General features: G+C 39.2%; 2 protein-coding genes across 4 annotated transcripts in view; one reads left to right on the top strand and one right to left on the bottom strand.

Annotated features, from left to right (window-relative positions):
- Positions 1-6966: 6966 nt before the first annotated feature.
- On the top strand, positions 6967-51897 carry LOC128505110 (titin-like). The gene is made up of 10 exons (XM_053475411.1): positions 6967-7205; positions 16229-16287; positions 16833-16928; positions 17193-17291; positions 17556-17697; positions 18040-18218; positions 18550-32439; positions 32527-33774; positions 40354-43567; positions 44351-51897. The coding sequence occupies exons 3-10, from the start codon at positions 16917-16919 to the stop codon at positions 51895-51897; spliced, it is 26331 nt and encodes an 8776-aa protein (XP_053331386.1). The 5' UTR covers positions 6967-7205; positions 16229-16287; positions 16833-16916.
- Positions 51898-58976: 7079 nt separating this feature from the next.
- Positions 58977-72089, bottom strand: part of CEP170B (centrosomal protein 170B) — a 25559-nt gene continuing 12446 nt past the window's right edge. The window contains exons 7-20 of one of the 3 annotated variants that reach the window (XM_053475578.1): positions 71863-71985; positions 71213-71686; positions 70315-71096; positions 69473-69631; positions 69169-69310; positions 67291-69012; positions 66032-66164; positions 64263-64422; positions 62877-62915; positions 62221-62361; positions 60296-60384; positions 60115-60208; positions 59768-59819; positions 58977-59331 (exon numbers count right to left, since the gene is read on the bottom strand). In XM_053475578.1, coding sequence (XP_053331553.1) covers positions 59093-59331; positions 59768-59819; positions 60115-60208; positions 60296-60384; positions 62221-62361; positions 62877-62915; positions 64263-64422; positions 66032-66164; positions 67291-69012; positions 69169-69310; positions 69473-69631; positions 70315-71096; positions 71213-71686; positions 71863-71985 — 4349 coding nt within the window. In that variant the 3' untranslated portion in view covers positions 58977-59092. Of the gene's footprint in view, positions 59332-59767; positions 59820-60114; positions 60209-60295; positions 60385-62220; positions 62362-62876; positions 62916-64262; positions 64423-66031; positions 66270-67290; positions 69013-69168; positions 69311-69472; positions 69632-70314; positions 71097-71212; positions 71687-71862; positions 71986-72089 lie in introns of all 3 variants that reach the window. The other 2 variants (XM_053475576.1, XM_053475577.1) reach the window with 2 other exon arrangements.

The raw sequence follows: 72089 nt of genomic DNA on the forward strand, positions 1-72089 counted from the left end.
GGGTATAAAATTCATTTTTTTTTTTTAGGGGTTGCCACATAACCGACACTTTAAAGAAAGTGTTTTTCACAACTGTTCACCTCTATGGTGTGTTTCCGAGTGTGAATGTTTGATATTTCTTTAATATGATGTATTCGGGGGGGGGCGGTATTGTCTGTTGGTGCCCCTTTGTATTTACAAAAAGAAAGGCAACATAAAGTGAAACATGTTGACTCCTTCAAACTAGTCCTCGTCGTTGTGTAGACCAACTTTAACCTGTCTTCTCCCAAAAGCCACCTATCCCGATTAGTATCGCTCTGCAGGGGCATATTCTGCCCACGCTTCTATTCTTTAGTAACATAATGTTTGTTTTTTTTTCAAAAAGTACATGTAGCTGAGTTCTGAGTTTAGAACCACTTTGCTCGGCCATTATGCCATTTCAGTAGTTTGCGAATAATCAATATCTCCACAGTCATCTTACGAACGTCTGTCCTGCTCCAAAAAAAAAAAAGCTGGCTACAGATCCGTCTCGCAAACTGTCTTCGGCCCGTGAGATCGCTCTTAAAAGCTGCGCTCGTGAATTCTCCGCAGTGCCATGTGACTTTTCCCAGCTATGGGATCAATCGGATGCAATGTATTTATGGACGAGTCCGAATTGTTTGGGTATCATCCAGCGCCGTATCATTAGCCGGGTTAGAAGAGAACGGACAGCGTGATAGCATTCAGCCTCCCTGCTCTTCCCAGCAAAGCAGCGTCTCATTCTCTCTGACGGAGACTTCAAAGGACAACCCCGGCACCCGGAGGGGGGGAAAGCAGAAAATCCCTCAAGATGTGTGATTGCTTTCACCTCTTTCTTCCTAACTGGCAAGGATCTCCAGCCAGTGGTGGGAATCTTTTTATTATTGCAAATAGAATGTGTCTGTTTCAGTGTATCCCCGTAACGAAAGCTACGTCTTGTGCCTTCGTATCTTGCTGCCGGTGGGGTGGGGCGTTTCTCTGGGTTTGCTCTGGGTTTATAATGAAACTTTTCAGGATCTAGGTTATCGAATTAAACCGATTCAGAGCCTGATGTCCAGAGAGGGCTTTAAACTGCATGAGAGTCTCGGTGGGTTAAGGTGCAGTCCCACTGATTCGGCTCCTTGGTAAGCAATAGAGCCGTGTAACATCAGACGGGACTCGCCAAACTTGGGCAATATATGACGTCATAGTGTGACAGAATCCCCAATATTTATGCCTTAGATAGGGTTTTCTTTTTAGTGGTATTTGCCGGGTGTGCGCTGATTCTTTGCTTTGCTGTATATACAGATTCACAACCTAGTTCAGCAGTGAGGTGTAGAACATATTTCCAATATAACTATATATATATATATATATATATATATATATATATATATATATATATATATATATATATATATATATACCTATAACTGTACTGTTATTACTATTTAGAATCACTCAACTGGATTTTTAGCCTGCATTATTGAATATTATTGTTTTTATTCTATTCTAGAATATAGAGTTCTATTATGGAAATTAGCTTTTTTGACTAATGCTTAAAGATCTGAATCTCCTTACTTGGCCACAGATGTATTCGTCAAAATGAATAAACTGCTTTCAAACTACCTGTTGCCATGTAAGGAGATTGTGTAAACCTAAATGTATGGTATTCACTAAGAAAGGGTGTTAAGCATCTTCGATTAACCTGGTAAAAGATGCTGACACACCTCGGAACTTTCTAAAGAGCAGACTCTTCTGGTGGCAACCAAAGTGTTCCAATAATAATCCTTATGAAAGCCAAGATATAGTGTCACTTAAGTAGCCAAAGATTGAATTCTGATATAGAAGTGAGGAAAGCTCGGGTATCGTTTAACCCCTTGGACAATGGGCGGTCCCTAAACCCATTGAAAACAATACATTTTGAGTCCGTACATGTACGGGCTTTGTCATTAAGGGGTTAATAAGAGTAAAATATGAAGAGAATAAGAAATCGGAGTAAAAATCCTTCACTCTCGATGGTGGGACAGCAGTTACCCAACCCTGTATGTATGGAGAGGATTCTAACAACGATTTACTAACGATAAAAAAAAAAATAAAAAAAAAAAATATTATAAAGCTACTAGAGATCAGTAATAACAACATGAGATTTTTCTTCTTCAGGGTTAAGTAAATTGCCAGGAAAGTGACTTATTGACTTGGAAACTAAGTGAGAAATCTCAAACTAGACAGGGCAATACTGTATGTGTCGTAATCAGAATGTCACCTTCGGTATGACGCCGGGGTTAATGACAAGTCCCCAGCATCTCCTCTAAAGAAGTCCGGTCTGACTGCAGAGATGCCAGGGCGTGTTCTGCACAATATCTTGGCTAACGTCCAGTGATCCGGGATAAAATAAATCTATTTATCAGTGCCAAATCTACGTGCATGCAATCCTCCAATCAATTGTAAAAACACTTTAAGCGGATATATATATATATATATAATGTTTATTTTTTATTTTTTAAGTGCCGAGCTAGGGCTTTACTTGAAATTATATTACTTTATTTTGTTTATTTTTTTTTAACGTGGCAAGTCAGGCGTTTTACATGAAACCTCATGATATTTTAGCATTTAAGATGACCAGCCCACCCCAGTAATCCATGATTTCTGTCTGGGAAAAAATAGTACATTTTAGCTAATAAAATCTAAGGGCTTAGATGCATGACCTTGTATTTATATATGTTAAACCTTCATGAATGACAAATATTGGTTCTGAGACAAGACACCACAAAGCTAAAGTCATTTTAAAGCATTAGGGTCCACATTGCACCATTTAGCAGACAATAACCTGTTACTTTACCACTTACGCTGCTGAATTTAACTATTTAACTCTTTTGTAACACAATGTGGTATTAGTAACATACTATACTATACTAATAAATATCCAAACCTTACTTGGAAATAGTTCTTTAACAGTGTAAAATGTCTCATTCATAATCTTTAAGAACACTGATTGGGTATATGACTTAAATGCAGCTAGTGATAGGTTGTTGATAATTAATATGTTGTATATGAGTATTGAGGGCTGGATTTTCATTACTGATGCCCCTAGGCTCAACGGCTCCATATACCTAATGGAGTAAACTTGTTTTGTGTCGTGTATGTTCTAAAAAAAAGAACATAAGATTGTATACAAGAAAGAGAGAACAGAATCCAGAGAATGTTGAACACGGCACACACAGGGCAATAATACCTCCTGTTTAATGCAGGAAGCGTCTGAAAAATCCTGGTTCAGGGCCAGAATAACATAATCTTTCATAATAACAGTTTGTTAACCCCGAAAGGCACCAGGTGTGTGTTTATAATACACTGCTTATCCATCCAGGATTTTAAGATGTAAACGCGAAATCTGATTACTTTACCCCACACAGAGATCCTGCTTTTCTGGTCGTGTACAGGGTATGGATTCATTAGAGATGGATCTACTTAATATGGGGTAATAGTGATTGAGCTCCCCAACTGCAGCCTGGGGTACATTTAGAACTCGGCAGATGAGTAATTGCCCCTGTTTCCCATCCTTTCTTAACCCCTTCAGTTTGCAGCCTCGAGAGGTCCCTAGGTATCACAGAGGTCCTTGCACCGAGATGTTGGTGGCCCATCTTGGACGATTGCAGACAATATAACGTATTCAATACCAAAGCCAAATGGAACCATGGACAGGAATAATCTTTGGCACCCCACCGTTTTTACCCCTTTTTTTACCCTACAACATACAATGAAAGACGGGCCCATGTAGATCTTTTTGCTCCTAGTGTCCAGACACAGAGCTGGGCAAACACCTGATGTTAAGAGCGGCCATTTCCCATGCTTTAGCCTTCAATGTTTGTTTTTGTGACTATATTTTCTAAAAAGTAAAGAAAGGAAAACTAAGTACATTCTCTACCAGGATGAAGTAACAATGAAAGGAGTTTATATTTAATTGGAAAGGAAACAATGGCAGGGAGATTAAGAATGAGAAAGTGTTTTGTTTGGCAGGGAGCGAGCGGGATTGTGTGGGTGCCAGTATTCTGCGCGGTGGGGTATGTGTATTCCCCAATATATTAAACATGGTAGACAGACCTATAGTGAGAAAAGACCAACAAAGCAGCAATAAAACAAAGCATTGGTTCTACTGAACTCTCCTCTCAAAAAATACATTGTTGTTCTACAAATGGGTTGCCATGTATTGTGTTTGCATTTGGGAAACATTCTCATGTGGCATTGAGGATGATGGTAGTGTGTTCATTAAATACTCTATCACTCTCATCACTCCTGTGTTCTCTAATCCAAGTTTGAAAGGTTAACTGACCATTAGGAAGCCCTTTTGTGATTATGTTACAGCCATAAATCTCCGTGTGTTCCATGAAGCAGCTAAGTGACCCCAGACAAGCTGTAACATACTTGCAAAAAAAGGTTTTCTAATGATTAATTAGCCTTTTAACCTTAAACTTGGATCAGCGAACACAATGTGCCATTGGAACACAGGAGTGATGGGAGTGATAAAGGGCAATTGGAACACAGGAGTGATGGGAGTGATAAAGGGCCATTGCAACACAGGAGTGATGGGAGTGATAAAGGGCCATTGGAAAACAGGAGTGATGGGAGTGATAAAGGGCCATTGGAACACGGGAGTGGTGGGAGTGATAAAGGGCCATTGGAACACAGGAGTGATGGGAGTGATAAAGGGCCATTTGAACACAGGCGTGATGGGAGTGATAAACACCTATGAAGAGATTCCATTAAATTTTTTTTTTTATAACATTAACCGTGTCTGCACTGGATTTCTGATCCATTTAGCTATTTTAATGGGAAGAGTTTGTGTCTAAGCGACGCTAACCTTTTGAACACGAGTGTAGCTAAAGGACGGCGCCTATACCACGGAATGATCTTCCATACCAAACATTTCATTTTGTTGTTTTCATGCGGTCGCAGGGTCTCGGAGGTTGGAGCATGCGGACTGATGGTAACCCCAAAGTCTAAATAAAATGTTAAAAAAACAAACAAACCAAATACTTTAATAGATCAAGTATAGATACAAAATATGGCAGATGGCACAACGCATGGGTTTCTCTATTGTTAAGCCAAACTCCATTTTTTGTGTGCATTGACGTCATCATCTAAGTCGCTTCTATGAGCCGGCTAGGCCACCTAAATTCTATGTTTTGTTACACACCAGGACACTTATCTCTGGATTTTTATCTCATATTTTCCATTACAGTCAATGCAAGAATTAGTTTTGAGCTAAAACTGAGAAACTCGTCCTACGTTATTGAGTCTCGCCCCTACGTCTGCTTGCTGTCCATATGTGTTCAATGCCGGCTCAACCTGTGTTGCTAGTATTTTTATGGCGGTGACTTATTAATGATCCGGTTGACTTGGCTTTTGACCCCTGGCTTGTTGACTTGCTTGCTTTACCTGTTCTTCTGCCTGGCTGTATCGCTACCCGTCCCTGCCATTTCTTGCCCGTTGCTTTCCATTTCCCAAGTTTAGTGGCCGTAGTATTACCAACCTTGGTAACCAACTTCTTAGAGTTAGTTTTTACTCTCTGAGGAAAATATGTGCCCAGGCTGTCCTCGATTCTTGGTCCCGCATATATATATTTTAGAATGTTTCTTTTAGAGCAGGGAGACTGGCCAAGGAGAGGAGGTGAAATGTAACTGTTTGCAAATTCCTAAACAAATCAAGATAAAAGAGCCCCAAAGATTAAAGCATGTCTCCGTATCACTTTCTTTTCTTGGAGCCATGAAAAGTCCTGGTGAATGTCTTATGAACGGAACAAGGGGTCTTTTGGGGTCACCATATTGGTGGAAAACTCTTGATTTGCCTACCCCTTGCATTATTAAATACTGTGGGCAAGGGTAGTTATTAGCCTTTAATACACGTATTTGCTCCTGCTGTATATGTTTCAACAATTTTGGTGTCCCTGAGTACTTTAACTTTGCAAAACAATATAATATAAAGATAAAGCGCTCACCTGACACGGAGGAGGCTGCCCTGCAGCAGCGGCGGCCCTCCTCCTCCATGAGGCAGTCAATCAGTGACAAAAAAGTGGACAACACCAAAATTTAAAGGGGCCTGGAATAACCCTTTTAAAAGCATAGGAGCAACACTTTTTCCTTAAACAGGGGTGGGCAGGCCATAACAAGACTTATTAGTTACTTTGTGACCCGTTGATATAGATATATGTAATTGAGTCATTAGCGTGTTGCCCGTTTCGTCAACTGGCCAGACAAGGATATACATTTTTGGAGGTGTGGTTGACATGTGGCTTATGGATATTTATATAGTTTAGGAAATAATCTACAAGTAGAATGATGCATTCTAATTTATAAACCCCTTTCATCACCTCTATACGTTATCAGGGCTTTAAGGGCTGTAGAACCCGGTGATCCGCTCATACCCAGCAAACATTCCGAGCTCATAGAAAAGAGGGGGCACCAGGGGAGTAAAAGGAGGGACTTTCCCTCCTAAACAGGGACACTTGGGTGCTATGCATGAGATTTTCCATGAGGATTTATTTATTAACGGCAAATAATAAACATAATACCAATAATAATAATAAACATCTTCAATAACATAGGTATTCAATTACATGTAGTCCTTATTTTTTTTTTCCCAGGTAATAATAAAGATTTATTGCATTTCAATGCATATTATACACAAGACACATTTTCTTAATCGTTCTGTTGAATGTTACATATATGTTTCCTTTTTTTTCGTCGTTCGTTACAGTAGATCTTGCTTGTGACTCATCTCCCCCGCAGGCAGAACTGCTACGGAGATGTTTGTTTTTGTTCACTCTCACTTTGTTGGGATTTCTCCAGGCATAAAACTTTTACTCCACCCCTAACAAGTTATTGGTTCAGCCCGTGGACTGCGAGCCTTTTGCAGGGTTAAAAAAAAAAAAAACATCAAAAATAAACCTAACACATGCGTTTGACAGCATTTCTAAAGACGAGCTCGGTGCGATGAGATAACTCGCTCTCGGGTCCGCTTTGGAGTAAAGGTTCTTGAGTAGGTGATATCTTAGAGGATCTGCGCATGGTTTCTGTCCTTCTGAAAGCTTCTACCTTCCCGGGGTGGGTGAAATGAAGCGTCCCACAAAGTGGAAATTACAAAGATTATAATTTTCCTTAAATCCTGCCGTCTTTAGTTCATGTGGCGGCAGGTTTTCGGCTGAATCACAAGTCTCTGTCGCTATTGACTTGGTAAGTTGCACTTTTTATAGTGATGTTTATACTAAACACTATCGTAGTTCTCAGAATGTCACATTTTATTTACTTTAAAATGTTCTTATAACAAATATCAAGCGTTTGATCTATGGGGGGCTGTGCATTTTTTGGCTTTGAGTGAATTTTGTATGAAATAATTACTTTTTTTATTATAGTTTTTAATCGTTTAAGTGAAATAAAAGTTAACAACATAAATTATATATATATATATAATATATATATATATATATATATATATATATATAATATATATACACACCAAAAAAATCAAGTTATAATTATTATTAAGAATTAAAATGATTTGTGTGGAGAAGATGAACCTGGCCTTTCTACCCTTTAATTGGGGATACATCTAGTTCTGCCCATTTTGTAAAGTTACATATGGTTTCGTGACCTCGGTCGTCACTTCTTCAGATGGGATCCTGTCTGAAGAAGAGACCTCTGAGGTCCTGCAAAATGCATGGGCGCTTAAACATGTGCAGTGCACATGACTTTGGGGGAAAATGGCAGTGCGACTTCTTATTCAGCTGATGTCACCCCTTCATTAAAGTTAACGCAAATTAATAATGAGTTCCTCGGTGGGTAAGATGATTGAGAAACTCCCCTTTACTTTAGGACAAAAAGTGATTGTTTTGCATATGTTCTGATAGAATCAGAACCCTGTTAGATGCATAATCAGAGACAGACCTCAGCCGTGTGGTGTGGCCCAAAGATCTTAGGAGCCCCCAAGTCTTCTTGGCATAGAAGCGGGTTCTTTGAAAGGCCCTTATCTTCTGTTAATGTTTTTGTTATTACTGTGAATACCCAAGGTTTTTGTAAACCTGCTCCTGACTCATATTTTTAACCATGCTGCATTTATTTGGTCCATAGTAGCTAGATCTCAGTCCTCAGTATTCACTGTGCTTTCTAGCCAACACGCTCTTGTGATATTGTCCAAGTTTTTCTAGTAGAAACTGTCATGTCCTGTAGCTCATGAAAAAAATAAGACAAACTTTTTGTCTTCCTTTAAATCGTATTTTAATAGGACAATGGTGGCTTCCCTGAAGATTTCTTAATGCTGAAGAAGTGTAGCATAAAGAGCCCATATGTCTAAGTGATACCACATTCATCGGCTTTACCACCCATGGTGCTGCTTTTGTAGAGTGAGGCTCTTGATGGTCATGTCATCCATTTGAACTATGTCCCGCTAATCTTGAAGCAAGTTCTGTTCACCTGAGAACAGGTTATGCCCATTGGCTTCTCACCACCTTTAAGTACCTATTTATTTTGTGTTTCATTAACTGTAGTGGGAGCTTCAGTTATCGTTGTGGTCAAGGAACCTTTGATATGTAACCTTTGGCCAAGGCGACCATTATAACGAAGTATCAAACCATACCTTCAGCTGTAGATGTTCATGGACTTCTTAAGCTTCTTTCGTTCTCTACAATTCATCTTTGGAAACACAACTGTGTCTCGTTGTTTCTTCCCTCCACCAGTTAGAATAATTATGTTCATGCAGGATATTTAGAAACAAAGAGAGCCCTGTTAAAATGAATACGCGCAACTCAATGGCACCTCATTGCAAGATCCCTTGCCCCGATCTTCCCCCCCACAACCCAGTTTAAATTATCTCCTTTTCCTATTGTTACCATACTGGGCAAACCAAATGACAAAGTGTGTTATACACAAAAGAGGGAGTTGGCAGGAAAGTAGCAATTAGAATGAAGATATCATTATATGAAGGTACAACACAGGTGATCGTCACCTGCAAGAGCTTGGTTGACTCTCAGAAATGGCCCTTTATTATGTATAAAAGTATAAGATGCCTGTGGCCCTTTGGTTGCTGTTCTTGTAGCCCAGCATCTGCTGAATGGTGCCAGTCCCTTGTTATGAATCTTCATCAATCGGTTAATGTAAGAAAGTTTCACTTTACTGAGAGTGTGGTGGATAAGTGGAACAGCCTCCAGTCTGAGGTGGTTGCAGTGATGGAATTTAAACATGCACAGGATCGGCATATGGCTCCTGAATCTAAGACGAGACTGATTAAGGTCAGAGTCTTTGCAGCAGGATAAATGGGTAGACTAGACGGGTGTCGAATGGGTCTATGTTTCTAATGTAATAATTAGTCCCCAGTGTGACCCAGTACAAACATTGTTTGTAAAATTAATTTAATAAACCCAGTGATGAGATTTTCTTCCAATAATGATGTCACTGAAGAATTTATATAGATTTAAAGGAGAGATGCTCCGGGCTAACTTCTGTGCACTGACACAGGAATCCAGAAAAGCAAGTTGTTACATATCCAGACTCATACGCTGCTATTTTTATTCTTAGAGAAATGATATTGTGAAAATGGAATTCACACGGACAAATTAATGACCGGCATTGTATATGTTTTATTAGAATATAGGCCATGATACAAAGATATTTCTATGTCCCATGCGCAGAATACTCGTGATGCACCGTATCGTAGGAACATTTCCCCACTGCCCTATTTTCATGTTTGTCCTCTTGTTTTGTAGAATCTTGCAGTATTCTATTAAAGGGACACTTTACCCATCATGAGCTCTTTTATGCACATGATACTGGTCTCTTTACTTTTTTTTGTGGATTCCCCCATCTAAGTGCATGGGGGATTCTGCAGAATCCTTTTATATGCATGTCCCCCCCCCCGGATATTTTTCATGCAGATGTGATCGGCAGTGATCTCCATGTACATGAAATGACTCGGGGACCACTGTTCGGACCCCTGTGCACATGTGCAGAACGCATTCCTATTGGTTTCCAGGGGAGCGCTTTCCTGTCAATGATAGCCAATAGGTGACAAGAAAATGCTATCCTTGTACAGAAGCTAATAATAGGAAGCCAATCCAGAAAGTTGGCATTATGGATGCTCATTGATGTGCATGTAAGAGGGTTTTTATCACAATAGTTAAATCAACGCCATGTGCCTACCATGCAGGATACGTGACTGCTTAGGCCTATAGCATCCATACAGATCTAACAAAATATCTTTACTCTTCGCCAATAAAACACCAAATGCAAATATCTGGGCAAGGGCTCGGCCACAGCTTTATTGAACGAATATTCACCGCCAGGCCAACTTGAGGACATTGACTACCTGATGGCTGATTTTGCACATCAGGCACTCACACTCAACGAATACACCAAGAGCTTCGAACCAGTATCGCACCTCAGCACACACTGGCTTGTTCTCTCCCAATTTGTGCAGTTGCTGATACCATATAGTCCTCTTAGGCGCTGGCAAGGGGACCACAAACCGCAGCTGTGACTAAACAGAATATTAATCCATGTTAATCACCAGAGGAATAAACCACTGCCAGCTGATGACCAAGGCAGGCAGATACAATGGATGGCCTTATATGTCAGTACCAGGATTTTAAATTTGATTCTAAAGGTAATTGGGAGCCAGTGGAGGGTTTCACAGAGTGGGGAAGCAGAAGAGGAGCGGCGTACAAGGAAGATAAGCCTAGCAGCGGCATTTAGGATAGACTGTAGAGGAGAGAGTCGAGACAGTGGAGTGCCAACCAGAAGAGTGTTGCAGTAGTCAAGACGGGAAATAAGTGAATGAACCAGAGTTTTTGTGGATTCTTGGGTGAGGAATGGGCGGATACGAGAGATGTTTTTTAGGTGCAAGCGGCAGGATCTGGCGAGGGACTGAATGTGAGGGATGAAGGAGAGGTTTGAGTCAAGGATGACCCCATAGGCATAGGCCAGCAGTCATATCCTCCTTCCCCATTGGTACTATAATATTCAATATCAAGGACTAGAATTTCCCGTCTTATGTGATTTATCCTATGAATGGTGATTACAACAGCGAGAATATTCTATTTAAATATATTTGACTAAATAGACTAAAGTCAATATTTATGTAGAATTATGTGACTTGATTTATATTTGGTATTTTTAAAGTATTCTAGATTAAAAGTGCTGTAAATAAAATGGACAATGTTTACCACTGTTTGTTTCATCTACAGAGTGTAGCTTGTAAATATACAAATTGTACATTTTTTTGCTATTTTTTAATTTTCTTACTTTGTAGATTTTTTTTTTCTTCTGGGCATAGAAGGCAATAAGAGCCCATGTGTGCATCTCATTAGCCTTCAACCGACCCCTTTAATGCATTGCGCATGGTATAGGTCATCTAGCTGGCCGGCCAACCTGTAATGGAAATAAAAGGAAATATATGTCCTTTTTTACATATATTTAAATATGATCAGTTTCTAATAATCCAAGTATCTTGCCTAAATGACCCAATCTTACTAAATATGGCATATTTTAATACACAGTAAATGATGATGCTCTGTGGGTTTTCTTTTCTTTGCCCTCCAGTGATTACCTGCAGGACAAGGTGTTTCCTACAAAGAACTATTCCTGTTATTCTGTCTTTGTGACTCTTTGAGAATTGGAATTAGTCATACAAGTGTTTTTGGGAGCCACTTCAATTGTTGCATCTCATAGCAACAAACAATAATATTTGTCAGCAAAAAAGGGAAATGCCTTTTTATGCTTGAAGACGTTATATAAATCTTTATTTTCGGATAACTGGTCTTCTTTAAATCATAGTCTGATGTCTGTCTTTACTCAAATACTAACACGCACACATACACATTCATGCTAACACACACTCCCTCTCATACACATGCACACTCATACTAACACAAACATTCTCTCCGTCCCCTGCCTCCGACAGCCACCTCCTCAGCTACCTAAGTAGGCCCGAAACCAGGCCTGACTTGCATAGTGAACCTTAAAGGGTCTGCGTGACCTTTACCTGACCCCATTTACTGGTGGACTGGGCATGCATGTCCTCGTTACTCTGTGTGGTGTTTGAGTTTCTTCAGCTGTTTTGGTTCCTGACTCGGCTTGTTCTTGGCCTCGGCTTTCCCCACTGATCTTGCTTCTCTCGATCTCATTGATAATCGTTGCTGACTTTCAATATTGACCTTGAATTTTGATCATGATCTGGCTGTTTCCAGTTGACCTTCAGGGTTCCTGCTTTGGCTATATTCCGGCTCTTGACCTTGCTTGGCGGTCGGTTTCCTCACTGTCCAGTCTCTGCTCCTGAAATCTTAACTTCAGAAATGCAAAAAAAAGCCTGATATAGTAGTATAATAGGTCCACTTTATTAGTAGATCGGGGTACAAACTAACTTAAAAATGCTTGAACATTCCAACACATTCTTGAGTAAGATTATCAGGTCATCTTCTTTAATGCTAAGATTTAAACAGGCAGACAATTAAAGAAGATACTTATGACTACTAATGCATTTCAATGGCTGCCTGCTCATAGGATTCATTGGTATGACACCTTTTGCTCCATGGACAGTCAAGGATCTCATATCCCTACTTTCTACCAATCAGGAGTGTGGGGGGAAAAACTCTGATTTACACCTACTCTGATAAGTTTGTAAATAAATATAGATATTTAAACTCATCCCAAAATGTTAATGTTAGACTACAGGCATGGTACACAGTTATTGGGTTTTGATAGGCTAAAGGTCTTTGTTGCCAGTGCAGCAGAAAATATTCTAAAGTGTTTAGCATCTGTTTATAATGATAAAAACATAGTGTGACTTATATGATGCTTCTTTGCTTAATATGCTGGAGCACTTGATGTTTGTATAAGTGGAACAGCATCTTTAAGTGATGATAAATGCAAAAAACTGATGAATAATCTCATTGCATTTATTAAAATAAAAGTCAGCGGCATAATCTAAGATGTGGCCCACGTCATAAAGTATAAGAGAAGGCCGTGTATTTATAATTCTGTAATACTATGTTTGTCTCTCTCTACCCCCAGCCTCTTGTGGGGGGCTCATAACTAACTGGGGCTCCTAGGCAGCTGCTTATGGAAATAGACCCCAGCATGGAAATTGATTTTTAGATGACTCAAGGAATAAGACTAGGATCAAAGATCAAGGTGAACGGCTATTATCAGGCACAAGTCGCAGGCTGGCTCCACTTGTCTGCATCAATAGTTCATTCCACAGGAGACTTTTGATTACTTTATTTTTCCATCAGCTTTGTCCATTTTGCATATCTGAATCTGCCTACACGATTAATAAGAACACAGAGACATTTATTCAGTTCCTGTTCATAAGCAAAGGTTTTGGGTGGGAAAGACCACAGCAAAGCAGAGAGCGTTTTATATGGAACTGAGTGGATCTTAATGGTTGTTAATGGGAATGGTGGAGCTGTTCCACCGAAAGCAGATGGAGAGTTCAAATCACGCGAGCTCTGTCCATGTTTCTCATGTTCAAAACGGTCACCTAATTCTACGGTATAGAAAAAACAAAAAACAAAAAAAAGAGCCCAAAAAGAATCCACTCATGGTGTGTCTGCTGTCTTGTTACGCTAGATACCCTAGTGGCTTAATGCGGTATTGCAAGAAAATGTGAATTCTTTTTTAAAGGAGGCATTTTCTCTCCTTCCCAGCTCTTATGTGCAGGATAACTCAAGTGGTTGGAAAAACCCAATATACTAAGTCTGGATAGTGATTTTTAATTCCCTCTGTGCTGGAGATGAACGTCTCGGGTTAATACTGATAAAGTATGAGTTCAAGGCCAGACTTGCCCCCCTGTAATATTTTGGTGTGTGTTTTGACCTATGTGTAAGTAAATGTGCCTGTATGGTTTACCAGCTATAAGAATGTACTAGTAAATAATTGAGAAATGGGTAGAAGCTTTTTTTTTTTTTTTTAAATTAAATGCGGAAAATGTTATGCAGTAATTTTGATATTAACTTAAACTACTAATTTTATCATTAAAAAAACATAATCAGCAGGCATTGCATACCACTGGTGCTACATCTGCTGTGGACTACAACTCCCATCATGCTCACAAAACAGCTGTTCATGGTAGAAGGCACAGTCTCCAGCAGCGTCGTCGTCTTTTCTATCAGTAGGTTTTATAGATTTTTTTTTTTTTATTGCATATTAATGGACGCAGGCCTTTAGGAACACGTGATTTCCCAGACGGCAATCCATTACAGCCTCTCTAATGGATCACCCTCTTCTATTCTTAGCTATGCAGGTTATAAACCAAACCCGGTGTTAATGCAGCTGCAGAAGCCTGCGTGTATAATTCTCTGTAATCGGACCCTTATCTCACACAATATGCGAAAAAATGCAACGTTAATAAATGGGACGCAGATATGTTTAGAATGCACCCCTCGTTTAAGGGGACCCCTCATTAGAAAAGCAAAGTTGTAATATGTAGCGATGCTTCTCCAGGTCGATACCCAAATCCTCCGTGTCATGGGAGCGGGGTCCTGACACGCCCCACTACCTGCCCTTTTCCCCTATAAACTGGGGTGTTTCCTGTGATGTCAGCCGGAACGCTCACCCGACGTCAGCTGGACCACCCACTGGCGTCAGCGGTCAGTTCCTGGTCTTGTCCGGGTAGCGGGAGCCCACAGGTTCCCAGGTATGCTCATAACCCCAATGTTTCAAGTGTCTACGTCAAGACACCTGTGTTGGGAGGTGTGGCTATGGGTGGACAGTGGGGGTGGGGCTTGATGGGGGACTAGTTAGGGCCAGAGGCGTGACCACCTGCCTTATCTGAAGAGCTACTTGCAGCGCTCAGCTGAAGAACATTGTGAGGTGGCCCTGTAGAGAAGCGATAGATGTCTCTGCTGTGACAGTACAGACATTTTACTGCTCCCTGGGCCGGTCAGAGGAGGTCTAGAGGGTCTTCTCAACTCTACCACAAAACAAACTTCCCAAGAAAATGAGACGGTGGGGCAGCTATGCCAGACCGTTCCCAAAAACCAGGACTGTCCTGAGGAAACGAGATGTCTGGATGTATCCTTTGCCTGCAATTTATTTGAACCTTGATAATAAAAGCTGCATTTTACTCAACATCAGCGCTAGAGGGATTCTTACCAAACCAGAGACCCTACTTATTATAGTTACATATCTCAATACTTCAAACTGCACAAAGGGACACTTTTTTATTTTAGCAGTTTGGTTACAGCTGAGACGGGGAGACAGAGACTTACCAAGACTTCTACGTGACTCAGTAAGGAGTTCAGAATGAAAATGTCTTTTATATATATATATACATGCATGCATCAGCATTATTTCCTTTCAACTCTAAATCAGTTGAACATTTTGGTTACTTCATGGTGTACTTTTATATCTTCTCTGAAATAATTCATATTTTTATTCTTGTTGGCGAATGGGAGTTGGAACACAGACATTATGTAGTTCCAGTGTACCTCCTGAAGCTCAGATCCATTTGTGTTTTTGTTTTTTTTGTTTTTTAGCAAAAAGCTAAATATAATCACTATTGCATGCAGTATCTGGTGACGATTCAGAGAGTAAACCCAAGTATATCTCCCACTCCGTGCAGAGACTATAGTTCTAGATCCGTTGGGACTCTGTCGCGTTAGTTGTCTCCTTTCTGTCTTAGATGTAATCTCCTTTAATCTCTTTACGCAAATGTTTGCTGTCACCTAGTGGCAAACCTGCTTGGGTGTTTCTAAGATTTGCTGACCTTCGGGAATAGGGAGAAAATCTGGAGGGTAAATAATACTCCTTGGGTAATAGATATAGCTCTGTGAGTGATCAGTAACACATTTCTTCGATATTAAAGATAATACTAACAACATTACGAGTTTCCAGGATTCCATTGTGATATCTGCTTAAATAAATAAGGAAAAAAATAGATTAATTTGGTTCGTTGACTGGAGGGGAAGAATTGAAAAGACTTGAAAATATTTCTTGTGCAGAGATGAAAATATCTTTACATAGTAACAAGTGATTTAAGTGCTGGGGATAATTAAAATGTTGTTGGGTATAAAATTGGTGGATAACGGTAAAAGCCATTGTTGGCTAAAAAAAAGAGATCTCCTGGAGCGTTCTTTACGAATTCTGTATGCACAAGTCTAGAGTCAACGACAATCTTTTCTAGTAATGTAAATGGTGAATTTGTTTTTTTTTTTTTGTTTTTTTTTTTCACAAATATCTATATAATGTATTCTTTTTTTCCCCCCTAGACTCTAACAGACCTCTGAAATCAAAAGAACCAGATGGAGAGGCTGAAGATGATGACACAGTGAGTGATTTCATAAACACGTGGCTTGTTTCATGGTCAAAGGGGTTGTGTCTGTGTGTGTGTGTGTATATATATATATATACCGTATTTGCTTGATTATAAGACAGGTTTTCTTCCAGCACAAATGGGGTCGTCTTCTAATCAGACTCATCTGACTATGAGACTAAGATACAGATCCCCCGCAGCGCTGCAGGGGACTTGGATCCTTCTGTGTTATGGCCCCCCCCAACTTACCGGTGCGTCTGACTCCCGGTGCTTTGTCCGGGCAGAGTGTAGACGTCTACACGATTCGCGTAGACAACTTCCGCTGCAGTCGGGAGGAGGTGCAGTTAGCAGCGTGGGTTGTCTGCGTCCATCGCGCAGACCTTCCCCGACTTTCAGAGAGAATTCCCTGCACTGGTGCGGGAAACTCTGATGTCTGACAGCCGGGGAAGGTCACCGCGATGGACGTCGTCTTATAAAAGAGCAAATACGGTATATATATATTCATACTGAATCGTACCAAGTATATTTATATATTAAACAATATCTGTATTTTTTGGTAGACCATTGACGTAGAGCTGGAAAATGTGAGACCACGACCGCAAGGATCGTCACCGGTTTATGAATATGCTGTAAATGAATACTACATGGACCCAGAGGTAAGTCTAGAACTACATATAGAAAAAGCGATTAAACGGCATGGCTGCTTTTTGGAGATCCCACTTTGGAGACTATGAATGGTGCGGCCAGAGGAACTCAGCAGACACAACTACCTACAATTGTGGGGTTCGATTGCCAGTCCTATGACATTGTCAGAAGTCCACGTTTCAGTTCAACAGATTTTCTATAATGTATTTTATTAATATTATTGTTATTTTTATTATCTGATCTGATAGCAATAAGCTCTCTCCCTCTTGTTGTAGGACAGTTCGATGAATGCAGACTCTGAGTATTCAGGCAGAGTAAGAAAGACGTCTTTCATACGAACATCACATCCGTTCACAGAAATGAGTGAGTCGGAGGTGAGTCCGCATCTAAATATCGTAGACACTTTCACGTTTCACAATCCTGTTTGGAGCAAACCTATTATTTTAATTAAACGTGATGTACTTTTTCTTCATGCGTGGTCAACGAGGACTTAATGTGCTTCTCCATCTGCATATCAATGTATAGAGTGTTCTCTACTATATAAACGAAAACATTTAAACATAAAATGTGTAAGTTTTTAAGGAGAAAAAAATACATCTAATGTTACTATGAATCTAAAATGACCAATTGCTTCGCAGGAACCGATGGAGGTTACGTTAGATACCGAGGCGGAAACATGCGCCAGCAACTTTACCATAGCTGGTGGTGGACAAGAGGGAATAATTGTGTCGCAAGTCTTAAAGGAATCTTCACATTCCAATATATTTTGCGTAAAAGAAGGTACTCTTCCTATCATATCCAGTCAACCTTTATTTTGAGAGAGATTTTTTTTTAGAGTTGTCGTATGTTGTCATAATAATATGATCAATGTAAAAAGATTTGAGTCTGACCATCAAGAGGCAACGCAATTCTAAAGTAGACCTTTACGACACCTCAACTTTAAGTATAGCTAGTTTAATGTATTAAAATTACATATAGCTTGTGATTTGAGTATTTTAGTTTGTTTATATTGATAGAATTGAGTTGGCTTCTAATAAATGAATTGTATTATTTTTTTTTCAATATAGAAGTCTAGATTTATCTATCTATATGACTATTATTCATAACATTACCCTTTTCCAGGTGATCAGCTTTTAAGTGCTACAATTTATTTTGACGATATCACATATGAAGATGCCCTTAAGATATTGCAGCATTCTGAGCCGTACAGAGTGCAGTTCCAACTGAAACGCAAACTTGGGAAGGAAGAAAGAGAGAGACTGCACTCTTTTATAGAACTCAAGCAAGAGAAAACACCCAAGGTACAGAAACTCTACAGAAACTCTATATTATTTTATATTTCAGTGTATTTTAGTGTTATGGGAATGCGTGGACAGTATTTTTTGCATAAATATTTAAGAACATAGAACATTTTCATTCATGAATATTTAAAGTCTCACGTTTATTACCAGAGTGTTGTTCTTTACTTTTAGAATTAGACTTTAATAGCTCTAGTTCAGAGCATAATATCATGAGAAATACAAGTGAGATTTGGGGTTACAGTGACTTGTCGGCGCATTCAGGGCTCATTTGACATCTCCGGCGCGTCTTGTTTGTTTTGAATCAAATCCATAAAATGTTTGCCCCTTTTAGGGCGAAAATGTGGCTACTGGGACTGGAAAAATGGAAAGTGCCCAAACCGTAAGAAAAAGGGAGAACAAAAAGAAGCGGTCAAAGAAAGACAGGCTGTCTTGGCCAAAATTTCAGTCCATTACCAATACCAGGTTCCTGGGACACAGAAGGTCTCTCAGTACTTCTGAGACAAATGAAGAAGAAATCCCAGATACTTCTTCAAAGGCAACAGAGGATTACACAGAGGAAGATGACATCTTTATTACTCAAAAGCAAGACAAGAGGTACGACAGGGAATTTCCTAAAGCAGAACTCCATGGTGGAAAAAACGCAGCTGCCGAATCAATGGCAGACCTAAAAACTAAAAAGACTACAGAACCATACAGGAGAATAAAAGAGAAAAGAAGCTTAGACAGCAGTATAAGTGTTAAGGTGGATCGCCATGATATCCCTAAAGCCCAGATAAAGAAAGGTTTGTCGTTGCATTCATCAATTCTGTCTGACAAAGAAGCCAAAACTATAGAATGGCCAGATGGTCAAATGAAAGAAAAGTTGCCTGATGTTGAGGTTATAATTGTAAAGGAAAAGAACCTACCGTCGCCATGCAAGGTGTCGCCAATATCCAAAAGAGATCTTTCCACCGGCTCACGTCACCTTGGGACCACAATATCTGAAACACTGAAGACAGAGATGACGAAAACTGAAATCAAGATTCAGCAATTACCGCAACATTTTGAAATGGTTGACCATGACCAAGTTCAGGTGAGAGATGATATTACACGCCTTGCAAAGAATGCCAAAGGGAAAATGGAAAAGAAGAAACTGGAACAATCAAAGCTGGAAAGTGGTCCTATAACGCAAAAGAGTCAAGTATCAAGTCCCTCTGATCAACCAACACAGGCCATTCCAATGGATCCCATGAGCAAAAGTCATGTAAGTAAAAGCGAGGAGGTGGGTATTCATGTGAGAGAAACCAGGATTCCTGACCATGTCAATGTAAGTACACACAGCATACCTTTGAAAGAAAGTGACACAAGTGAGGATCTACTTCTACTACAAAGTGAACTATCAGACCTAGACAGGCCGACAGAAATCGGTAGTAGAAACGTTGACTTGAAAAGCGACTTTTCTGTTGACTCTAAAGACTATGAGTGGAAATTACAAATACCTGTGTTTCAGTCTCCCAAATTCGTCACTTTCCAACAGGAAGAAGTGATTACTGAATCAGCAGAGCCTTTAGCTGAGGAACAAAATTCAAGTCAACAACCAGAAATTCCTGGTTGGAAATTTCAAATGCCAATTATCAAAATGCCCAAATTACCCAAACTGCACAGAAAACTACTCCGGTCTGAAGACGCTGACACTGCTGGTACTGATGCTGTAAATGATGATGATGATAAAAAAACTGACAGAACTAGTTCACAGAAAGAAGACTTCGGTAAAATCATAAACTTGGATGCTCCTTTATTACTAGGGGGTGTAGACGTAGATCAGCCTCTAGATAAAAGGTCTACGAAAGTTGAAATCAGAAAATCTGGCATGGAAACATTTATTCCTGAGGTCCATGCGCCAAGTGCAAAAGTAAAAACAATTACTGGATATAAATTACTGCCTTCGGATGACAGTCAAGCCCTAGTTTCTAAAGCTGATCCTTTTTTAGCAGACATAGGTACAATATCTACCTCAAGCGTTCTTGTGACAGATAGGAAACAACGAAGCTTAGACAAAGAGGATGCTCAACCCAAGGTTGACTTTGTTGATTTAGTAATGAAAACAGAAACCGTACCTGTTCCACATGGACCTTCAGTCTCTGGGTTAAAAGGAGATGGGGGAAATTTGGTTGTTGAGATTAATATGCCTGGCTATCGTCTAGATGCTACACCAGAAGTCGGTCCATCAACTACCGACTTTGTGCTCTCGGAGAAGTCAGTAGCTGATGGACACGGCAGAGACTTTGAAATTCCAAGTGATGATGCTGGCCGCAAGGAAAGTATACGAAAAATGCCAAAATTTAAAATGCCTTCTTTTGGTTTGTTTGGAAGAAAAGTTACAGAGAGTAGTGAGGAAGAGACAGGGGTAAAACATGTGGAGGAACAAACCAGCAAAAAGCCCAGTGAGAGTAAAGATAATGATTTGCTTCAAGAGACAGAAAAGGGCACAGATAAAAAAAATAAAATCAAACTGCCGAAGGTTGGAGTATCCCTTCCTAAACTAAGGGGGCATAGAGGCCAGTACACTGTATCTAAATCTGAACATTACATATCTGGTGATGAATTTCCCGATGGTGAAAGTGAAGGCACCATCAAACAGGACCAAGAGGATCAAGAAATTAAGCCAACTATTAAAAGTTTAGATAAAGAAACTGACTTTCAAATTTCAGAAAAAGAATGCATTGTTGGCGGTCAAATTGCTGATCCTATAGGTACTGCGGCATTCCCCGAGTTTTCCATGTCCAAATTTGGTTTGGTAACGTTAGGAAAACATAAGGATTATTCATTAGAAGGACCAAAGCAAACACATGATATGCAGGTATCAGAAACAGCGGTAGATGACAAAGACAACTTTGAAGTTCCAACTGAGAATATTCCTGAAGATGTAGGACAGGACGTAACTTCGGATTGGAATGTGGAAATGTTACAAGTGCAAATGTCTGTCATGAGGATATCTGATGAGATTGCCCGAAAATCCCAAATGCCGACTGCAGATAAGCTTATTGACAATACTGTTACACAAACTACATTATCTAATAAAATCCAAGAAGACACTGGAGAAATAACGGTTAATTTTCCTCATTTCCTAATGCCTAAGATATGTGCCATAATATCTAACCAGGAAGAGGAAAGCACAGAGGAGTATGATAGAAGAACCTCAACCGATGTGTCCTTCAGGAATGTGACAGAAGCTCTGGAAGCGGCACAAACAACAAGTTATGCCTCAACAGGGGGCAATGACACAGATATATGTGACATAGCAAAAGATCCCTCTATGGGTAGGAAAGAAAATGTTGTGCCAATTGAACTACCAGTGTTTTATAAAGCAGACCAAAAAATTGACAATGATATTCCATTTGTAGATTCTTCGCTTTCGCAGACAATTATAAATGATGAACAAAAAGAGTCAGAACACAAAACAGATATACCCCAAGAGGCAAGTGACATAGAAAGGCATGGCAGTCCCTTTAAACTTCCATCCTTAAGGTTACCTTCATTTGGTTTACCTGGACTAAAGTCTAAATCAAGTAATCTCATTGAGAAAACAAAGGCAGAAAGTGATCAGGCAGCAATTCATGGTGCAGAGGATGGCACGGAAGTGGCAAAATGCAAAAAGAAAATAAAAATACCAAAGAGTAAGAAGAAAAATAAAATGGGCGAACAAGTGGAAGAAACGCAAATTCCCCAAATAAAAAGTGGTGAATTATATGTAACTACAGATAAAGAAGACCACTGCGCGTTAATAAAGCAGGATAGTTCATCTGGTGCTGATGAGAATGTGGATATCACCACGATCACTGAAAAGACAAGATTTAGAATAAAAAAGCAGCTACCAAAGGTTAAAATACCAAAAGTAGAATTAATCAAATCACTCAGTACTGATACACAAGCTTTTCATGCAATACCCGAAAGTGAAACAAACGAGAGTGTCGATGGTCTAGATATCCGGCTCGATTCTATAGCTCCCACAGTTTCTATCCGTGATGTTAAAGATGAAGAAAAGTTGCAAACTAAATTTATAACATTTGATGTTCGGGAATCTGACATTGATTTAGATCATTTAGACAGAACAGTCAGATCAGACATAGATATCGGAGACGATAGCACTGAAGATGTTAAGTCACCAGAGGACGATACTTCGGTATCCCACCTATTGATGGGGATTACAGGCGCTAGAACTGGCACAGAAACATCAATGATGAAAGAAATAACAGAATCAGAATGGAAATTTAAAATACCAGCTGAGAAGTTGCCTTCAGATATTGGATTTCAAGCTGATATCATGAGTTCCGAAGTTAAGGAAAGCCATACGGAAAAAATATCTCCAAAAAGTATTAAACCAAACAAAGAAAGTAAAACTCAGGATGAAAATTTAGACAAGAAAAAGATGTTTAAAATTCCATCGTTTAGTCTACATAAAACCAAAAAGGAACAATCAGTCGCCTCTGATCAGACATGGGAAACCAGGCATGAGCAAAAACTCTTGGAGATGGATGGACAGTATCCAGATAATAGCATAGAACCTGGAATAAAGCTAAAGAAATCTAAAAATAGGAAAAACAAGGAACGGGTAAAAATGGAAGAACACGATTTGAAAACAAGAGGCATGAAGTATCCTGATATAAGCGCTGAACATGTGAGCAAAGATGATATAGATGTTGAAAATCAAATTGATTCAACTGAAAGTATCAAGGAAGAGAAGTCGAGCACCAGGAGGAGCTATAAAGTAAAATTACCAAAATTGGAAATTTCTACATCTTTTGGTAAAAAGATTAATACAAAAGAATCTGATCTTATATTGCTAGAAAGTGACGTAACTGCTAAAAGTGCAGAAGACAACCAGGAAGCTGAAATAAACACGTTTACTAAGACTGCAGGACAAGACGTTTCAGGTTTTCCAACAAACATCCAAGATGTGTCACCAGAAATAGAAGAAGCAGCAACAGACGTATATGAAACTTATTCTATGGAAGAAAAGGTACAAAGTACAGAAGGAAGTGAAAGGTCAGGGTGGGAAGTGTCATTCCCTTCATTTAAAATACCATTTGTAAGCAAATCTGAAATTGAGGCAGAGATCGACGGCGGTGACACTCAACCAGAAAATGAATTGGTAATTTCAAAAGAGGTGACTGAAAGGATAACTGACCTTAAAAAAGAAGATCTGACAGTATTACATGCAAAGGATATTGGTGAAGAAGAAAAGGAGTCCAGTGGACGGAAAATACAATTCCCAGCACTGAGAATGCCACAATTTAGCAAATCGGAAACTAAAGCAGACGCAGCGGATACCGTTGAATCTATAGATGTGTCTCCCCCAAAAGGAGAAGTAGTAACTGATAAAAAGGAGACAACAATTTCAAAAGCACCAACTGTGATCACTTCATCTGAAATGACTTCAACTAAACCAGAGGAAAGTAGAGAAATAGAAGAAATGAAGCCAGACGAGTCATCTGTGGATGCAGACATAGCAGAAGAAGCAAAAGAATCTTCGGGGTGGAAAATACAGCTACCCTCTATAAAAATACCATTCTTTACCAAACCTGATGAATCTGACATCTCACTTGTTAAGGATCAGGGAGTGATATCCAAAGAAGATGTTAAGGTTGAGGAGAAAGTGATAAAGACAGAGACTGTATCTGTGGAGAAAACCCACAAGCCGGAAGCTGAGAAAGAGGAATTTACAATTTCACTACGTCCAACATCAACTTTAATTCAAACAACCACCAAAACTGCAACCAGCATGTCCATTGAGGAAGAAGGTGGTGATGGACATGATGAAGCAATTGAGATACAAGAAGAAAGGCAAGAGCTGATAGGAGACGAAACAGGCGCCACATACGCGGTCATTGTTACACCTAAAGAAGAATTTGTACAAGGAAAGGGTAAAGGGAAAAGACACAGGAAAAGGATTACAAAGATAGAAAAAACAGTGACAAGAGTTTTAAGTCCAGAAGAGGAAGCAAAACCATCCTCAGAGACACCGGATACATCAACGTCTGAAACAAAAAGGGGAGTTGAGATTGTTGAAGAAAAAATTCCAACACCCCTGATTGAAGTGGAAGTTCTACCTGAAAAACAAGAGACAGAAATTGGAAAAGAGGTGATTGAAACAAGTCAATTGGAATCTGCTGAACAACTATCCCATCAACAGAGTGAAACAACAGAAACTACACCAGAAATTTCCACTGTGGAAGGCGAGGTACAAAGAGCAGAAGGAGAAGAACCATCAGGGTGGAAAGTGTCATTCCCTTCTTTTAAAATACCATTCCTCAGCACATCTGACATAAAGACAGAAATCGATGACGATGACTCCCAAGAAATAATCGCTCAACCAGAAAGTGAATTAACAATTTCAAAAGAGCTGACTGAAAAGATACCTGACCTAAAAAAAGAAGATGCAAAGGTACTGCATGAAAAGGATACTGATGAGGAAGAAAAGGAATCCATTGAACAGAAAATACAATTCCCAACACTCAGAATGCCACAATTTAGCAAATCTGAATATAAAGCGGAGGCAGCTGATACCATTGAATCCCAAGATGTGTCTCCCACAAAAGAAGTAGTAACTGATATAAAGGAGACAGACATTTTAACTGCAATCACATCATCTGAGATGTTTTCAACTAAACCAGAGGAAAGTAGAGAAATAGCAGAAAAGAAAACAGACGAGTCATCTATGGATGCAGACATCACAGAAGAAACAAAAGAATCTTCAGGGTGGAAAATACAGTTACCCTCTATAAAAATACCAATCTTTGCCAAACCTGAAGAAGCTGATATCTGCCTTGTTAAGGATCAGGGAGTGATATCCAAAGAAGATGTTAAAGGAGAGGAGAAAGTGGTAAAGACAGAGACTGTATCTGTGGAAAAACCCCACCAGACAGAAGCTGAGAAAGAGGAATTTACAATTTCACTACGTCCAACATCAACTTTTATTCAAACAACCACCAAAACTACAACCAGCGTGTCTGTTGAGGAAGAAGGTGGTGATGGACAGAATGAAGAAATTGAGATACAAGAAGAAAGCCAAGAGCTGACAGGAGATGAAACAGGAACGGTATACGAAGTCATTGTTACACCTACTAAAGAATTTGTACAAGGAATGAGTAAAGTGAAAAGACACCGGAAGAAGATTACAAAGATAGAAAAAACAGTTACGAGAGTTTTAAGCCCAGAAGAAGAAGCAAAACCATCCTCAGAGAAACCGGATTCATCAACGTCTGAAATGAAAATGGAAGTAAGGATTCTTGATGAAAAAATTGCAACACCCCAGATTGATGTGGAAGATCTACCTGAAAAACAAGAGACAGAAATTGTAAAAGAGGTGATCAAAACAAGTCAATTAGAAGCTGCTTCACAACTATCCCATCAACAGAGTGAAATAACAGAAGCAATAATGGAAATTTCCACTGTAGAAGGCGAGGTACAAAGAGCAGAAAGAGAAGAACCGACAGGGTGGAAAGTTTCATTCCCTTCATTTAAAATACCATTCCTCAGCACATCTGAAGACAAGACAGAAATTGATGCCGGTGACTCCCATGAAATAATCACTCAAACAGAAAGTGAATTAATAATTTCAAAAGAGCTGACTGAAAAGATAACTGAAGATGCAACAGTATTACATGTACGTGATATTGACGAGGAAGAAAAGGAGTTCGTTGGACAGCAAATAAAATTCCCAACACTCAGGATGCTACAATTTAGAAAATCTGTAACTAAAGAGGAGGCAGCCGATACCACAGAATCCCAAGAAGTTTCACCCCCAAAAGAAGTAGTAGTAACCGATAAAAACCAGACAGAAATGTCAACAGTACCAACTGCAATCACTTCATCTGAGATGTCTTCAACTAAACCAGACGAAAGTAGAGAGAGGAAACCAGACGAGCCACCTGTGGATGCAGACATAGCAGAGTGGAAAATACAGTTGCCCTCTATAAAAATACCATTCTTTACCAAACCTGATGAAGTTGACACCAACCTTGTTAAGGATCGGGGAGTGATATCCAAAGAAGATGTTGAGGAGAAAGTGATAAAGACAGAGAATGTATCAGTGGAGAAAACCCACAAGTCGGAAGCTGAGAAAGAGGAATTTACAATTTCACTACGTCCAACATCTACTTTTATTCAAACAACCACCAAAACTACAACCAGCGAGTCTGTTGAGGAAGAAGGTGGTGATGGACAGGATGAAACAATTGAGATACAAGAAGAAAACCAAGAGCTGACAGGAGATGAAACAGGAACGGTATATGAAGTCATTGTTACACCTACTGAAGAATTTGTAAATGGAAAGAGCAAAGTGAAAAGACACCGGAAGAAGATTACAAAGATAGAAAAAACAGTTACAAGAGTTTTAAGCCCAGAGGAAGAAGAAACCCCATCCTCAGAAAAACCGGATACATCAACGTCTGAAACGAAAATAGAAGTTGAGATTGTTGACGAAAAATTTCCAACATCCCTGATTGAAGTGAAAGTTCTATCTGAAAAACAAAAGAATGAAAAAGAGGTAATTGAAACAAGACAATTGGAAGCTGCTGAACAACTATCCTATCAACAGAGTGAAACAATAGAAGCCACACCGGAAATTACCATCGTGGAGGGAAAAGTACAAACCGCACAAGAAGAAGAACCATCGGGGTGGAAAGTGTCATTCCCTTCATTTAAAATACCATTCCTCAGCACATCTGACGTAAAGACTGAAACTGATGACGGTGACTCCCAAGTAATAATTACTCAACCAGAACATGAATTAATAATATCAAAAGAGGTGACTGAAAAGATAACTGACCTCAAAAAAGAAGATGCAACACTATTGTATGAAAATGATGATATTAAGGAAGAACAAGAGTGCATTGGGCCAACTTCAATCACATCATCTGAGATGTCTTTAACTAATCCAGAGGAAAGTAGAGAAATAGAAGAAATTAAACCAGACGAGTCATCAGTGGATGCAGACATAGAAGAAGCAAAAGAATCTTTAGGGTGGAAAATACAGTTACCCTCTATAAAAATACCATTCTTTGCCAAACCTGATGAACTGGATATTTCCCTTGTTACGGATCAGGTAGTGGTATCCGAAGAAGATGTTAAGATTGAAGCTACAGTTATAGAGACAGAGACTGTATCAGTAGAAAAACCCCGGAAGCCAGAAGCTCAGAATGAGGAATTTACAATTTCACTACGTCCAACAACTACTTTTATTCAAACAACCACCAAAACTACAACCAGCGTGTCTGTTGAGGAAGAAGGTGGTGATAGACAGGATGAAGCAATTGAGATACAAGAAGAAAGGCAAGAGCTTTCAGAAAACAAAACAGGAACCATATACGGAGTCATTGTTATGCCTACAGAAGAATTTGAACAAAAAAAAGAGAAAAGACACAGAAAGAAGATTACAAAGACAGAAAAAACAGTTTCAAGAGTTTTAAGCCCATCCTCAGAGACACAGGTCACATCACCATTTGAAACGAAAATGGAGGTTGACATTGTTTTCGAAAATCTTCCACCACCCCAGACTGAAGTGGAAGTTTTATCTGAAAAACAAGAGATGGAAATTGTAAAAGTGGTAATTAAATCAAGTCAATTGGAATCTGCTGCACAACTATCCCATCAACAGAGTGAAACAACAGAAGCAACAATGGAAATTTCCCACGTGAAAGGCAAGGAACAAAAAGCAGAAGAAGAACCATCAGGGTGGAAAGTCTCATTCCCTTCAATTAAAATACCATTCCTCAGCACATCTGAAGTAAAAGCAGAAATCGATGACGGTGACTCCCAAGAAATAATCACTCAACCTGACACTGAATTCACAATTTTAAAACAGGTGACTGAAAAGATAATTGACTTCAAAAAAGAAGATCTGACAGTTTTGCATGAAAAGAATATTGGGGAGGAAGAAAGAGAGTCCATTGGACAGCAAATACAATTCCCAGCCTTCAGAATGCCACAATTTAGCAAATCCGAAACTAAAGCGGAGGCAGCAGATATCACTGAATCCCAAGAATTGTCCCTCCCAAAAGAAGAAGTAGAAGTAATCGATAAAAATGAGATGGAAATTTCAAAAGCACCAACTGCAATCACTTCATCTGAGATGCCTTCAATTAAACCAGAGGAAAGTAGAGAAATAAAACCAGAAGGGTCATCTGTGGATGCAGACATAGCAGAAGAAGCAAAAGAATCTTCAGGTTGGAAAATACAGTTACCCTCTATAAAAATACCATTCTCTGCCAAACCTGATGAAGCCGACACATCCCTTGTTAAGGATCAGGGAGTGATATCCAAAGAAGACATTAAAAATGAGAAGAAAGTGATAAAGACAGAGACTGTACCAGTGGAACAACTCCACCAGACAGAAGCTAAGAAAGAGGAATTCACAATTTCACTACGTCCAACATCTACTTTAATTCAAATAACCACTAAAACTACAACCAGCGAGTCTGTTGAGGAAGAAGGTGGTGATGGACAGGATGAAGCAATTGAGATACAAGAAGAAAACCAAGAGCTGACAGGAGATGAAACAGGAACGACATACGAAGTCATTGTTACACCTACTGAAGAATTTGTACATGGAAAGGCTAAAGTGAAAAGACACAGGAAAAAAATTACAAAGATAGAAAAAACAGTAACAAGAGTTTTAAGCCCAGAAGAAGAAGCAAAACCATCCTCAGAGACACCGGATACATCAACGTCTGAAACAAAAAGGGGAGTTGAGATTGTTGACGTAAAAATTCCAAAACCACAGATTGAAGTGGAAGTTCTATCTGAAAAACAAGAGACAGACATTTCAACAGATTTAATTGAAACACGTCCATTGGAAGCTGCTGCACAACTATCCCATCAACAGAGTGAAACAATAGAAGCTAAACCTGAAAATTACACTTTGGAAAGCAAAGAACACAGAGCAGAAGGAGAACCATCAGGGTTGAAAGTGTCATTCCCTTCATTTAAAATACCATTCCTCAGCACATCTGAAGTGAAGGAAGAAATTTATGACAGTGACTCCCCAGAAATAATTACTCAACCAGAAAGTGAATTAACAATTTCAAAAGAGCTGACTGAAAAGATAACTGACCTAAAAAAAGAAGATGCAACAGTACTGCAAGAAAGGGTTATTGGCAAGGAAGAAAAGGAGTCCATTGGACAGCAAATAAAATTCCAAAAACTCAAAATGCCCCAATTTAGCAAATCCGAAGATAAAGTGGAGGCAGCTGATACCATTGAATCCCAAAGTGTTTCACTCCTAAAAGAAGAAGTAGTAACTAATAAAAAGGAGACAGAAATTTCAACAGCACCAACTGCAATCACTTCATCTGAGATGCCTTCAACTAAACCAGACGAAAGTAGAGAAAGAAAACCAGACGAGTCATCTGTGGATGCAGACATAGCAGAAGAAGCAAAAGAATCATCAGGATGGAAAATACAGTTGCCCTCTACAAAAATACCTCTTGTTGTCAAACCTGAGGAAGCCGACACCTCCCTTGTTAAGGAGCAGGGAGTGATATCCAAAGAAGATGTTAAGGATGAGGAGAAAGTGATAAAGACAGAGACTGTATCAGTGGAAAAACCCCACCAGAAAGAAGCTGAGAAAGAGGAATTTACAATTTCACTACAACCAACATCTACTTTTATTCAAACAACCACCAAAATTACAACCAGCGTGTCTGTTGAGAAAGAAGGTGGTGATGGACAGGATGAAGCAATTGAGATACAAGAAGAAAGTCAAGAGCTTCCAGAGGATGAAACAGGAATTATATACGAGGTCATTGTTACACCTACTGAAGAATTTGTACAAGGAAAAGGTAAAGAGAAAAGACACAGGAAGAAGATTAGAAAGATAGAAAAAACAGTTACAAGAGTTTTAAGCCCAGGAGAAGAAGCAAAACCATCCTCGGAGACACCGGATACATCAACGTCTGAAACAAAAATGGTAATTGAGATTGTTGAAGAAAAAATGCCAACATCCCAGATTGAAGTGGAAGTTCTATCTGAAAAACAAGAGACAGAAATTTCGAAAGAGGTGATTGAAACAAGTCAATTGGAAGCTGCTGGACAACTATCCCATCAACAGAGCGAGACAAGAGAAGCTACACTGGAAATTTCCACTATGGAAGGTGACGTACAAAGAGCAGAAGAAGAAGAACCATCATGGTGGAAAGTGTCATTGCCTTCGTTTAAAATACCATTCCTTAGTACATCTGAAGCAATGGCAGAAATTGATGCCGGTGACTCCCAAGAAATACTCACTCAACCAGAAAGCGAATTAACAATTTCAAAAGAGGTGACTGAAAAGATAACTGACTTCAAAAAAGAAGATTTGACAATATTGCATGAAAAGAATATTGATGAGGGAGAAAATAAGTCCACTGGACGTCAAATACAATTCCCAGCACTCAGAATGCCACAATTTAGCAAATGTGCAACTAAAGCAGAGGCAGCCAATACCATTGAATCTAAAGATGCATCTCCCACAAAAGAGGTAGAAACTGTAATCACTTCATCTAAGATGCCTTCAATTAAACCAGAGCAACGTAGAGAAATAGAAGAAATGAAACCACACGAGTCATCTGTGGATGCAGAAGAAGAGAAAGATGCTTTGGGGTGGAAAATACAGTTACCCTCTATAAAAATACCATTCTTTACCAAACCTGATGAAACAGACACCTCCCTTATTAAGGATCAGGGAGTGATATCCAAAGAAGATGTTAAGGTTGAGGAGAAAGTGATAAAGACAGAGACTGTATCAGTGGAACAACCCAACGAGGCGGAGACTGAGAAAGAGGAATTTACAATTTCACTACGTCCAACATCTACTTTTATTCAAACAACCACCAAAACTACAACCAGCGTGTCTGCTCAGAAAGAAGGTGGTGATGGACAGGATGAACCAATTGAGATACAACAAGATAGCCAAGAGTTGATTGGAGACGAAACAGGAACGGTATACGAAGTCATTGTTACACCTACTGAAGAATTTGTACAAGGAAAGGATAAAGCAAAAAGACACAGAAAGAAGATTACAAAGATACAAAAAACAGTTACAAGAGTTTTAAGCCCAGAAGAAGAAGCAAAACCATCATCAGAGACACCGGATACATCAACGTCTGAAACGAAAATGGAAGTTGAGATTTTTGACGAAAACATTCCAACATCCCAGATTCAAGTGGAAGTTCTATCTGAAAAACAAGACAGAGAATTTGTAAAAGAGGTAATTGAAACAAGTCAATTGAAAGCTGCTGCACAACTATCCCATCAACAGAGTGAAACAATTGAAGCAACGCTGGCAATTTCCACTGTGGAAGGCGAGGTACAAAGAGCAGAAGGAGAAGAACTGTCAGGGTGGAAAGTGTCATTCCCGTCATTTAAAATACCATTCCTCAGCACATCTGACGTGAAGACAGAAATCGATGAAGGTGACTCCCAAGAAATATTCACTCAACCAGAACATGAACTGATAATTTCAAAAGAAGTGACTGCAAAGATAACTGACCTCAAAAAAGAAGATCTGATGGTATTGCATGAAAAGGATATTGGTGAGGAAGAAAAGAAGTCTATTGGATGGCAAATACAATTCCCAGTACTCAGAATGCCACAATTTAGCAAATCTGAAACTAAAGCGGAGGCAGCCGATACCATTGAATCCCAAGATGTGTCTCCCCCAAAAGAAGTAGTAACCGATAAAAAGGAGACAGAAATTTTAACAGCACAAACTGTGATCACTTCATTTGAGATGTCTTCAAAAAAAACAGAGGAAAGTAGAGAAATAGAAGAACTGAGACCAGACGAGTCATCTGTGGATGCAGATATAGCCGAAGAAGCAAAAGAATCTTCAGGGTGGAAAATACAGTTACCCTCTATAAAAATACCATTCTCTGCCAAAATGGAGGAAACAGGGACTTCTCTTGTTAAGGATCAGGAAGTGATATCCAAAGAAGATGTAAAGGTTGAGTTGATAAAGACAGAGAATGTATCAGTGGAAAAACCCCAAGAGGCGGAGGCTAAGAAAGAGGAATTTACAATTTCAATACATCCAACATCTACTTTTATTCAAACAACCACCAAAACTACAACCAGTGTGTCTGTTGAGGAAGAAAGTGGTGATGGACAGGAAGAAGCAATTGAAATACAAGAAGAAAGCCAAGAGCTGACAGGAGATGGAACAGGAACAACATACAAGGTCATTGTTACACCTACTGAAGAATTTGTACAAGGGAAGAGAAAACAGAAAAGACATAGGAAGAAGATTACAAAGATAGAAAAAACAGTTACAAGAGTATTAAGCCCAGGAGAGGAAGCAAAACCATCCTCAGAGACACCGGATACATCTACGTCTGAAATGAAAAGGGGAGTAGAGATTGTTGAAGAAAAGATTTCAACACCCCAGATTGAAGTGGAAGTTCTACCTGAAAAACAAGAGACAGAAATTATAAAAGAGTTAATAGAAACAAGTCAATTAGAATCTGCTGAACAACTATCCCATCAACAGAGTGAAACAACAAAAGCTACACCGGAAATTTCCATCGTGGAGGGCAAAGTACAAACAGCACAAGGAGAAGAACCATCAGGGTGGAAAGTGTCATTCCCTTCACTGAAAATACCATTCCTCAGCACATCTGACGTAAAGACAGAAATTGATGCCGGTGACTCCCGAGAAATAATCACGCAATCAGAAAAGGAATTAACAATTTCAAAAGAGCTGCCCGAAAAGATAATTGACCTCAAAAAAGAAGATCTGACAATTTTGCAAGAAAAGAATGTTGGTGATGAAGAAAACGAGTCCATTGGGCACCAAATACAATTCTCACTCAGAATGCCAGAATTTAGCAAATCTGTAACTAAAGTGGCAGCAGCTGATACCATTGAATCCCAAGATGTGGCTCCCCCAAAAGAAGTAGTAACTGATAAAAAGGGGACAGAAATTTTAACTGCAATCACATCATCGGAGATAACTTCAACTATTCCAGAGGAACGTAGAGAAGTAGAAGACATGAAACCAGATGGGTCATCTGTGGATGCCGACATAGCAGAAGAAGCAAAAGAATCTTTGAGGAAAATACAGTTGCCCTCTATAAAAATACCATTCTTCCCCAAACCTGATGAACTGGATATTTCCCTTGTTACGGATCAGGGAGTGGTATCCAAAGAAAATGTTAAGATTGAAGAGAAAGTGATACAGACAGAGGTCATTGTTACACCTACTGAGGAATTTGAACAAGGAAAGGGTGAAGAGAAAAGACACGGGAAAAAGATTGCAAAGATACAAAAAACAGTTACAAGAGTTTTAAGTCCAGAAGAAGAAGCAAAACCATCCTCAGAGACACCGGACACATCAACATCTGCAATGAAAATTGAAGTTGAGATTGTTGACGAAAAAATTCCAACATCCCAGATTCAAGTGGAAGATCTATCTGAAAAACAAGAGACAGAAATTATAAAAGAGGTGATTGAAACAAGTCAGTTGGAGGCTGCTGCACAACTATCCCATCAACAGAGCGAAACAATAGAAGCAACAATGGAAATTTCCACTGTGGAAGGCGAGGTACAAAGAGCAGAAGGTGAAGAACCATCAGGGTGGAAAGTGTCATTCCCTTCATTTAAAATACCGTTCCTTAGCACATCTGAAGACAAGGCAGAAATTGATGGCGGTGACTCCCAAGAAATAATCACTCAATCAGAAAGGGAATTAACAATTTCAAAAGTGGTGACTGAAAGGGATATTGGTGAGGAAGAAAAGGAGTCCATTGGACGGCAAATAAAATTCCCCGCACTCAGAATGCCACAATTTAGCAAATCTGAAACAAAAGCGGAGGCAGCAGATATCACTGAATCCCAAGATGCGTCTCCCCCAAAAGCAGAAGTAATTACTGATAAAAAGGAGACAGAAATTTCAACAGCATCAACTGTGATCACTTCATCTAAGATATGTTTAACTAAACCAGAGGAAAGTGGAGAAATAGAGGAAATGAAACCAGATGAGCCATCTGTGGATGCAGACATAGCAAAAGAAGCAAAAAAATCTTTGAGGAAAATACAGTTACCCTCTATAAAAAAACCATTCTTTACTAAACCTGATGAAGCTGACATCTCCCTTGTTAAGGATCAGGGAGTGATATCCAAAGAAGATATTAACGATGAGAAGAAAGTGATAAAGACAGAGACTGTATCAGTGGAACAACTCCACCAGACAGAAGCTGAGAAAGAAGAATTTACAATTTCACTACGTCCAACATCTACTTTTATTCAAACAACCACCAAAACTACAACCAGAGTGTCTGCTGAGGAAGAAGGTGGTGATGGACAGGAAGAAGCAATTGAGATACAACAAGAAAGGCAAGAACTGATAGGAGACGAAACAGGAACCATATACGAAGTCATTGTTACACCTACTGAAGAAATTGGACAAGGAAAGGGTAAAGTGAAAAGACACAGGAAAAAGATTCCAAAGATAGATAAAACAGTTACAAGAGTTTTAAGACCAGAAATTGAGATTGTTGGTGAAAAAATTCCAACACCCCAGATTGAAGTGGAAGTTTTAGCTGAAAAACAAGAGACAGAAATTATAAAAGAGGTGATTGAAACAAGTCAATTTGAAGCTGCTGCACAACTATCCCATCAACAGAGTGAAACAGGAGCAACAATGGGAATTTCCACTGAGGAAGACGAGAAAAGTAGAGAAATAGAAGAAATTAAAGCAGACAGGCCAACTGCTGATGCAGACGAAGCAACAGAATCTTCTGGTTGGAAAATACAGTTGCCCTCTATAAAAATTCCGCTTTTTGCCAAACCAGATGAAGCGGATGTTTCCCTTGTTAAGGATCAGGGAGTGATATCCAAAGAAGATGTTAAGCTTGAGGAGAAAGTGATAAAGACAGAGACTGTATCAGTGGAACAACCCCACCAGACAGAAGCTGAGAAAGAGGAATTTACAATTTCACTACATCCAACATCTACTTTTATTCAAACAACCACCAAAACTACAACCAGCGTGTCTGTTGAGGAAGAAGGTGGTGATGGACAGGATGAAGCATTTGAAATACAACAAGAAAACCAAGAGCTGACAGGAGATGGAACAGGAACGACATACGAAGTCATTGTTACACCTACTGAAGAATTTATACAGGGAAAGAGTAAAGCGAAAAGACACAGGAAAAAGATTGCAAAGATAGAAAAAACAGTTACAAGAGTTTTAAGCCCAGAAGAAGAAGCAAAACCATCCTCAGAGACACCGGATACATCAACATCTGAAACGAAAATGGAAATTGAGATTGTGGATGAAAAAATGTCAACATCACAGATTGAAGTGGAAGTTCTATCTGAAAACCAAGAGACAGAAATTGTAAAAGAGGTAATTGAAACAAGTGAATTGGAAGCTGCTGCACAACTATCCCATCAACAGAGTGCAACAACAGAAGCCACACCGGGAATTTCCACTGTGGAAGGCGAGGTACAAAGAGCAGAAGAAGAACCATCGGGGTGGAAAGTTTCATTCCCTTCATTTAAAATACCATTCCTCAGCACATCTGAAGACAAGGCAGAAATCGATGGCGGTGACTCCCAAGAAATAATCACTCAACCAGAACGTGAATTCATTTTAAAAGAGATAACTGAAAAGATAACTGACTTCAAAAAAGAAGATGCAACACTACTGCAAGAAAAGGATATTGGTGAGGAAGAAAAGGAATCCATTGGACAGCAAATACAATTCCCAGCACTCACAATCCCACAATTTAGCAAATCTGTAACTAAAGCGGAGGCAGCTGATACCATTGAATCACAAGATGTGTCTCCCCCAAAAGAGGTAGTAACTGATAAAAAGGTGACAGAAATTTTAACTGCTATCACATCATCTGAGATAACTTCAACTATTCCAGAGGAAAGTAGAAAAGTAGAAGAAATGAAACCAGATGAGTCATCTATGGATGCAGACATAGCAGAAGAAGCAAAAGAATGTTTGAGGAAAATACATTTACCTTCTACAAAAATACCACTCTTGGCCAAACCTGATGAATCGGATGCCTCCCTTGATAGGGATCAGGGAGTGATATCCAAAGAAGATGTAAAGGTTGAAGAAACAATTATAAAGACAGAGACTGTATCAGTAGAAAAAAGCCACAAGATGGAAGCACAGAATGAAAAATTTACAATTTCAATACGTCCACCATCTGCTTTTATTCAAACAACCACCAAAACTACAACCAGCGAGTCTGTTGAGGAAGAAGGTGGTGATGGACAGGATGAAGCAATTGAGATAAAACAAGAAAGCCAAGAGCTGATAGGAGATGAAACAGGAATGATATACGAAGTTATTGTTACACCTACTGAAGAATCTGAACAAAGAAAAGAGAAAAGACACAGAAAGAAGATTACAAAGATAGAAAAAACAGTCACAAAAATTTTAAGCCCAGAAGAAGAAGGAAAACCATCCTCAAAGAAACCGGACACATCTACGTCTGAAATGAAAAAGGGAGTTGAGATTGTTGACGAAAAAATTCCAACATCACAGATTGAAGTAGAAATTCTATCTGAAAAACAAGAGACAGACATTATAAAAGAGGTGATTGAAACAAGTCAGTTGGAAGCTGCTGCACAACTATCCCATCAACAGAGCGAGACAACAGAAGCAACCCTGGAAATTTCAAATCTAAAAGGCGAGGTACAAAGAGCAGAAGGAGAAGAACCGTCAGGGTTTAAAGTTTCATTGCCATCATTTAAAATACCATTCCTTACCACAACTGAAGACAAGCCAGAAATTGATGGTGCTGACTCAATAATCACTCAAACAGAACATGAATTAACAATTTCGAAAGAGCTGACTGAAAAGATAACTGACCTCAAAAATGAAGAGCTGACAGAATTGCCTAAAAAGGATACTGATGAGGAAGAAAAGGAGTCCATTGAACAGAAAATACAATTCCCAACACTCAGAATGCCACAATTTAGCAAATCTGAAACTAAAGAGGAGGCAGCTGAAACCATTGAATCCCAGGATGTGTCTCCCCCAAAAGAAGTAGTAACCGATAAAAAAGAGACAAAAATTTCCACAGCACAAACTGCAAGCACTTCATCGGAGATGCCTTCATCTAAACCAGAGGAAAGTAAAGAAATAAAACCAGACAGGTCATCTGTGGATGCAGACATAGCAGAAGAAGCAAAAGAATCTTCAGGGTGGAAAATACAGTTACCCTCCACAAAAATACCATTCTTTTCCAAACCTGATGAAGCTGATATCTACCTTGTTAAGGATCCGGGAGCGATATCCAAAGAAGATGTTAAGGTTGAAGATACAGTTATAAAGACAGAGACTGTATCAGTAGAAAAAACCCACAAGATGGAAGCTCAGAATGAAAAATTTACAATTTCACTACGTCCAACATCTACTTTTATTCAAACAACCACCAAAACTGCAACCAGCCTGTCTGTTGAGGAAGAAGGTAGTGATGGACGGGATGAAGCAATTGAGATACAAGAAGGGCAAGAGCTAACAGGAGATGAAACAGAAACGAGATACGAGGTCATTGTTTCACCTAAAGAAGAATTTGAACAAAGAAAAGAGAAAAGACACAGGAAGAAGATTACAAAGAGAGAAAAAACATTTACAAGAGTTTTAAGCCCAGAAGAGGAAGCAAAACCATCCTCAGAGAAACCGGAAACATCAACGTCTGAAACAAAAGTGGAAGCTGAGATTGTTGATGAAAAAATTGTAACACCCCAGATTGAAGTGGAAGTTCTACCTGAAAAACAAGATACTGGAATTTCAACAGAGTTATTTGAGTCAAGTCAATTGGAATCTGCTGCACAACTATCCCATCAACAATGTGAAACAACAGAAAAGATAATGAACCTCAAAAAAGATCTGACGGTATTGCATGAAAAGGATATTGGTGAAGAAGAAAAGGAGTCCATTGGACAACAAATACAATTCCCAACACTCAGAATGCCACAATTTAGCAAATCGGAAACTAAAGAAGAGGCAGCTGATACCATTGAATCCCAAGAAGGTTTACCTCCAAAAGAAGAAGTAGTAACCGATAAAAACGAGATAGAAATTTCAACAGTAGCAACTGCAATCACTTCATCTGAGATGTCTTCTTCTAAACCAGACGAAAGTAGAGAAGTAGAAGAAATGAAACCAGACGAGTCATCTGTGGGTGCAGACATAGCAGAAGAAGCAACAGAATCTTCGGGGTGGAAAATACAGTTACCCTCTATAAAAATACCATTCTTCGCCAAACCTGATGAAGCTGACATCTCCCTTTTTAAGGATCAGGGAGTGATATCCAAAGAAGATGTTAAGGTTGAGGAGAAAGTGATAAAGACAGAGACTGTATCAGTGGAACAACCCCACCAGACAGAAGCTGGTGAAGAAGAATTTACAATTTCACTACATCCAACATCTACTTTTATTCAAACAACCACCAAAACTATAACCAGCGTGTCTGTTGAGGAAGAAGGTGGTGATGGACAGAATGAAGCTATTGAGATACAAGAAGAAAGACAAGAGATCATAGGAGATGAAACAGGAACCATATACGAAGTCATTGTTACACCTACTGAAGAATTTGTACAAGGAAAAGGTAAAGTTAAAAGACACAGGAAAAAGATTACAAAGATAGAAAAAACAGTTACAAGAGTTTTAAGCCCAGAAGAGGAAGCAAAACCATCATCAGAGACACCGGATACATCAACGTCTGAAACGAAAATGGAGGTTGAAATTGTTGATAAAAAAATTGCAACACCCCAGATTGAAGTGAAAGTTCTACCTGAAAAACAAGAGACAGGAATTATAAAAGAGGTAATTGAATCAAGTCAGTTGGAATCTGCTGCGCAACTAACTCATCAACAGAGCGAAACAATAGAAGCAACAATGGAAGTTTCCACTGTGGAAGGCGAGGTACAAAGAGCAGAAGGAGAAGAACCATCAGGGTGGAAAGTGTCATTCCCTTCTTTTAAAATACCATTCCTCAGCACATCTGACGTGAAGACAGAAATCGATGACGATGACTCCCAAGAAATAATCACTCAACCGGAACATGAATTTATAATAACAAAAGAGGTGACTGAAAAGATAACTGACCTCAAAAAAGAAGATCTGACAGTATTGCCTAAAAAGGATATTGGCGAGGAAGAAAAGGAGTCCATTGAACGGAAAATACCATTCCCAGCACTCAGAATACCACAATTTAGCAAATCCGAAACTAAAGCGGAGGCAGCCGATACCATTGAATCTAAAGATGTGTCTCCCCCAAAAGAAGTAGAAACCGATAAAAAGGAGACAGAAATTTCAACAGCACCAACTGCAATCACTTCATCTGAGATGCCTTCAACTAAACCAGAGGAAAGTAGAGAAATAGAAGAAATGAGACCAGTTGAGTCATCTGTGGATGTAGACATCACAGAAGAAGTAATACAATATTTGAGGAAAATACAGTTGCCCCCTATAAAAATACCACTTTTTGCCAAGCCTGATGAAGCTGACTCATCCCTTGTTAAGGATCGGGGAGTGATATCCAAAGAAGATGGTAAGGTTGAGGAGAAAGTGATAAAGGAAGAGACTGTATCAGTGGAAAAATCTCACAAGACAGAAGCTGAAAAAGAGGAATTAACAATCTCACTACGTCCAACACCGACTTTTATTCAAACAACCACCAAAACTACAACCAGCGTGTCTGTTGAGGAAGAAGGTGGTGATGGACAGGATGAAGCAATTGAGATACAAGAAGAAAGCCAAGAGCTGACAGGAGATGGAACAGGAACGACATACGAGGTCGTTGTTACACCTACTGAAGAATTTGTACAAGGAAAGGATAAAGAGAAAAGACACAGAAAGAAGATAACAAAGATACAAAAAACAGTTACAAGAGTTTTAAGCCCAGAAGAGGAAGCAAAACCATCCTCCGAGAAACCGGAAACCTCAACATCTGAAAAGAAAATGGAAATTGAAATTGTTGATGAAAAAATTCTAACACCCCAGATTGAAGTGGAAGTTCTATCTGAAAAACAAGAGACAGAAATTATAAAAGAGGTAATTGAAACAAGTCAATTGAAAGCTGCTGCAGAAGTATCCCATCAACAGAGTGAAACAGAAGCAACAATGGACTTTTCCACTGTGGAAGGCGAGAAAAGTAGACAAATAGAAGAAAGGAAACCAGAAGGGTCATCTGTGGATGCAGACATAGCAGAGGAAGCAAAAGAATCTTCGGGGTGGAAAATACAGCTACCCTCTATAAAAATACCATTCTTCGCCAAACCTGATGAAGCTGACACCAGCCTTGTTAAGGATCAGGAAGTAGCATCCAAAGACGACATTAAGGTTGAGGAGACGGTGATAAAGACAGAGACTGTATCAGTTGGAAAAACCCAGGAGATGGATGCTGAGAAAATGGAATTAACAATTTCACTACATCCAACAACTACTTTTATTCAAACAACCACCAAAACTACAACTAGCAGGTCTGTTGAGGAAGAAGGTGGTGATGGACAGGATGAAGAAATTGAGATACAAGAAGAAAGGCAAGAGATCATAGGAGATGAAACAGGAACGAGATACGAGGTCATTGTTACACCTACTGAAGAATTTGTACGAGGAAAGAGTAAAGAGAAAAGACACAGGAAGAAGATAAGAAAGATAGAAAAAACAGTTACAAGAGTTTTAAGCCCAGAAGAGGAAGCAAAACCATCCTCAGAGAAACCGGACACATCTACGTCTGAAACGAAAATGGAAGCTGAGATTGTTGATGAAAAACTTCTGCAGATTGAAGTGGAAGTTCTATCTGAAAAACAAGAGACAGAAACTGTAAAAGAGTTGATTGAAACAAGTCAATTGGAATCTGCTGCACAACTATCCCATCAACAGAGTGAAACAATAGAAGCTACACTGGAAATTTCCCCTGTGGAAGGCGAGGTACAAAGTGTACAAGGGGAAGAACCATCAGGGTGGAAAGTGTCATTGCCTTCACTTAAAATACCATTCCTCAGCACATCTGACGTGAAGGCAGAAACTGACTCCCAAGAAATATTCACTCAACCAGAAAGTGAACCACCAGTTTCGAAAGAAGTGACTGAAAAGATGGCTGACCTCAAAAAAGAAAATCTGACAGAATTGAATGAAAAGAATATTGGTGAGGAAAAGGAGTCCATTGGATGGCAAATAAAATTCCCAGCCCTCAGAATGCCACAATTTAGCAAATCCGAAACTAAAGCGGAGGCAGCTGATACCATTGAATCCCAAGATGTGTCTCCCCCAAAAGAAGTAGTAACTGATGAAAAGGAGACAGAAATTTCAACAGCACAAACTGTGATCATTTCATCGGAGATGTCTCCAACGAAACCAGAGGAAAGTAGAGAAATAGCAGAAAAGATACCAGACGAGTCGTCTTTGGATGCAGATATAGCAGAAGAAGCAAAAGAATCTTTAGGGTGGAAAATACAGTTACCCTCTATAAAAATACCATTCTTTACCAAACCTGATGAAACAGGAACCTCTCTTGATAAGGATCAGGTAGTGATATCCAAAGAAGATGTAAAGGTTGAGTTGATAAAGACAGAGACTGTATCAGTGGAAAAACCCCACCAGACAGAAGCTGAAAAAGAGGAATTTACAATTTCACTACAACCAACATCTGCTTTTATTCAAACAACCACCAAAACTACAACCAGCGTGTCTGTTGAGAAAGAAGGTGGTGATGGACAGAATGAAGCTATTGAGATACAAGAAGAAAGACAAGAGATCATAGGAGGTGAAACAGGAACCATATACGAAGTCATTGTTACACCTACTGAAGAATTTGTACAAGGAAAAGGTAAAGTTAAAAGACACAGAAAGAAGATTACAAAGATAGAAAAAGCAGTTACAAGAGTTTTAAGCCCAGAAGAGGAAGCAAAACCATCCTCAGTGAAACCGGAAACATCTACATCTACAACGAAAATGGAGGTTGAGATTGTTGATAAAAAAATTGCAACACCCCAGATTGAAGTGGAAGTTCTACATGAAAAACAAGAGACAGGAATTATAAAAGAGGTAATTGAATCAAATCAGTTGGAATCTGCTGCACAACTAACTCATCAACAGAGCGAAACAATAGAAGCAACAATGGAAATTTCCACTGTGGAAGGCGAGGTACAAAGAGTAGAAGGAGAAGATCCCTCAGGGTGGAAAGTCTCATTCCCTTCTTTTAAAATACCATTCCTCAGCACATCTGACGTGAAGACAGAAATCGATGACGATGACTCCCAAGAAATAATCACTCAACCGGAACATGAATTTATAATAACAAAAGAGGTGACTGAAAAGATAACTGACCTCAAAAAAGAAGATCTGACAGTATTGCCTAAAAAGGATATTGGCGAGGAAGAAAAGGAGTCCATTGAACGGAAAATACAATTCCCAGCACTCATAATGCCACAATTTAGCAAATCCGAAACTAAAGCGGAGGCAGCTGATACCACTGAATCTAAAGATGTGTCTCTCCCAAAAGAAGTAGAAACCGATAAAAAAGGGACAGAAATTTCAATAGCACCAACTGCAATCACTTCATCTGAGATGCCTTCAACTAAACCAGAGGAAAGTAGAGAAATAGAAGAAATGAGACCAGTTGAGTCATCTGTGGATGTAGACATCACAGAAGAAGTAATACAATATTTGAGGAAAATACAGTTGCCCCCTGTAAAAATACCACTTTTTGCCAAGCCTGATGAAGCTGACTCATCCCTTGTTAAGGATCAGGGAGTGATATCCAAAGAAGATGGTAAGGTTGAGGAGAAAGTGATAAAGACAGAGACTGTATCAGTGGAAAAATCTCACAAGACAGAAGCTGAAAAAGAGGAATTAACAATCTCACTACGTCCAACATCTAGTTTTATTCAAACAACCACCAAAACTACAACCAGCGTGTCTGTAGAGGAAGAAGGTGATGAACAGGATGAAGCAATTGAGATACAATGGGAAAGCCAAGAGTTGATAGATGAAACAGGAACAACATACGAGGCCATTGTTATACCTACTGAAGAAGTTGTACAAGGAAAGGATAAAGGGAAAAGACACAGAAAGAAGATTACAAAGATACAAAAAACAGTTACAAGCGTTTTAAGCCCAGAAGAGGAAGCAAAACCATCCTCCGAGAAACCGGAAACCTCAACATCTGAAAAGAAAATGGAAATTGAAATTGTTGATGAAAAAATTCTAACACCCCAGATTGAAGTGGAAGTTCTATCTGAAAAACAAGAGACAGAAATTATAAAAGAGGTAATTGAAACAAGTCAATTGAAAGCTGCTGCAGAAGTATCCCATCGACAGAGTGAAACAGAAGCAACAATGGAAATTTCCACTGTGGAAGGTGAGAAAAGTAGACAAATAGAAGAAAGGAAACCAGAAGGGTCATCTGTGGATGCAGACATAGCAGAGGAAGCAAAAGAATCTTCGGGGTGGAAAATACAGTTACCCTCTATAAAAATACCATTCTTCGCCAAACCTGATGAAGCTGACACCAACCTTGTTAAGGATCAGGAAGTAGCATCCAAAGAAGACATTAAGGTTGAGGAGACGGTGATAAAGACAGAGACTGTATCAGTTGGAAAAACCCAGGAGATGGATGCTGAGAAAATGGAATTAACAATTTCATTACATCCAACAACTATTTTTATTCAAACAACCACCAAAACTACAACCAGCGTGTCTGTTGAGGAAGAAGGTGGTGATGGACAGGATGAAGAAATTGAGATACAAGAAGAAAGGCAAGAGATCATAGGAGATGAAACAGGAACGAGATACGAGGTCATTGTTACACCTACTGAAGAATTTGTACGAGGAAAGAGTAAAGTGAAAAGACACAGAAAGAAGATTACAAAGATAGAAAAAACAGTTACAAGAGATTTAAGCCCAGAAGAGGAAGCAAAACCATCCTCAGAGAAACCGGACACATCTACGTCTGAAACGAAAATGGAAGCTGAGATTGTTGATGAAAAACTTCTGCAGATTGAAGTGGAAGTTCTATCTGAAAAACAAGAGACAGAAACTGTAAAAGAGTTGATTGAAACAAGTCAATTGGAATCTGCTGCACAACTATCCCATCAACAGAGCGAGACAAGAGAAGCTACACCGGAAATTTCCCCTGTGGAAGGCGAGGTACAAAGTGTACAAGGAGAAGAACCATCAGGGTGGAAAGTGTCATTGCCTTCACTTAAAATACCATTCCTCAGCACATCTGACGTGAAGGAAGAAATTGATGGCGGTGACTCCCAAGAAATAATCACTCAACCAGAAAGTGAACTACCAGTTTCGAAAGAAGTGACTGAAAAGATGGCTGACCTCAAAAAAGAAAATCTAACAGAATTGAATGAAAAGAATATTGGTGAGGAAAAGGAGTCTATTGGATGGCAAATAAAATTCCCAGCCCTCAGAATGCCACAATTCAGCAAATACGAAACTAAAGCGGAGGAGGCCGATACCATTGAATCCCAAGATGTGTCTCCCCCAAAAGAAGTAGTAACTGATGAAAAGGAGACAGAAATTTCAACAGCACAAACTGTGATCACTTCATCGGAGATGTCTTCAACGAAACCAGAGGAAAGTAGAGAAATAGCTGAAAAGATACCAGACGAGTCGTCTGTGGATGCAGATATAGCAGAAGAAGCAAAAGAATCTTTAGGGTGGAAAATACAGTTACCCTCTATAAAAATACCATTCTTTACCAAACCTGATGAAACAGGAACCTCTCTTGATAAGGATCAGGTAGTGATATCCAAAGAAGATGTTAAGGTTGAGTTGATAAAGACAGAGACTGTATCAGTGGAAAAACCCTACAAGATGGAAGCTGAGAAAGAGGAACTTATAATTTCACTACATCCAACATCTACGTTTATTGAAACAAACACCAAAACTACAACCAGCGTGTCTGTTGAGGGAGAAGGTGGTGATGGACCTGATGAAGCAATTGAGATACAAGAAGAAAGCCAAGAGCTGACAGGAGATGAAACAGGAATTATATATGAGGTCATTGTTACACCTACTGAGGAATTTGTACAAGGAAAGGGTAAAATGAAAAGACACAGGAAGAAGATTACAAAGATAGAAAAAACAGTTACAAGAGTTTTAAGCCCAGGAGAGGAAGGAAAACCATCCTCAGAGAAACCGGACACATCTACGTCTGAAACAAAAAGGGGAGTTGAAATTGTTGATGTAAAAATTCCAACATCATTGATTGAAGTGGAAGTTCTACCTGAAAACCAAGAGACAGAAATTTCAACAGAGTTAATTGAAACAATTCATTTGGAATCTGCTGCACAACTATCCCATCAACAGAGTGAAACAACAGAAGCAACACCGGAAATGTCTACGGTGGAAGGCGAGGTACAAAGAGCAGAAGGAGAAGAACCATCAGTGTGGAAAGTGTCATTCCCTTCATTTAAAATACCGTTCCTCAGCACATCTGACGTAAAGACTGAAACTGATGACGGTGACTCCCAAGTAATAATTACTCAACCAGAACATGAATTAATAATATCAAAAGAGGTGACTGAAAAGATAACTGACATCAAAAAAGAAGATGCAACACAATTGTATGAAAAGTATATTATTAAGGAAGAAATAGAGGCCATTGGACCAACTGCAATCACTTCATCTGAGATGTCTTCATCTAAACCAGAGGAAAGTAGAGAAAGAAAACCAGACGAGTCATCTGTGGATGCAGACATAGCAGAAGAAGCAAAAGAATCTTCAGGGTGGAAAATACAGTTGCCCTCTATAAAAATACCATTGTTTGCCAAACCTGATGAAGCCGACACATCCCTTGTTAAGGATCAGGGGGTTATATCAAAAAAAGATGTTAAGGATGAGGAGAAAGTGATAAAGACGGAGACTGTATCAGTGGAACAACTCCACCAGACAGAAGCTGAAAAAGAGGAATTTACAATTTCACTACATCCAACATCTACTTTTATTCAAACAACCACCAAAACTACAACCAGCGAGTCTGTTGAGAAAGAAGGTGGTGAGAAAGAAGGTGGTGATGGAAAGAATGAAGCAATTGAGATACAAGAAGAAAGTCAAGAGCTTCCAGAAGATGAAACAGGGACGGTTTACAAAGTCATTGTTACACCTACTGAAGAATTTGTACAAGGAAAGAGTAAAGAGAAAAGACACAGGAAGAAGATTACAAAGATACAAAAAACAGTTACAAGAGTTTTATGCCCAGAAGAAGAAGCAAAACCATCCTCAGAGAAACCGGATACATCAATGTCTGAAACAAAAAGGGGAGTTGAGATTGTTGACGAAAGAATTCCAACGCCGCAGATTGAAGTGGAAGTTCTAACTGAAAAACAAGAGACAGAAATGTCAACAGATTTAATTGAAACAATTCATTTGGAATCTGCTGCAGAACTATCCCATCAACAGAGTGAAACAATAGAAGCAACGCTGGAAATTTCCACTGTGGAAGGTGAAGTACAAAGAGCAGAAGGAGAAGAACCATCAGGGTGGAAAGTGTCATTCCCTTCATTTAAAATACCATTCCTCAGCACATCTGAAGTGAAGGAAGAAATCGATGACGATGACTCCCAAGAAATAATCACTCAAACAGAAAGTGAATTAACAATTTCAAAAGTGGTGACTGAAACGGATATTGATGAGGAAGAAAAGGAGTCCATAGGACGTCAAATACAATTCCCAGCCTTCATAATGCCACAATTTAGCAAGTCTGTGATTAAAGAAGAGGCAGCTGATACCACAGAATCCCAAGATTTCTTTCCGCCAAAAGAAGTAGTAGTAACCGATAAAAAGGGGACAGAAATTTCAACAGCACCAACTGCAATCATTTCATCTGAACTGTCTTCAACTAAACCAGAGGAAAGTAGAGAAATAGAAGAAATGAGACCAGACGAGTCATCTGTGGATGCAGACATAGCAGAAGAAGGAAAAGAATCTTTGAGGAAAGTACAGTTGCCCTCTATAAAAATACCATTCTTCGCCAAACCTGATGAAGTCGACACCTCTCTTGATAAGGATCAGGAAGTGGCATCCAAAGAAGATGTTAAGGTTGAGGAGAAAGTGATAAAGACAGAGACTGTATTAGTGGAAAAACTCCACCAGACAGAAGCTGAGAAAGAGGAATTCACAATTTCACTACATCCAACATCTACTTTTATTCAAACAACCACCAAAATTACAACCAGCGAGTCTGTTCAGGAAGAAGGTGGTGATGGACAGGATGAAGCGATTGAGATACAAGAACAAAGCCTAGAGATCATAGGAGACGAAACAGGAACCATATACGAGGTCATTGTTACACCTACTGAAGAATTTGTACAAGGAAAGGATAAAGCAAAAAGACACAGAAAGAAGATTACAAAGATAGAAAAAACAGTTACAAGAGTTTTAAGCCCAGGAGAGGAAGCAAAACCATCCTCAGAGACACCGGATACATCAACGTCTGAAATGACAACGGAGGTTGAGATTTTTGATGAAAAAATTCCAACACCGCAAATTGAAGTGGAAGTTCTACCTGAAAAACAAGACACAGAAATTGTAAAAGAGTTTACTGAAATAAGTCAATTGGAATCTGCTGCACAACTAACTCATCAACAGAGCGAAACAATAGAATCTACGCTGGAAATTTCCACTGTGGAAGGTGAGAAGCAAAGAGTAGAAGGAGAAGAACCATCAGGGTGGAAAGTATCATTCCCTTCATTTAAAATACCATTCCTCAGCACATCTGAAGACAAGACAGAAATTGATGCCGGTGACTCCCATGAAATAATCACTCAAACAGAAAGTGAATTAATAATTTCAAAAGAGGTGACTGAAAAGATAACTGACCTCAAAAAAGAAGATCTGACAGTATTGCATAAAAAGGATATTGATGAGGAAGAAAAGGAGTCCATTGAACGGAAAATACCATTCCCAGCACTCAGAATGCCACAATTTAGCAAATCCAAAACTAAAGCGGAGGCAGCTGATACCATTGAATCTAAAGATGTGTCTCCCCCAAAAGAAGTAGAAACCGATAAAAAGGAGACCGAAATTTCAGCAGCACCAACTGCAATCATTTCATCTGAGATGCCTTCAACTAAACCAGAGGAAAGTAGAGAAATAGAAGAAATGAAACCGGAAGGGTCATCTGTGGATGCAGATATAGTAGAGGAAGCAAAAGAATCTTCGGGGTGGAAAATACCCTCTATAAAAATACCAATCTTTACCAAACCTGATGAAGCCGACATCTCCCTTGTTAAGGATCAGGGAGTGATATCCAAAGAAGATGTAAAGGTTGAGGAGAAAGTGGTAAAGACAGAGACTGTATCAGTGGAACAACTCCACCAGACAGAAGCTGAGAAAGAGAAATTTACAATTTCACTACATCCAACATCTACTTTAATTCAAACAACCACCAAAACTGCAACCAGTGTGTCTGTTGAGGAAGAAGGTGGTGATGGACAGGATGAAGCAATTGAGATACAAGAAGAAACGCAAGAGATCATAGGAGACGAAACAGGAATTATATATGAGGTCATTGTTACACCTACTGAAGAATTTGTACGAGGAAAGGGTAAAGAGAAAAGACACAGAAAGAAGATTACAAAGATAGAAAAAACAGTTTCAAGAGTTTTAAGCTCTGAAGAGGAAGCAAAACCATCCTCAGAGAAACCGGACACATCTACGTCTGCAACGAAAAGGGGAGTTGAAATTGTTGATGTAAAAATTCCAACATCCCTGATTGAAGTGGAAGTTCTACCTGAAAAACAAGAGACCGCAATTATAAAAGAAGGAATTGGAACAAGTCAAATAGAATCTGCTGCACAACTATCCCATCAACAGAGTGAAACAACAGAAGCTACACCGGAAATTTCCACTGTGGAAGGCGAGAAACAAAAGGCTTCGTTTAAAATACCATTCCTCAGGACATCTGGCGTGAAGGCCGAAATCGATGGCAGTTATTCACATAATATTTCAAGTGAAAGTATTCAAGAACAGGCCTTTAGCGATAAAGCAAGGAGAATGAAATCTCCCCGGTTGTCAATTTCAGTACATGAGGAAAGCATTTATATAGCAGATGAAGATGACAACTTCATAGATACCGGTGCAGATCCACAGAAAGAAATTGATGGTCACCTTGAAAAACAAGAAACGGCGCAGGAAGCAGCCGATTTGATTTTTGATGATCATTATTTTAAATCAGATGCATTGGCTGAATGTATTGATCAGGATAGACAAATGGAAATTCCTCCGGAGAAAGATTTAAAGAAACATAAGCTTTCTAAGGAACAACTTACTAATCTTCCTGCCTTGCCAGTTTTAATTTCTACTCCACATTATGACAAATCTCCTGGTGATAACAAATTGGAACTGCAAAAAGCATTTAACTCTTCGGTTCTTGACAAGGAGGCGTATTCTCCTTTGACAATGTCTCCATCAGGTCACTCTGATTCCATTCAAGCTCGTGTGCCAACAGATTTTGATCAGCAAAAAAGCCCAGTTGTTGAAACAAGCAGAATTGTGTTTCCTCGGTTCTCAACACCAACCATTAAGGTCGCTGAAGAAAGCATTTATATATATGAAGACAATACCAAGCAAAAGCTGGATTTCTCTAGTGAAGAACAAGGTGCTGAGATGTCAACTTCAACCGAGAAACTTGAAACAAAAAAGCCAATATTCAAAATCACTGATAAAAAGGACAGTACTGATGATGATTTTATGAAAACCGGTAACGAGGACGCAGTAAAGGCAAAGGGTGATCCGGTTCATCCACCTGAAGAAAAGCATAGGAGTCCATTCAAGCTGCCATCTTTTAAATTCCCATCTCTTAGTCTCCGAAAAAAGAAAGAAGCATCTGTTGATGTGTTGGATAAGACAAATGAGCTCAATGAAAACGAGTTGTCACGTAAAGATGTTTCTCTGGAGAGTGACAAGAAATTATCTGAAGCCAGCTTGCCTGGTTCTGATTTTCATGGAATGGACCAGTCTGTCCACCATGATGTTGAGCAAAAAGGTACTGAAGCAGGCGAATGTCCATCAGGTAGGGTAGATATAGAGACAGAAACATCTGAAAGCAAAAAGGAGGACACTGAAGTTAATATGTCTTCAGATGCACACCAGAGGGCCACAAAAACTCAACTGGTTAGGTTATCTCCTGATGGAACGTTTGAACAATCTGATGCATTTCACCTTGAAGAAGAAATCAAGATTGAATTTCCATTTTTCAAAATGCCAGCAATCTACACTATGGAACCTAAAAATATTAAGAAGGGCGCCGAGGCAGAGAAAGAGAACACGGATGAGAAAATACTTCCTGAAAATTCAACCATCGTTAAGGTTGATGACGAAAAGAGAATCGACAGCTCTGGAAATGCTGAATCCAATGAGAACAAAATAAAGTCATCAAGATCTAAATTTAAATTATCATTTCCAAAGGTAAAGGTACCTGCGTTGTCACTTTCTGCTCCACAAGAAGAAGCTGAACCTTTTGATGCCACCGCTAGTCACGAAGGGTCCACATTTGTGCTTCCAGAATATGATTTAACAACAAAGGAAGAGATGGAATCGGTGGCTATCAGCTGTGTAGCTAATCAATCTCCCCCCGATATCCTGGATAAAGCAAAGTCTGATTCAAGAGAAGTAAAGGACGAAAGCGAAGGCCAGCTTCCCGGACATCAAGTTGAAGGGAAAGCTGCCATAGCTGAACCCGAGGATTTCACCCTTTCAGAAAATACAGAAGTAACTGGAAAAGAAGAGGCGACTCGCACAGCAGCCATAGAGACCGGAGCAAGATTTGCAGAGCCTGACACGTTCAAACGTGAAAAACATCAAGATGGAGACATAGAGACAGTGACACTGGTAACGGGAGACCTCAAAGCCCCAGAGGTAATCCAAACAGTAGCCGGACAAGTTATAGCCTTTTCATCTGAAATTGTGAAACAATATGAGATTTCCTCATCCGAAACGAAAACGCCTTCTTTTGGCTTTTCGCTTTTGAAGATCAAACTGCCTGAAGCTCAAAGCAATATAAATACACAGGATCTACAGAGCCAGGTTTCCACCTATTACAGCGAAACAAAGGATGAGATCATCACTTCCAAGGAAACAAGCATATCAGATCCTCAAATAGTTAAAAGGGATGACGAGGAGTCTAAAAGGGACACCATTAACTCATCCCAAGTTGTCTCCTCGGTTGCCCATGTACCAAGATTGAAGTCTGTAAAATTTGGATTGAAGCAATTTAACCAAACGGAGGAGCTTCATTTAAGCCTTTCAGCTAGAGATTCGATGATGTCGGAGGTGACAAGAACTGAAGATTCAAAGGCAAAGCCTGAGCAGCAACCCGGAGAACCAACCGAGAAAGAGAAATCACCGGTTCAGAAATCACCGGTTCAGAAACCACAAAGCAGGTTTCTGTCTTGGTTTCCGAGCATTGGATTTTCCTCATCAGTCGATGAAGCTGAAACCCCCAAGGATGCTCAAGAAGAACCAACAGATGAAGATCCCAGAGCAGAAAAAGAATTATCGTCGCCAAGAGAAAAAACGCCATGGTTCAAATTTCCAAAGTTAGGATTTTCCTCTCCCAGCGAGAAACAAAAATCAATTGAAAAAGAACAACCCGACAACGCGGTCGAACCAGCAGATCCAGAAAGCAAGAACCGTTCTGATCCCAAAGAAAGTTCTACCACTGATTCCAAATAACGGGACAGACATTTGTTCCAAATGTGGGAATAACATGGACTGATATTGACCAAGAATAATTATAATACGAAAGCTACTAAGATGAGGCTATGTTTGGAGACAACCGTGGAGAACGTTGACTGAATAATGTGTTACTTGTTACCTTATTCTGAACGCAAACCCTATTTTTATAGACATGGCCGCTTATTGATAGCCACAGCTCCATGAGACCCAAGGGTTTTCCCAGAGCATTTATAATAATAACGATGGCTTCATCGTTATTTGTTTCCTTGACAAATGATTAATTATCTTTATCGCTATCTTTCTCATACGTCTTGTTCCTATAGACCATAGACCGGTTTTGTGATTGACGTAAGCCCCGGTCGCTACGGAAAGCAGGATGAGCAGCTTCCCGCGGGGAAAACCACAAAAAAAAGGCAGCAGGAACCGTGAGAATAGTCAACTCTCATAAAATATTGCTTTCATTTATTCATTTAATTTGTGTTCAACCTCCTTATACTAATATTTCAGCTGTTTAATCCAAATATATATACTGTATATTGGAGCATCGTATTTTTTTAAGAGAGATAAATATAAGATTTTATGAATGTAATGACAAATGATTGTGTTTCTAAAAGAAAAAAGGGTATTTGATATAATCGTGATAAGAAAATGTCTTCAGAGAGTCGCTGTATGCCTCATTATTATTTTTTTTGTATCCTCTGAACGTATAAGATGAATTCCTGGGTGATAAAACCACAGATCAGCTGCCCGGCCAAGAAAGCCCAAAGAAGGTACGCACTTCTTTTTGTTCTTTCACCAGAACTTCATCAAAGACATCTGTGAAATTCTTCAAACTCTCTTTTTTTTTAAAAGAAATATTCCCTTCTGCACACTATTTTTTTAATGTTATTATTTTTAATCATTATGACAGCAAACAATAGATTGTAAATGTATTTCTCTAACGTCTTTTAGCAAGTAGTCAACCGGAGAAGATGATTGTAAATGTCGTTAATTTAAGAAAGAAAAAAAAAAAAAAAATGATATATGAGAACAGTTGGTTCATTTGACGTGCCTTTAAATAACTCCATGTTATCCAACTACACCCTTAAAAAAAAAATCTGTAAATGGAAAAATACTGTAAATTTCTAAATATATAATTTCTATTAAAAACCTGAGTGCAGGGTGTCGGCGAGAATATCACAATGAAAGCTTACCCCCTTAATGACAAAGCACGTACATGTACGGGCTCAAAATGCATTGTTTTCAATGGGTTTAGGGACCACCCATTGTCCTTAAGGGGTTAATTTAGGTTAATACAAGAGTTCTCGCATCCGTTAGAAGTTAGAACAGAATAATTACACACACAGAGTGAATTTTCCCCAACTCCAATACATTTAAACGCTGTTAGTTCCCATGACAACCAGTTTCCCCAGTAAACACAATGTTTAACAATATACTTGTTTGGAATTACGTTAGGACTCAACGAACCTTTGTCTACCCGGTTCCTATTTCTATATTTTATCGCGATTGCATCGAGTGATGGCTGTGTCTGCACACACTACGTAGAACAATTCATTACCTGTGATACCTTATACGAGAAACAGTTCACAAACTATACTTTGTTATAATGTTTGTTTTATTTTCCGGTATATATATGTTATCTTTACATGAAACGCTGTCTTTATTGTCTCGATCGGTTTTGAAATTATCCGCTGGTAATATATTTCTGTATAACTAAATACAAGCTCTCCATGAATGTGCCGTTATCTATATATCTGAGCTTATTAAACAATCCGTCCTGTAAACACAAGTTATGTTTTTCGTTGACTTGTTTCTTTTACGGTGAAATACAGTTTCAGACTATGAATGTTATCTTATTACAAAATAAGGACATTATGATTTTCTTTGTTGATTCACGTTTTCTCGCAAATATGACATTTTTCTAAATTATTATATACTATTATGTTTATTATATGTATTATACATAATATAATATATTGACTATTATAACAAGCACTTCCCAAAATGAGCAAAAGCAGGCCCTGGGTACTTTTTAACTCAACGTATTTGAAGCATGAGTAAGAATATAGTTCTTAGACCAGGGCTGTTGACCTCCACGTCTCATGGGGGCCAACAGGCATGAATTTAACCCTTGCTTTCATACAAATAATTTGACCCATGACAGCGTTATTGAGCTGGGTCTACTCAACCTCTTTGGCCTTTCTTGCCCCTCCAAAGCTTGGACCTTTCCACCCCCGCCCCCGCATGGGTTTAAGATTTAGGCGCTAAGCTTTAAACACAAAGAAAATATTGTTAACAGCAACAAATAGAATAAACACAAAGACAATAATCGCATGGAAAAAAAGAATGATTTATTACAATAGTTTATGGAAAATTAGATAAAATAGCAATCTATTTTGTCTCAGAAACAACATTACCACTTTCAAATAAAATGTACACGTGAAATTAAATTAACCATCGGAAATATGGTGAAGTAGCCATGTTTTTAGCTGATAAACGTAGAGGAAAAGTTTAGAAAAAAAAAAACAAAAAACCCCAAAACTGGTTTTATGGACGAGTTCTAATTACGGTCATATAATCAAGTTGCATTTCTACGGCATGCAATTGGAATGACCCGCTTTAAAATTAAAATCAGCAGCAAGACAACTACATTGTTTCCCCCCCCCAAGATTAGATGATTCTGCGATACATTGTAGTGCAAACCGTCTAAATCTGAATTACTTATAGAGGCACATTCAGCATGGAATATTTAACGTGAACATATCCTAAACCATTTAAAACGTTCCCGGTTCAGTTCTTTTCTATACTTTTACGATACTACTACAGGAGATTTAATATATATATTTTTTTTAAAGGGAGTAATATATATAGCCGTACCAGATAAGCAACAGCAGATTCTGTGTTCATGCACCGTAAACAAAAAAAAAACATATTTTGTTAACGCACGTCAAAAACAAGTCTTTTTTTTATTAATTTACAGTGCAATAGTAATAATACCACCTTCTTTCATACTATATGGATAGAGGAGTAGCCATCCATTCAGTATCAATCTCATTTTATCTTCTTATTCTCTTTCTTCCTGCTTGTTGTGTACCAAAAAAAAATTAAAAATGACATCACTAACTCTGGAATTGGGTTTTAAATCCAGATGGAGTAAGCCCAGGCCCAGAAGGGATGAATCAAACGTAGTATTCAAACTGTAGCAAATCACTACAAATAAAGAAAATGAATTCGCATTCACCCATTCTAGCCTACGTCATTTATTTCCCGGCATATTATTGATTTAAAATGATCTATGTTGGGGAATAAAAAAAATTAATTAGATAAAGAAAAATAGAGTTTCTCCAATAAACGTGTGCATGTCCCCTTTTAAGATTATTGTTCTGCTCTCTCGTACAGCTGTGCCTTTCGGGGTGAACACAGAGTACATTGTTGGATCTTTCGCGTTCAGGCTTAAAAATATAATCTCGTGATCTGCTCTTTGGCATTTTTCCAGAGGATAAACACAAATGCACACTAATTATATGTTCAAGTTAGTCTCCAAACCAATGCGTGTTCTCAAACCGCCCCGAAATATATATATATTTTTTTCTTTATCACAAAAAACACATCCACCATCTGTAGAGGTCAAACGGAGCAAAAAAAAAAAATAAACAAATAAATAAAATAAAAATAGAAAATAAAATAGAAAATAAAAAGAAAATGTCCGTTGTTGTGCTTTGTGACCGTGAAGCTTTATCATTTTGTGATTACTGATTCACATAAAGTATCGCATTACAAATCATACGTGTTACAAGCACAGATCAAGAAAAATGTAAATAATAATATGCCAATAATATCACAAAAAAAAACTACAGGCATGGCATTGTTCATACAAAGATGTTTCTAATAATCAAAAACAATATAAAAAAATATATAGATGTAAAGTATTAAATAAAACAACATGGAATTACTTGGCAAATATATTGTCATTATATAGGATTTTTTTTCGAATTTGTATTTCTTTGCACCCTTTTACAGCACATTTCACGTATTTCGAAAGGCGTGGCGTCGTTTACATGCGGATGTCGGTAATTTACAAATAACCTTAACGGATTTCCAGAAACCAAAGTAAATAAAATGTCAGAAACGGTTACTAAATAACAGAAGATGGAATGCAGGGGTGGGCTTGTTCTAGAATATTGCTGATGTCATCACACATTAAACAGTTGGGTTCCGTACTGCGTGTCATCGACTTAGAACATCCATGTTGTAAAAACAGCCCTTGGCGCATCTACACGGCTGCCGATTTATGAAATTACTGCCCCAAAATTCACGCCATGCACGTTACTGCATCGGATCCAGCGAGACGTCATGGAAATCATACATGCAATATTTACAATGCAGCGCCTTAGTGGTTAATAGGTCGTTAGTTTTTATATTTTTAGGAAAAAAGATTAACATTGATTAGAAGAAAATATTTCACTAGATTTCTATGTGCAAAATAAATACATAAAAATACACTTTGGAGATAAATTAAAGTTGGGGGGCGATAATATACAGAAAAAGGGGGTTTACATGAAAGAAATTGATACAATTTTTTTTAACATAAAATCACTAAGAATTAATTTTTTTCTAAATAATTCAATGTTTTATTTTAACTCATGCACTTCTGTAGCTCGTCGCTCTCTGGCCATCGAAATAGGCAGTGTTTAAACCAGCATGGAGTCCAAAATAAATACGGGAAACATAACGAAAAAGAATAGTAACAACATAATATAATTATTAAATGAGACATTTTTCTAATTTTGGGTACATTTCTTACTTTTTTGATATATTTAAACTTAATTTTTTTCCAGTTTCTCAGTTTAAAGAGTATTGTAGCTTATTAAAAAAAAAAACATCCTACAACTCTCTTTACATCGGCAAAAGTTGCGATGTGTTGTTGGTCCTACCAGCCACTGGAGGGCCGACCTGAAGACTAGCCGTAGGATATACGAGGCCGTAAAGGCCACTCTTACTTTAGAGAGCCGCTGAAATGACAGCTTGTACAAAATATAGTATTTTATGGAGAAATATCTAGAACGTGTGTTACACCAAAGCGTGTTACATCATGGCGCTATACATGATAGTTCTTTGAAGAGGCAGCCATGATCCAAGTGCTGGCAAGCATCCCGCAGAAAGACGGTTGGCCAAAAAAGCCAATTTAAGAGCTGAATATCTTGGTGACCTTATTCTCCAAAAAAAACCAAATCTTTTAAATGGGATATTTTAAGAAAAAAACTATCAAAAGTATCTGTGGTTTTGATACATAAAACAAAGAAATCTATCAAATATTCTCTAGCGCCCACAATCTCATTTACAGCTTGCAATTTATCCCGGCTTGTAAATGGAGTCTAACATTATACGTAGTATGGAGGCTCTTGTGGATTCACGGTGGTCCAGAGGCCCTCCGTTGGCAATGTCTAGCGCTATGTAGCTATGGCGGACTGCTTCTCCCGTCAGTCCCAGCTGGTTATGTTGCCGACATCTAAACAGAAGCCTCAGCGATCCTAATGATACACAGAAGAGTGACCTCGTACAACATGGTTTATAAGGCTCAAGAATCGACTTATTTGGCCTTTCCTTTTAATGGTTTCCCAAATGGCGTACCATTGAGATTCACATTTTTGGGGTCTAGAAGCCATCTACATTTCTAAAGCAAGAATCCATTCAGCGCAAAGACAGCAAATAACGACCTGATGTAATTAATCAGGATATTTTACAAGGCTGTACTTCCTATTATCGGCTATTGATAACGAACTGGTCTTCGGACTAACGGACTAACCTTATAAAGCCCGGGGAGGAATAGAACGGGGCGCAGAAATCGGTCTATGTACTATGCTGTAACTTGAAGCCTTTTTGGTACTCAGCTTGTTTCTGATACAGAGATTTAAAAGCCCATGAACCGATTTCTGCTGCTGGATGCTGAAACCCTCTATACAAACTGCTTTGCCAGAAGAATACAAAATGCATCACCCAGTTCATACCACACTATAACAGCTGTGTTGCCAAAAAAAACAAACAAATAGACTCAATTTGAAATTATTAATAGACTCTCTCCATGCAAGACCCCGATGGGGTCTCTCCTGTAACTGGGGGGAAAAATATGACTTAATTTTAAGGCATAGGGCCCATCCTGATTATGCTGAAGCACATAAGACAACCTTCAGGGTGGAACATTTTTATATTATAACCAAATATGTTAGAATAATACATCAATACTTCAAATATTGATGTATTTGTAAATGCTGTTGATACCCAAGCAAGAGAAATCTATTTATTGGATACATTCTAATTAAATGCAATAAAGAAATATATATATATATATATATATATATATTGTGGCATACTTTGCTATACAGTTGCCAGGGTTGGTGTTTGTACACCACAAAGGATGACAGTGGTGAGTTACTAGGGTTATCTTAAAATATCTCTTGTGTGATTCAATATCGAGTGATCTTTGGAAACCGTGCTGTGGGAATTTCTAATCCCCGTCACCAGTCCTTCGAGACGTTGGTTGTTCGAGCGAAACCGAGTCGCCCGAGTTTTTTTATACAGTGGCGTTTTAAAACAGGTGGCGAGATGATCATAAAAGAACAATTTTTGGATGCAAAAAAAACCCCAATTTTTTTTAAAATAAAATAGATTTTTGATTAAAAAAAAAAGCAAAAAATAAAATTGTAAGAAGAATATTTTAACAGACGCACTAGGACATTATAGAGGGATCTTTGATTTATGGCAAGGGACGAAATGATCTACGTTTGTCTTAAAGGGAAACGTTACACCTCTGTGTGGGTGATCAGTGCAACTCAACTACAAGGCATATGACTGTGGCCGATCAAATGGTTTCATAGATTTACAGAACGTCTTAAAGAATGAATATGGCACATATGAAAGAGGAGCCGACAACGGTGCTTAAAAAAAAGAAAAGAAAAAAACCCAAAAACATAAAAATTATAGAAAAATTCAAGTACATTTGCCTCTATGCTTAAGTGTGCTGTGCACAGTGCAAGTCTTATTCAATGAAGACAATCATTTTTACAGCATAGACTGGGTGATGGTTAAGAAATTTACTAAGTCGCTTCACGTCGTAAACCACAAGCACATAAATACTTTACCAAAGCCACACCAATGACAATAGGCTACTCTTTAAAAATGAAGCCACGCCCCATCAAACTATATAGGAGTCTTCATCGTCCCGTCCAAAGCTGGATTCCATAGATCTGGAGGAACTGCTTGACTTTTTGATGTAACTTTTCACAAGGACAGGCGGTCGAGACTCCACTTTGGCGGTAGAGCCGTTAGTCCTAGCTCCAGGGGTCGATGACTGAATGGTTGATGACGACGAGGACTTCTTTATAGCTGTGGCTGCCTCCAGATGTCCGGTAGGGTCTATTATAGCATTTATGACTACGGGGAAAGAAAATAATCTTAAGTTTGCAAACAACAATAAAAAAAAAAATGTTGAAAGAACTATGATCCCAGTTTAAGAGATTTTCTGGAAGGGGGGTCACTGAATTGAAACGTCAGCAGATCTTGGACCACTTGAGGTTATTGTAGAACGTGAAGGAAACACAGATATAAAAATATGTCCACATTACTTGAAACGGACATGTTCTACAAATGTCAGCATGCATGAAATAAGACCACTTACCTACCAACAGAAAAAGTTGGAAAATGGCGGGTCTTGTGGAAGTGATGGCGATAAACCCTACTGAGATACATCTCATCATACTAACCATTAATGGTACCAGATGTCTCAATGTTCAAAGAGGTAAAAGAGGAAGATTTGGAATTCTCTTTTAAAAAAAAAATGTATAGAATTGATAAAATTTAAAATACGAACCTTCTAATTTTTTCTGGACTCTCCGCAGCTCATTGAGAATACAGCTGATTTCCTTTAAATTAAAACAGAAGATGTAGATGTCAAGACTTGCGTCAATAGGATAGGATAATTATTACGCGAGCTACCATTATGGTTTATTTTTTTTTAATGTTTATGTGAACCTGCCTCCTAATATGCTTATGACCTGCGTATTATGACCTGCATAAACCCAAAACCACATAAAATAAGACCCGTGGTTATTATTCCCTTTAAGAAAACCAATGATTTTACCAATTCGTATTATTATAAATGCAGGCGTACTCGGCAAAATGTGGGAACGGATAAAAGAAGAAAAGAGAAGCATTTACCTTGTTAGAGGTTTTCAGAATCGGTACTTCATTTTCAGAGTTTATTTTTGCCTCGATATCTTCCCAGCTTCTTTCTTTATTGTGAAATAATATTCTGAAACGAGGGGAAAACAGAAATTACGAAGTGTAAGGATAAGTTAGTGAAATGATTGTAAAAAAAGTGACTCAAAAAAACACGTACTTCATTTTTTCCGTTAAGATTTCCGTATTGGCGCATATGGTATGCGATAACTGCGATACGGGATTTAGCATCAGATTGTCAAATATGACCTAAAAGATAGAATGGAGATGTCAGAATAACCTATAAGTGATGTCATTATCTCTCTAGAGCACAGGAGATTAAGATAAATTTCCTTGTTTCATGGAAAAAGATAGAAATGTAATTTCCGTCGGGCCCGTCATTATTATTGAGGCAGATAACCCTCCACATGTCATCCTTAAGCTGTATTAGCTGTATAAATTGGTGATTTGAGGCTACCTGAGGTTCTTTTATACAATTTGCCAATTTTAAGGCTAAAAGTGGCCAAAAACGTTCATTTATAAGGGCAGGTGATCCGCCTCGGCGTTTTATATTCGCGGGAGCATCGAGCATCAGTTTCGAAGAATACGTTATAAGAATGAGTTACGATTCTTTTAAACAGAGGACAGGGACAGAGTGGGAAGGGATAAAAGATAAAATGGTAAAGAAGGAGAAGGGAAAAAATGGAGACATAAGGAGAGCAACAGAAGAAATGTATGCAGGAGAGGAAAGTGCAAAGCGCCTGGGGAGGGAGAAAGGAGCAGCAGGTTGGGGGCAGAGGTGTCCAACCTAACCAAATACAGTCATAGTATTCCTATACCTATTTTATGGACGGATAATTTAACAGGTTCTGTCCCGGGATTCAGACTAAAGAACTTTTGGCAAAGAGGGTAAGAAAGATAAAATTAAAATTGCCTTTACTCTTAATAAGCGTGTCTTACATTAAATACCCTCAACAGAGAACCGGCTCACGAGCAGACCAGAGACGGCACAGGACCATAACAGAGAAAGGAGCGTTGGGTAACCCTGGTGAACGTTAAGGTGGCCTGAAAGAAGGGCAGCCGTACGAGTGCCGCGTGTTAATGCCACTGACCAGAAGATGACATGGTACAGAAATGGGGAACCGTTAACGCCGGCTACATCCAGTTATTAAGAGCCCAAGAAATCCGTCTCGTTTCTCTTCACCAAATACTGGGCCAATACGTTGTTCCATGCCACGGATCAACACTATATTCTGCAGAAAGTCTTCAACCGTACAAATACATCAAGCTCCAAAGCACCAAAGAACATGTTTGCACCTAATATAAAAATAGTCGCGAGGCGTCATTGCAACTTGGCGTTGAAAAAGGTGTCGGGCTGTAGGACACCAAGCAGCGGGCTTCTGGACGAACGGTTGAAACCTGGTACAGGAGACTCAGGATTCGCGCGTAAATATCTAACAGTATAAGAATGTAATGTGAAAACGACCCCCCAGATAAACAGAAAAAATATATAAAAGAGTTGCTGTTTGGGTGACTACACTAAAAAGCTGCAGCTTCTTCAGCTCCTCAACCTTCTCTGTGTCCTTATTAGTCAAGTGGCCTACACCGGAACAATCCTGATTCAGAATCCGCAGGTAATGATCTGGAATTAGCGTAAAACTCCATCCACGTGTTGGCTATCGTCCTATGGAATCAGTCAGGAATACACAATTTTTCCAACCTGTACATAAAAATGGCGGACCACGCAGGTGGCTGCTTGGAGAGACCAATGTTGAGGACCTTGTCTGCATTACTTAGAAAGACTTGCTGCTTATATACAAACGTAATCAAACCCTGGAAGGATATAATCCTGCGGGTTTTGTGAAGTTATTCCTATCACTATACAAAATGTTTGTAGAACTTTAAAAGATGAGGAGAGGGGTAATACAAGTAGAGTTTTTGAACGTTGAGTGGGGTTTTTCAATTGATAAGAAATAATCGCTGACCACAGTCTTCATCCTCCGACCATTATATTCCTTCACGTTGTTCTCAGAAAACCTTAGCTCTTTGTCTAGATTCAAATATCTATCCAACGAAAAAGGTGAAAGAAAACATAAGGATACCAACCTCCTCTCTATTCCTAGCTCTTCTCTTTGAGGGGTCATCTTCCCGGCTGTCGTTCATATTTTGGTCAAAATCCTTAAGTGCCATAGAACCCGGGGGAACTTTCTGGTAGTTCAGACTTGCTTCTGGGATGTGATGCACCAACTTAACGAACAGGAAATTTGACTTTTAGACTTTACATAGCAGATAACTGCTTTCAATTATTATTATTTATTTATTTTTAAATTTATATAAAAAAAAAAAAAAGGTACCTTTTAAAAAATTAAATAAAAATTAAATAATAAAATATATATATATATATATATATATATATATATAAAACTTATTAAAAAAAACATATAAAAATGTATTAAAATTAATTTAAAATTGAATATTACTAATCTGGTCACAGAGAGAAGTGTAAGGCTGTTTGTGGATGTAGATTCACACATAAAAATATATATATTTTTATTTTTCGTTTAAATGTGATGGACGATGAATTACAATATGTTGCGATGTTTGATTGTAAAATGTTTCATGGTGTTAATGAAGAAGGAAGATTTACTTATGTGAAGTAATAGTTTGGGGCACGTATGGGGTAGAACTCGTTCAAACATTCTATTCAAATTGTGAAAACAATATAAAATGACTAAATAAAAGAAAAAATGAATAAAATGCACCTGTGATGGGTATTTTCGTTGTAAAGACCTTTTAATTATCTGTGTCAAAAAGAAAGAAGTGAAAGAAAAACATGCAAAATAAAGAGATGAAGTGACAGAAGATGGAAGCGGCTAACAGTTTAATTAATTTCACAAATCCGTAGAGCCAGCGGTTAGTCACTTTTAAGAACTTCCATTAAAAGCACAAACAACCTCACAAAAAAATACGCTATTTTCCTTCGAGTAACTTGAAACGACAAATACTTCCAGCTTTTCGTAACTGTTTGAAACCATAGGATTTTGAGTAATGAGTGATGTTCTACAGTCGCGTCAATGAAAGGTTTACCTAAAACAGGTAAAATGTCAAGAAAAGTCTTACTAAAGCCCATCAGCTTGTGATCACAGAGACGGCTACGATTAATTTGAATAGATAAATGTCGGGTTATAACACGTTCGCATTATCCGGTCTACGTACAACTAAAAAACACGGAGTACTTCCATAAAAATGTAAATAAAGGGAATATGAAATGTGTGCGACGGCTCTCTCGGTTGTAGACAAATGGCTGGATTCCTGCATGTAAACCCCAACGTTTTTTGTTAACCAATCCCATCTCCATCGTTCCATAAAGGACTGTCCGTAAGTAGGGACAATGTGACTGTATATATGGAACGGGACTTAAACACGGCCAGTGCCGCCTTATACGCCGTCTTTAGTCTAAAATGACTGGGATTCTAGGTTTGACTGCTGGCGTACGTCTGGCCTTAAGAATAGTTAGAATAATATCTGATACGGTAATATCTGATACGGTATAATTGTTTTTAGAAGCTTGGAACACTGGTTTGACCCTCTTGGTAATCGGCGTACCACCATGCTATATCCGACGAAGCCCCCGGATGTGGTACAGAGCGACTGCTTAAGGGGAATGACAGGTAGATGTGATCGCTGGGCACCGAATACATATTTCCGACTGTGATATCGAGGACGGTCCTGATGTACATGTAGGATGTTTAGAAAATGTCACATGCGCGCAATGGATCCTTATAAAAACTAAAAATACCTCTCAAAAACTAGGGATACGTTTCTTACTGCTTTGGTTGTATTAAGGAGCCACATTCTTTAATTTTAGAACCGCTATGTGGTCATATCTCCCGGAAGCATGGAAAATATATAACGCACCGGGTACCAGGCAGCTGTGATCTTATCTGGTGTTTATAACCAGCACTGAAGACATCTACTCTGGCCAAGTAAAGTCATGGGAAATGAAGCACGTTATGGGGTTGGGCATGCAGATGGCACTTGGGGGTAAGGAATGGGGGAAAAAGCAAAACAACAGCAAGACAAAGACACAAGGCAGTAAAAACATGTCATGTTAGTACCGCTGGGAGTCCATGACGCGCAGGGCTTACCTCTTCTCGGGCAGATATGGTTGAAGCAGGGGTATTTGGCATGGAACTTATTGAGGTGCTGTGTGCTGTCCCAGAAGAGCTTTGGGAATCTCCATCGCCTGCTACATCGTGGATCTCTCTGGCCAAACTAGCCACGTCCTTCACCAGGGTTTGACTCAACCTGCAGAGGATCCAGAAGCCATTAGTGTTAAGTTATCAGTATGACAGCGAGATTTCAGCAAAAGACTTTGCTACAAAGTTATTAACAATCAAATCATATATATATATATATTTAACTGCACAAATGTGCACGCAATGGGTTGTCTATCACCATCTTACAAGAAGCTGCTGAGCCGGTGGATGAGCAAATTCTTATCAAAGGACCACCTTAAATGGCGAGTTTTATCATCACTACTCCTTGGCAGCTTGGTGAGGTTGATATGGGTCGTTGTTGATATCATAACGGGCTGACAAGCGAAAATTTGGTGAAACGTATCCTTTATCTGTATGAAAAGGGAGGATCCTACTAAAGCCACCTTGTAAACATGCGGTTAGGAGATTGTGAGCTCACAAGGGCAGGACCCTCTTCTTCTTCTGTACCGGAACGTCTCAACGTGTTAATGTCGTCAGTTTTTGTATATTGTCGATTTTAATGTTGTTAATTATCACTGTCCCTATTGTAATAGGGCTACGGAATCTGCTGCCGCTCTATGAACCGTAACGGTTTGAGAGACGTGTATAAAAGTACAAAAGGTAACACATCTAGTATTTGCACGCGTTTATAAAAAGAGATTTCCTGTTCCTTATTTTTGTAAGCCCCGGTTATAAAACATATTAGCGAGCTTTAACAACTCTAAGCAGCCAATCAGGAGTTGGCCAATTGCATGATGGGATAGATAATCATCTCGGCAAATGACAGACTTTTTTCTTTTTCTTGATGGGAATGTATTTTTGGTCGCAGGAACGCTTTAAATATAGAAAACAGGCTCTGGTGCAAAGCGTCCAAAATAGCAGGTATCTCTTTCTATGCTTTGCTGAAAGCCACGTACAGCTCTAACCAGAGATAGAAGGACAATTTCAACTCAAGGAATATAAAAGCTTTGGTAAAATGTGGCAAAATGAGCTTAATTTGTTTCCGGTTCTGAAATACTGAAATAATCTCCCTTCCCCCGAATTACAAAGGCTGTCTAAACCAATAGCATACTATGGAGAAGAATAACATAAAATGTAATAAAATAATAATAATATAATTTATAATATATAATAATGTAATATATATAATGATAATAATAATGTAATATATAATAATGTAATATATATATATATATAATAATAATAATGATGTAATATATAATATATAATAATGTTATATATATAATAATAATATATAATGTTATATATGATAATAATATATAATAATGTAATATATAATAATGTAATAATAATAATTCTGACAACACAAAATATGACAGCGGCTCCCATTAGGAAATTTTATTTTTAATAGAGAAGGGGGAAATCTGCTGGTGGCAAGATGGCACTAGATGAGCCGGGGTAGAAGCAGACCTCGGGGCTTGGCTCATTAAGCAACTTAACTAGTCGAGCCTAACTTGTCTGTAACTTTATAAAAGTCCTTGCAAACATAAAATACACTGAACTATACAATTCGGGAAAAAGACAACAGATCTGCTTAAAAATATATATATCCGAAGCACATACAGAAGCATCTTCGGATTTTTAACTTGTGAGTATAGGTCACAAACCCGAGGGCCATACCATAGAGACCGACTCACCTGGCGATTTCTGCAATTTCCGCAGACTGGGCAATAAAGTGGTTATAAACCTCTTGCTCGTCCTCGGGCTCCACTTGGTGGCCGTTGTGTCTTGGCCGGTGAGAGGCGGCGTGGGTTCGCGGGGTCTGAGTGGCTGTTGAAGCATGGGAGCGTTTGTGTTTAGGAGTACTGTGATTTGAGCCATACTCCTCCTCTGACGTGGAAACATAATCTGAACCCTGCGTTCTCCGTCTTGAAGCTTATAAAAATGAATTGGTTTTAAAGAAGAGATCGGTGAGCGATAACCCGTAACCAAACAGCGAGACATGCATTCAGAGATTCTGTGTGTTATCCGTATTAAATATTTTCGAGGCTTTTAACAAAAATATGCATTGGTTTTGTACTAGTATTATCTTTACATAACCTGTAACATGTATGTAATATCACACAGAATGCCTTTGAAAAGGAACTTGAGTCGATAATAGATGAAGGTATGTGAAAACCCCAAATCACTACTTTCTAGTTACGCCACCATAGTGATTGTAATAATTGATTGAGCAGGTAATATAAATATATATTTCTTTTGTTGTTTATGCAAAAATAGCGATTAAGGGTTGTCGTGGTTAAATAAAAGTATTCACTTAAAAATGGACATATCTCCGTTCAATACTTAATAAAACAGTCCCTTTATCAAATTGCCAGAATTGGCGGCATCCAAATACAACAAAAGAAATACATTTTTTTGCAAACCAGTCTGAATCTCAATAAACAGAGGAGAAAAAGTTTAAAATAGTCCAAAGCAGATTTTATATACATATATATATATTTTTTTTCTTTTAAAGAAAAAGGGAAATCCTCAAAATAAAACCACTATTAAAAGTTACCAATATGAAGTAAGAGGTGTGTTAGTTCGATACGAAAAGAAAGGCTGAAACCAATTCATTTGAACACATTATAGCGTTATAATTGTTATTTTGGAACTCACGCTTCTCTCTGATTGGCCAAGCCCAAAATGTCCCAGCGTCTCGGCTTTAAGCAACCGCGTATGTCTTTAAAGCGACGCTAAACTGGTTTACGGAAATAATTTCTAGGCACTTGCATTATAGTAGTATGTACAAAAAAACAAACAAACAAAAAAACTAAAAAAATAAATTAGAAAAAGTATTTAAAAAAATCTACCGTGAAAATAGAAGCACAAATCAGCAGTTAAACGTCATTGTAGGTTCATCCACACAAACTAAGTATGGGAAGGAACCTCTGCAAACACAACATAAGCTTACTTGAACTGGATGGGTACTTGACGCTCCCTGCACGTGCTCTTGTTAAGGGCTGTTTGGGTAGAGGCGCTACGGGTTTCTTAATAGGCGGTTTCACCTCGGGCACGGACGCCTTCCGGGTTGTGTAACTCTGATCTACGCTACGCCCAGAGAAACCCATTCTCGTAGACGAGGATTCGGAGTCGCTCGGGACGTTGAACGAGCCCGTCCGTTTCCTCGGCATGGCCAGAATGTCCAGACGCGAGAGCTTTTTAGCTTCCGTTGAGCTTTTGGCCGAAGACGAATTGGCGGAAGAAGTCTCTGGACTGACGGCTGACCGGTCGGCGTCGGCGCTTTCGTTATCGGAAGCTTCTCCTAGACGCGCACGACGCAGCTTGGAGGCTCTAGTAGGCCTCGGAGTTGATAAGCTGTTAGACCGCGTGAGTACTTGCTGAACTTTTTGGGAACTTGATGAAGTTTTACTTGTGTCCTCTTTAGCAGTAAGAGGTCTCCTTCTTGAAAGAGGCTTGGTAGAGGAATGTTCATAGTCCGATGAAGCAGTGTCTGTCACCGGTATGTAGGGAAGACTAGTACATCGTTCCTCATCTGTGAAATCCAACGATCCACGGGCACCGGTGCTCCGTTTCATTTCAAACCGCTTGGTCGCATCTCTCCGACCACCGACGTCGGCAGCGCCGGTCCTGCGTTTCTCGGAGAGTCGGTCTCTAGCACTGGAGCGGCTAAACTGATCATGTATGGAAGAGGTTGAGGAAGACTTCTCCTTCTGAAGGTTCACCACCCTGTTTTTCTGTGGGTGACTTGGAATGTTTTTGTCGCTAACGAGACTGACTGTGCTGGCGGTGTCCACGTCCGATTCCCCCGTCGAATCCTCTGCCAGGTTAGGGACATTCTGTAGGGCATCGATGTGCGTCTGAGAAAAAAGCTTCGCTTCTAAAGCTGCCAACGCGGTTTCTGTCTCTTTGAGAATCAGACGCGTCTCCTGACTGTAGTCATGAGGTGGTTTTGTAACGTTCAAATCTTTAAGCAAGGGGTGCGTTGAAATATGTGGCAGCTTATTGGCCGGAACATTGCTGCTGGATTTCTCTTTGGTGAAACTTTCCTGTCTAATAATTGAAACAGGTGCATTAGCAGAGCCGCCATCTTTCTTGTGGATCGCATTTACCATCCTTCCTGTATTTTGAGGCTCTGGGGTGGAATGCTGGTTACTCTTTGATTTCACTTGGAGCTCATGGCTCCTATACTCTTTGTGTACCTCTGCTGAAGATACAACAGGGCTTGCTTGTGATGGGTTTGCCAACACGCCGTCATTTCCAACATAAAAACATGTTGACTTTTGCTCACTTGGCATCTTAGGTGCTCTTTGAACAAGTGGATCCACGCAACCAGATTGGTCTCTTTTCCACACAGTCCTGGAGGGTTTGGACACCTGGCTGCCTTTTCTGTCTGAAACAACACCGTCATCCGACTTGCTTGCGTCACTCAGACTGTCCGGATCCAATTCTTCCTTCGCTAAAAGCAGACTGCTTTGCTCACGGGGCATTTCTCTATTTTTCTCTTCTGTGGCCCGTCTCTGAGTTACTTCTGAAGACGGCGATTCTAAACAAACCATAATAGCCGGAGAGAGAATTTCAGACTTGTCATTCGGTGGAAGTTGAGGTAGGAGCCTTCTTGTTCTTGAAGGTAAAGCGTGATCAACTTCCCCATAATATTCTATATGATCAACATCTAGTGAGGAAAGAAAGGCCAATGAATGGTACGGCATGATGAAAAGTAACTACTGAACCAGGATTAGGAAATATCGAGCAGCTGGGGTTTACAAAGAAATAAGTACGGCACTTACTACAACGGTGTAATATTTAAATTGGTATGGTGATAACCTACCTTCCTCCCCAGTTAGTCCGTGGTTGTGAGCATCCAGGGGAGAAGTGGTTGGCGAGGCATCAGGGTAACTGTCGGCAAGGCTTGCCCAACGAGAAACCCATTTCTGACCCGATTTGGAGTTGCCCCCCGATGACCTTGAAGTCTGTAAAATCAGAGGAATCCCAAAGTGGTTAAAGTGAGTAAAAAGAAGCCTCTCGGATGTTAGAGAATTTCTCTGTATGGCTGCTCAGAAGAAAGGAAAATTAAACGTAACCGAAACATATAACAGGGTAACACAGTTACGTGACACGCAGACACGCCATACCTGTGTTTCAGGAGGAGGTCCGCTATTAGGCTTCGCTTCATTCTTCTGATTGATGGGATGCTCTTTTAAGGCAACCTCATCTTTTTCCAGTTTAATCACAGGTCGGTATATTGCAGCACCAATCTTTGAATATTCCTCGGGCTCAAAAACACCAAATACCTACATAAAACAAAGTAGGGTTAGTTTATTTTTAGGCTATTATGACAATTCATTCCATTTTCCAGAGGAGTCACCTAAAGTTAAACAAAGAAATATCCAAAAAGGAGAGGTGTGAATAGAATAAATTTGCATTATAACGCTAGCCCTGTTATTACAGGCGTAATAATAATCTGCTCTAGCCGTTCCTAGCTATAAATATGTTGCCATCCAAAAACCAAAGACAAAATTATATTCTGCAGTGTTATTTGAACACGAATTTATGGCCTTCTACCAAAAACTGGCGTTCTCCATGATGTAGCTGGCGGCGTATATGCAAATAAAAATAAACAAATCATGATATTTATAACTTCCTCTTAGAAGGTGACTTGGCCATTAAAACATTTCAAAGACTCAAACGTGGACTTTATTAATTTACATTATAAAAACGTGTGTGTCCCAAACGTCAACATGTCTTCTGATTACATTGTTAGCTTTATGTTTGCTGTAATGACCTCATCAGACAACTTTTGACACACAAAAGAAGTTGAAAGGCGCACAGGTTATACAGCAGATACTCTCCACAAGGACTTTTATACTGAGATATCTTCCCAAGCTCTGCACACTCATGATCGATGCTTTTGGGCAGCTTACAGACCTCGCGGTACTTTAGGAAACGTGTCTACGTGTCAATCCCGCCGTTTTACCTGGTCTATCATTTTCCTGGCTTCTTCGACTTCTTTATCCTGCGTTTCGGTTTCAATAGTGTAGGTCCCGGCATCGCTCAAGCTGTCCTCCTCGTCGTTCCTCTTTGATCTCGCTGGTATGGTGTCGGAAGGTGGAGATGGGGAGGTCACAACCAGTGTTGACATTGTAGACGTTTCTACATGCGAGGCTGCTGGCTGCGCCAGCGAGGCTGCTGACAAAGGTAAACTCGTCGGCTTCTCCACCGTCTGCTGCACAGACTCTCCTTGTTCCCGTAAATATTCCGCAGCAAAGTCTTGAGCCATTTTTGACTTCTTCCCAATGCTGCCATAGCTTTTTACAGGGGGCTTTGGCGCTGGAGGCGCAGGAGAAGTCGTGCGGTCGTCGTTCTTTTCCTTTCGGAAAGAGTTAGACCTTTGTGAAAAGGAGACGTTTGCCACTTGTTTATTGACCGGTGCAGGTGAGGATACCCCATTAGTGTTTAACTTCTCGACCATCTGAATTACTTTGCGTTTATCCGGCTTCCCTTTAATAGCAGGGTCAACGTCATTTGGAGGGGAGTTTCCACTGTGCGTGAAGGACTGGGACCTTTTCTTTCTCGGTGCGTCCTCATCGAAAAACTCAATGACAAAGGCTTGCTGGCTGTGTAGCAATTCTTCGGGTTCTCGTTTAATTTGCCGCTGAAGCTTTGTCTGATCCAGTGTTAACGCTGCAGTCTCTTTTTCGGGTTTAACTGCTACCGGATCCTCAATATCACTCTGCGTACCATCTTCATGACGATTACCTTAAAAAAATACAACAATAATAATGTATATATAAATATTTTTTTTTTTTACATTTCATTATGCCTTTATGGGCTTGAACTAACCCTAAGTTAACATCTCAACTAGTTCTGCTTACCTTTGAGTGTTCGGTTATGCACAGGAAGGTCACTCTTGGTACTGTAAACATCTTCTCCCGGCAAGGGTCTCCTCATTAAACTTGGGTCATTCTGAACTAGCCAATCAGCCACTTTTGTTTCTGCCGACACCATTTCTGATGGGCCTCCTTCCTTCCCATGCGTCCTCCTCTGCCTCATTGAGAACTTGGTGACGTGGTCTTTTATCTTTATTTTGCCAGGTCGACAGTCATCAAACTCAATGGTAAAAGACGCATGGCTTTGCATGACAGGAGGCGTGACGGCATCCGTGTCCTTGGTGGGAATCTCGTGAACCTGGGTCTCGGGGGATTTGGCGGGTTGTTGCAGGTCTTTCGTTGGGATTTCAAAATAACTTGGTTCCCTTCTGAACGCGAAGCCAGACTGATCCTGACAGTCCCTTAGTCCTGAGCTACCATTCATCTCCTCGTCATGATGATGTCCCTCTTTTGGCCTTTCTGTAGCAGAAAAAAAAGGGAATAGATTTCCTACGTGTTAAACCAAAGTACACAACGAAGGAATATTTGTTTAGGTCTTCGGAAAGACAAGACGACAAGTTGACATTTATGCTTCCTTTAAGAGTTGCTTTTGAATTAAGTCACGTGAACTATTAGGAAGCTGCCGGGATGTTCACCTGATAAGTGGTCTTCTTGGCGCCTGCCTTCGGGCATTTCATGCTTATTGTTGGCATCATCTTCTCCCCACCATGAAGGCTGGCCGTATAGAGGCGTGCGGTAGACGGACGTCTCTGAGGGTACTGGAGATACAATTTAAAAATATATATATAAGCGGGTAGCTCATAAAACATTGAAGACAGCTTGATAGCAAAACCCACATATTTGGTTAATATACGTTTAAATA

Source organism: Spea bombifrons, chromosome 9 (genome assembly GCF_027358695.1).
Source record: "Spea bombifrons isolate aSpeBom1 chromosome 9, aSpeBom1.2.pri, whole genome shotgun sequence".
In the NCBI taxonomy this organism is placed as follows: Eukaryota; Metazoa; Chordata; class Amphibia; order Anura; family Pelobatidae; genus Spea; species Spea bombifrons.

Bases quoted from the DNA above. Each gene is read 5' to 3' on its own strand.
- LOC128505110 (XM_053475411.1), top strand. The intron at 18,219-18,549 runs GTACAGAAACTC...TGCCCCTTTTAG, and splicing joins AGCAAGAGAAAACACCCAAG to GGCGAAAATGTGGCTACTGG. The intron at 43,568-44,350 runs GTGAGAAAAGTA...CCCCTGTGGAAG, and splicing joins GGAAATTTCCACTGTGGAAG to GCGAGGTACAAAGTGTACAA.